Source organism: Triticum dicoccoides, chromosome 7A, assembly GCF_002162155.2.
Source record: "Triticum dicoccoides isolate Atlit2015 ecotype Zavitan chromosome 7A, WEW_v2.0, whole genome shotgun sequence".
Classification (NCBI taxonomy): domain Eukaryota; kingdom Viridiplantae; phylum Streptophyta; class Magnoliopsida; order Poales; family Poaceae; genus Triticum; species Triticum dicoccoides.
Window position 1 is genome coordinate 584508163 of NC_041392.1, and position 72089 is coordinate 584580251.

General features: G+C 44.3%; 2 protein-coding genes across 2 annotated transcripts; both read left to right on the plus strand.

The window, feature by feature from the left end:
• The first annotated feature begins 29081 nt into the window (after positions 1-29081).
• Positions 29082-32482, plus strand: LOC119328532 (cinnamoyl-CoA reductase 2-like). Its single transcript, XM_037601505.1, has 6 exons — positions 29082-29316; positions 29798-29967; positions 30440-30625; positions 31155-31317; positions 31564-31753; positions 32107-32482. Exons 1-6 carry the CDS (start codon positions 29187-29189, stop codon positions 32237-32239), a joined length of 972 nt encoding a protein of 323 aa, XP_037457402.1. The 5' UTR covers positions 29082-29186; the 3' UTR covers positions 32240-32482.
• Positions 32483-37082: 4600 nt separating this feature from the next.
• LOC119334468 (peroxidase 2-like) lies at positions 37083-38246 on the plus strand. Its single transcript, XM_037607026.1, has one exon. The coding sequence runs from the start codon at positions 37149-37151 to the stop codon at positions 38121-38123; it is 975 nt and encodes a 324-aa protein (XP_037462923.1). The 5' UTR covers positions 37083-37148; the 3' UTR covers positions 38124-38246.
• The last annotated feature ends 33843 nt before the right edge of the window (positions 38247-72089 follow it).

Genomic DNA, 72089 nt, shown 5'->3' on the forward strand with positions numbered 1-72089 from the left:
CCAGTGAGCTCAATGATATCAAAGGCTTTGGCTTCGTGATGAACATTTCCTGTCATCCACTCCAGGACCCAAGTCTTCGGATCTCTGTTGTACCCACGGATGTGAAGTGTGGCATAGAATTGGAGCAGCAACTCTTCATTCCAATGCTCTTGGTCGGTGACAAACGGCAGCAATCCAACCTCTTTGAAGCAATCCAGAGCTTCTTCCAGACATGGCAGACCAGCTATTGCTTCGATGTCAAGAAGCTTATGTGGGAAGATGCAACCTTGATTGTACAGAATGCAGGAGTAATAGCTTCGCTGCGGATAGCTCCAGAACCGATCAGAAGATATTCTTTCCCTTGAGTAGGGGTTATTGGAGCTATTGAAGAAAGTGTTGTCTGCTTTGAAGCCGTTGACATTGAAGGATCCAGGTGCTAATGGAGGACCTGGAAACCTAGGCAATCTTGGGATTGGCTTCTGTACCTGAGGCCTGTGCTCAACATGATAGTCAAACTGAGGACCAGCAGCAGGCACAGGAACAGAAGCAGTAGTATCATTGGCTTCACTGACTTCTGGTGCTTGGATTGGTGTAGGCTCCACATTGGCTTCAGCCATGACAGCGTCAGTGGCATCGGTGGAAGCCTCAAGATTCTCAACCTCCACTTGATGAGCTGGAGGGTCGGTCACAGTCACGTTCTCCTCGAGAACAACTTCTTGGTGAGACGGGGGTGTAGCAGCTCTTGGGGTTTCTTCTTCATCGGCTGATGCAGCCGGAATGTCTTCTGCAGCTTTAGCTTCAGACTCAGAGACTGGAGGCCTTGGTCCTTTGCGAAGCCTGCGTAATGCTGGCGACGCCTGTGGAGTTGGAGTTGGCTGGGCCTCAAAGTCATCTTCCTCTTGTGCTTGTGGGTGATCAGCCCATGATGCATCCTGAGCAATTGGTGTCAGAGGACGACCAATGCTGATGAGTTCGTTGTGCGTTAGCACAGGCGATGATACCTATTGGTGCTCGATCTGAGGAAGAACTGCATCATCTTCAACATGGTCATGGTGACCAATGTCTTTAGCAGCGGTGGGATCAGTTGCTGGAAAGTCTTCAGCTTCATGAGCCTTTGTGAAAGCAGGCTAATGGACAGTCAGTTGGCGCTCTTGATGTTCAGTGGCTAGGCGAACCATCGAGATGGGTTCAAAAATTAAGGGCTCTGTGGGAGCAGCCCGTTCCTTCTTGGTCTTCCGCTTCTTCTTGGAGGGAGCAGGAGCAGAGGCTTCAGGATGTTTCCTCTTTCTGGCTTCAGCCTCAGCAGTCCTCGTCTTCTTCAGTTCTGAAGCGGTTGACCTGGCCTTTGGCTTCGAGTCAGTCATGCTAGTTGGGAAGACAATGGGATCTGCTTCCTGCCTTGGTGCGTTGGGTTCGGCCATAGTGGGCTTCTTCTTATTCTTAGCAGCCATCCTAGGATCAATGCCCGGACGCCCAAGGGCCTTGCGCTTCTCAGCCTCGTTGTAGCCTTGCACACACTTGTCAGCCAAGCTCTTCATGCGCTCACGAGAACCCTGAGCTTCTGCACGTTTCTTAAGAAAGGCTTCTTTGAGCTCGTGCAACATAATCTTGAAGTTTTTCACCTCTTGCACGCTGAGCTTGGCCATATGCTTCTTGAACTGAGCTTTCTCATAGTCAATCTTTTGCTTCAGTTCAACAATGCGCTGGGCGATAGCTAATTCTGAAGCAATGGCGCCATGGAAGGCGAAACTGAGGCCAATTAGAAGTTGCGGATCTTCGAAGCTGAGGTTGGGCGTGTCAAACCACTCATCAATGAAGTTGTGGATGATTGCCACGTCAAAGAGAGGCAGATCATTGAAGATTTCTGCTTCTTCTTTGCTCTTGATCAGTTGCTCAAGAGCGTCATCTGCAAGATCTTCATCATTGGACAGATCGATGGTATCGTTGCACAGAATAGCAGCAGCTGTCAGTTCTTGACCGGTGTGTGGCAGAGGCATCTTGACTTTCTGGGGCTTGGAGATGCGTGACAAATCTTCAGACTGCACACTGTCTTCCGGAGGTGCAGTGGCCAGTGGCTTCGCCCGTGAGATTTTTGGTGCAGAGGCAGGCTTTGAAGCTTTAGGTTGCTTCAGTTTCTTTGGCTTCAGCACTGCAGGCGCTTCATCTAATTCAACGCCATCTGCAGGCTCATTCACGGCTGTCCCTTGAACCACAATATGAGTGATGAGACCTTCCAAGTTGTAGAAGGGCCCAAGAAGATTGGGTTCAGCTTCGCGAGTTCCATCGGCACGGGGAGCAGAGGGACCAGGGTTGAAGTCTAATCCCAAAGACTTCTTGTTCTGCCTCACTGAGTTCTAGGCAAACTGGAAGTTGCGCTTGAACATATTGTCGTCACGACACCATAGCAGTGACGATGGGTCAGCTTCCGCAGGCTGTGGTCCACGGACCATGCAGGGATAGAAGCCTTGTTCAATGGCTTCATCTCTGGACCTGGGTTGAAGATTTTTGTAGAGGATGTCTCCCCATGGTCGCTTGATGGCATTCTTTTCAGCATATTCCTTTGTCACAAATCTGTACTTGAACCACTATTCTGCCCAATATCGTCGAATCCATTGGATTCGTGTCTTGCGCTGATTGTAATCCTCTTCAGGATCTGTCTTGTACAGCTCTGAGAGGTCATCGGGCAGATCTCTTGATGTTTCTCCTCGATGCTTTCTGCCACCCTTCCTTGCTGATTTATCTGAAGCCATGAACTTTAAACTGAATGGCTTCAATACGTTCAAAGGCTTCAAAGGCTTTCGCTTGCTGGACAAACAGGAACTAGCTTCGGGAGAATTTATGTGATACTGTAAGAATTCTGCAAATGAATGCAGACTATGAGAACCAAGGGATTCTCCCACGGACATGTACCTGTGACAGCATTAAGTTGCGAGGGAAGGGGAAGAGGTCATATGCATTCTCAGAAGATTTTGAAGATAAATCAGTTTAGAAGACATTGACCTCATCGTGCGAAGACATTCACTCATAGATAAGGAGTTGGTTCCAGATTTGTACGAATCCATGGATCAGTACAAGTGAGGAATCTAACTACTTTGTGAAGCATAAGTGAATATACTAGGCATATTATGAGATCCAGTATGAAATAGATCCAACTTGTGTGAACAGAAACTGCTTGTGGTAGAAAGTGATGAATCTATAGGATCAAAGGGGCCGTAAAAAGGAAGTTTTATTTACCACACGAAGAACTGCTAGACGGAGTGGAAGAGGAGGCCGAGCAGTCCGATCGTCCGTGCCCTAACTTGGCGACGGAGGACACCTACGGCGACGGCGGAGAAGACGATGTCCGCGGTCGGCGTGAAGACGGTGTCGGAGAGGTTGCGGTAGCTAAGCGCTTCGTCATCGGCGTCGTCGAGGGCTAGCGGTGGCGCTAGGGTTCGTGCGAGAGTGAAAGAAGAGATAATGACTGTGGTGTGGCGCGTATTTATAGGGAGAGGGGCGGCTTAGTGTTATTACACAGGTGCCCCTGACGATTCACATCTGAGGAACACATGGCCATCATGCAGCATATCGGAGGTTGTTCCACGTCCCACACACGCCTGGATTGTCGGGTGGTCGTTCCCACTTCTCCGGGTTTCAGGTGAAGGAATTAGCATTGAAAGCGGACTTAATGTTTGTCTCTGTATCTTCTGCTGACAAGGACGCAGAGAAGACATTTGACAGGTTCAAAAGAATGCATATGATTTGGAGAGATAGAGTTTGAGATAGAAAGCATAGAGAGGTTAGGGTCCGATCACATTCACTTAGTTCAAAAGATTCAACAAGAAGACATAGCTATAAGTGAATGCTATAGAGGACAGAACACTAGTATATATATATATATAGTCAACATAGTGAAGATAATCATGAAGACATGTTGAGATTGAAGCCAAACCAAATGTGAAGACATAGCAAATGTAACACCATGAGTGAAACACTTCAAACAGAACCTTTGGTGGTGGCGTTACCCACCATATAGGAAGTATTAGACCCAGACACGGCGCACAATTATCGTGGCGCTCCGAAGTCAAATTCCACATTAATGTATTCACACTTAGAATGTATGTCTTCATTGATTGAAGATATACTTTACTTCGTGTGTTGCACATCTAAGTCATCAATATGCATAAGTGTTAGGATGTGTGCCTGATCACAGGACATTTGAGGATTCCAAGATATTTAGCTCACACCGTAACTTGCAAAATCTCTTCTCATCCAAGGGCTTGGTGAAGATATCAGCCAATTGCTCTTTAGTGTTGACGTGTATGATATTAATGTCTTCCTTCACAATATGATCTCTGAGAAAGTGATGATGAATCTCAATGTGCTTTGTCTTCGAGTGCTGAACTGGGTTGTTGGCAATCTTGATGGCGCTTTCATTGTCGCAGTAGAGTGGCACTTGCTTTAAATGAATGTCATAGTATTTGAGTGTTTGCTTCATCCATAGAAGCTGAGCGCAGCAAGATCCAACAGCAATGTATTCAGATTCAGCAGTGGAGAGAGATACACAGTTCTGCTTCTTTGAAGACCAACATACAAGTGATCGTCCCAGAAAATGACATGTGCTTGATGTAGACTTGCGATCCACCTTGTCACCAGCATAATCAGCATCCGAGAATCCAACCAGATCAAACTCTGAGCCCTTTGGATACCATAATCCTAGAGTTGAGGTGTGAGCCAAATATCGAAGAATTCGCATCACAGCTAAGTGATGCGATTCCTTTGGTGCCGCTTGGAATTGAGCACACATGCAAACACTAAGCATAATATCTGGCCTAGATGCACATAGATAAAGCAAAGAACCAATCATGGAGAGGTATACCTTTTGATCGAACTCTTTACCATTGTCGTCGGGACCCAGATGATGTTTGGCTGCCATTGGCGTCGTGAAGCCTTTGCAGTCTTGCATACCGAACTTCTTCAGGCAATCTTTGAGATACTTCTCTTGAGATATGAAGATGCCGTTGCGTTGCTGTCGTATTTGAAGACCGAGGAAGAACTTCAGCTCTCCCATCATGGACATCTAATATTGCTCTTGCATCATATATCCAAACTCTTCACTATACTTCTGATTGGTGCAGCCGAAGATAATGTCATCCACATATATTTGGCACACAAACAGTTCACCATCATATGTCTTCGTGAAGAGTGTGGGGTCGAGGGAACCAGGTATGAAGCCTTTGCTCTTCAAGAAGTATTTGAGTGTGTCATACCAAGCCCGAGGGGCTTGTTTGAGGCCATACAGTGCCTTGTTGAGCTTGTATACCATGTCATGATGTTTTGGATCTTCAAAGCCAGGCGGTTGTGCAACATACACTTCTTCGTCAATCTTGCCATTGAGAAAAGCGCTCTTCACATCCATTTGATATAGAAGTATGTTATGATGATTTGCATAGGCCAGCAGTATGCGTATGGCTTCAAGTCGAGCCACAGGAGCAAATGTTTCATCGAAGTTAATCCCTTCCACTTGAGTATATCCTTGAGCAACAAGATGAGCTTTATTTCTGACAACTTGACCATGCTCATCTTGCTTGTTGCAGTATATCCATTTGGTGCCTATTATATTGTGCTTCCGAGGATCAGGACGCTTAACCAGTTCCCATACATTATTCAGCTCAAACTGTTGAAGCTTTCTTCTTGCATAGCTTGAATCCATTCAGGTTCCATGAAGGCTTCTTCAACTTTCTTGGGTTCTGTTATTGAGACGAATGCGAAGTGCCCACAGAAATTTGCTAGCTGTGTTGCCCTTGAGCGAGTGAGAGGACCGGGTGCATTGATGCTATCAATTATCTCTCAATATGCACTTCATTGGCAACACGAGGATGTACAGGGCGAAGATTTTGCTCTTGTTGATCATTGTCATTGTTAGAGGGATTGTCCTCAGGCTGATCATTGTCTTCAGGTTGATCAGGTGCGGAGATGATAAGTTCCTCTTCAGGTTGAGCTTCAGAGGGTATGATTTCTCCAGTTCCCATTAGTTTGATTGATTCACTGGATGGAACTTCATCTAGCACATTTGGCAGGTGCTCTCTTTGTGAACCGTTAGTCTCATCGAACCGCATGTCCACAGTTTCAACCACTTTATAATGAAAGAGATTGAAGACTCTGTAGGAGTGCGAATCCTTTCCATATCCAAGCATAAAACCCTCATGTGCTTTTGGTGCAAATTTTGAAGTGTGATGTGGATCCTTGATCCAGCACCTGGCGCCAAATACGCTGAAGTAACTGACATTTGGCTTCTTGACAGTAAGGAGCTCATAAGATGTCTTGTTCAGAAGCTTGTGAAGATAAACACGATTGATTGTATGGCATGCAGTATCAATGGCTTCAGGCCAGAATTTTCTTGGAGTCTTGTATTCATCAAGCATCGTTCGGGCCATCTCAATGAGTGTTCTGTTCTTGCGTTCGACGACGCCATTCTGCTGTGGCATGTACGGGGCTGAGAATTCATGTGTGATGCCCAAAGTATCAAGATATGTATCAAGGCCAGTGTTCTTGAATTCAGTGCCATTGTCACTTCTGATGTGCTTTATCTTGGTGGCATAGTTGTTCATTGCTCGATTTGCGAAGCGTCTGAAGACATCATGCACTTCAGTCTTGTAGAGGATTATGTGCACCCAAGTATATCTAGAATAATCATCAATAATGACAAAGCCATAGAGACAAGCAGTAGTAGTAAGAGTTGAGTAATGAGTGGGACCGAAAAGATCCATGTGGAGCAGTTCGAAGGGTCGAGTTGTTGTCATGATTGTCTTCGAGGGATGTTTGGCCCTCGTCATCTTTCCTGCTTCACAGGCACCGCATAAGTGATCTTTCTTGAACTTGATGCCCTCGATGCCTATGACATGCTTCTTCTTTGCAAGGGTGTGGAGGTTCCTCATGCCAGCATGCCCTAGCCTCCGATGCCAGAGCCAGCATTCTGAAGCTTTTGCTAGAAGACATACGGCAAGCTGTGGTCCTGCTGAAAAATCTATCACGTACAAATCATCCTTCCTATACCCTTCAAACACTAGAGACTTGTCAGATTCCATTAGAACAAGGCAACGATATTTTCCAAACATTACGATCATATTTAAATTGCAAAGTATTGAGACAGACATTAAGTTGAAGCCAAGGGATTCAACAAGCATGACTTTATCCATGTGTTGATCCTTTGAGATTGCAACTCTACCTAGACCCAATACCTTACTTTTACCAGTGTCAGCAAATGTGATGTGACTCTTGTCGTATGGACATAAGGTTGAGTCCATAAGAAGGCTTCTTTTGCCAGTCATGTGATTGGTACACCCACTATCAATAATCCATTCTGAAGCAGCTGGTGTCGTACCCTACAGTGCAGTTAGGGGGATAGGCTTCACGAAGAGAATTGTGAAGCAAAAACATTTGACAAACCAGTGGGTTATGAAAGCTTAGATCGAGATTAGGACTGATAGGGAGAGTAGCAAGCGATTCAGGAATGAAGTACATAATAAGACCATTCGGGCATTTGATCTTGCGCCCTACAAGATGTTTAAGGTCCCCAGCAATAGCGTCAGACGATTTTGGTTTTCTGCTGGAGACCCTTCCCTACAAAAGAGAGTTAAGCTTTCTTAGCCACCCACATCTTCAAGGGTGGCTTAGAAGCAATAAGTCTAAGTGCAGCGGGAGAAATTTGGCTTTGGAGCCCTAGCAAAAAGTCTTGCAGGCGGACAATAGTACTCATAAGAATAAGCAGAATAGTTCTTGGTCTTATGAACATGGCGGTTTGATGAACCGCGCTCATATTCATAGGCCTGAGTATGGTTTCCCTGCAAAACATTTGCGTTAGTGCGACTCAGGTGAGTCCTCTGTCTGTATGAAGCCTTTGGACCGTATGAAGCCTATGGTCTGGGGTTTGTCTTCTTCACCTGTGGTGTCATGATGACATTCACAGGAAGATTCTCCAAACACTTTTTCGGCACCCAGATCTTCTTCATAGGCGGTCCATTCCTGCAGTTAGTACCAATATACCTGGCAAACACTTCATCATTCTGATTCTTAAACAGTTTATAGTTTGCATCAAAGGATTCATCAATGACAATGGGGTTAGCACAAGTGAAGCCAGATAGAGTGGATGGATCTGCTGAAGGTTCGTTTGCAGCAACCCATGTGGTTTTGGGGTACTGGTTAGGTTTCCAGTAAGAGCCATCAGCATTCATTTTCCTTACGAACCCAACACCCTCTTTCCTCGGGTTTCGGTTCAGGATCTGCCTTTTGAGGACATCACATAGTGTCTGATGCCCTTTAAGACTTTTGTACATCCCTGTTTCAAGCAATGTCTTCAACCTAGCATTCTCATCAGCAATAGCAGTGGTATCCTCAGCAGAGGAGTTAGTTCCCACATCAACATTTGAAGATATTGCAACAGTAGCAGCAGTAGAACATTCAGCAATAGAGGTAGCATTATCATGCTCAATGCATTTAAGACATGGTGGTTCAAATCTTTCCTGAGCTGAACTGATCTGTTTGGCGCGAAGCGACTCGTTTTCTTTCTGAAGATCTTCATGAGTCGCTCTCAATTTCTCAAGATCTTGCTTCCTTTGAAGATAATCATAGGAAAGCCTTTCATGAGCTGTTGAGAGCGTTTCATGACGACTTTCAAGTTCCTCATACTTAACGTGAAGATTTTTTATGTCTTCAAATAAGGACTGAGATCGAGTCATTTCAGCGTCTAACAGATCATCACTTTTGTCTAACAGTTTTTGAATGTGTTCCATGGTTTTCTGTTGTTCAGTTGCAATTTTAGCGAGTGTTTTATAGCTGGGTTTGGAACCACAATCAGAGTCATCGTCACTAGATGTTTGATAGTGAGTAGTGCGTATGTTTACCTTGGCACCGCGTGCCATGAAGCAGTAGGTAGGAGTGGAGTAGTCTTTGTCATTTGCATAGGTGTCGGTGATGGAGTCATTGTCTTCAGTGTTGAAGATGGACTTGGCAATGTATGCTGTAGCCAGACTCGCAATGCCAGAATCGGACTCCTCCTCAGACTCCACCTCCGCCTCCTCAGAAGCGGACTCCTCCTCTGAATCCATTTCCTTGCCAACAAACGCACGTGCCTTGCCAGATGAGCTCTTCTTGTGTGATGAAGACTTTGAGGAGGACTTGGAAGAAGACTTTGAGTATTTCTTATTCTTCTTGTCATTAGAATCATACTCCTTGCTCTTCTTTTTCTTCTTGTTCTGAATGTCCCACTGCGGACACTCAGAGATGTAGTGGCCAGGTTTCTTGCACTTGTGGCATGTTTTCTTCTTGTAGTCATGAGCAGAAGCTTCATCATTCCTCGAGCTTGATCGTGAAGACTTTCTGAAGCCTTTCTTCTTGGTGAATTTTTGGAACTTCTTCACAAGCATAGCAAGTTCCTTTCCAATGTCTTCAGGATCATCAGAACTGCTGTCAGATTCTTCTTTAGATGAGGAGACAACTTTTGCCTTCAAGGCACGAGTTCGCCCATAGTTTGGACCGTAGATATATCTTTTCTCAGAAAGCTGAAAATCATGTGTGTTGAGCCTCTCAAGTATGTCAGACGGATCAAGTGTCTTGAAATCAGGACATTCTTGAATCATCAGGGCTAGGGTGTCAAACGAACTGTCAAGTGATCTCAGTAGTGTCTTGACGACTTCATGCTTGGTGATCTCCGAAGCGCCGAGGGCTTGAAGCTCATTTGTGATGTCAGTGAGTCGATCAAACGTGAGCTGGACATTCTCATTGTCATTTCTCTTGAAGCGGTTGAAGAGGTTGCGAAGGACACTGATTCTCTGATCTCTCTGGGCTGAGACGCCTTCGTTGACCTTGGAGAGCCAGTCCCAGACTAGCTTAGATGTTTCCAAAGCACTCACGCGGCCATACTGTCCTTTGGTCAGATGACCACAGATGATATTCTTGGCAGTAGAATCCAGTTGAACGAACTTCTTCACGTCAGCAGCAGTGACACCTTCTCCAGCCTTGGGAACGCCGTTCTTGACGACATACCATAGGTCGACGTCAATGGCTTCAAGATGCATGTGCATCTTATTCTTCCAGTAGGGATATTCAGTTCCATCGAAGACGGGCACGCAGCGGAGACTTTAATTATCCCTGCAGTCGACATAGCTAAAACTCCAGGTGGTTAAACCGAATCACACAGAACAAGGGAGTACCTCGCTCTGATACCAATTGAAAGTGCGTTATATCGACTAGAGGGGGGGGTGAATAGGCGATTTTTTATGAAAGTCTTCAAAACGTCGAAGTTTCGAAGACAAACGATAGAAATAAACCTATTACCATGTAGCGGAAGGTAGAATACACTAGGCAAACCATAGTCAAGTATTCAATGAAGTGAAAGCACAATGACTAATAGCAGCTAGGTAGTAAGGATCAGGTAGGAAGATATTATGAAGCCGATCAGAACAAGCAGTCACTCAGTGAAGACAGAAGATAGTGCAATCATACAATGACTTCACAAGGACCAACAATAAGTAAAGGGAAGGTAAGGATGAAATCAGTGACTCGTTGAAGACAATGATTTGTTGGACCAGTTCCAGTTGCTGTGACAACTATACGTCTGGTTAGGGCGGCTAGGTATTTAAACCTAAGGACACACAGTCCCGGACACCCAGTCCTGAACACGCAGCTCAGGACACCCAGTCCTCACCGTATTCCCCTTGAGCTAAGGTCACACAGACCTCGCCCAATCACTCTGGTAAGTCTTCAAGGTAGACTCCCAAACCTTCACAGACTTCGTTCACCGGCGATCCACAATGTCTCTTGGATGCTCAGAACGCGACGCCTAATCGGCTGGAGGATTCACAGTCCTCAAGTGTAATAAGTCTTCAGATCACACAGACAAGAAGACTTAAGTGATGCCTAACACTCTTTGGCTCTGGGTGGTTAGGGCTTTATCCTCGCAAGGAATTCTTTCTCAAAGGCTTCGAGGTGGGTTGCTCTCAAACGACAAAAGCCGTACTCTAACTCTGAGCAGCCAACCGTTTATGGTTGTAGGGGGTGGGCTATTTATAGCCACTAGGCAACCCGACCTGATTTGTCCAAAATGACCCTGGGTCACTAAGGAACTGACACGTGTTCCAATGGTCAGATTTCAAACACACACGACAACTTTACTTGGGCTACAAGCAAAGCTGACTTGTCCGACTCTGGACAAGATTCGCTCTCATAGTCTTCACTCGAAGACATAGGTTTTGGTTAAGCATCACTTCAGTCATTCTGACTAGTTCTCTTGGACCCCACTTAACAGTATGGTGGTTCCTATGACTCAATAAAGAAGAAAAGGGAACTATGAAGGATCTGAGTCTTCGAGCTCCATAGGCTTCATGCGATGTCTTCTCTTGTCATAGTCTTCAATGAGAATATCTTCATATACCACCTTTGACATCAATGTCTTCATACATTTTTAGGGGTCATCTCTGGTAGGAAAACCGAATCAATGAGGGACTTCTACCTGTGTTATCCTGCAATTCTCACAAACACATTAGTCCCTCAACTAGGTTTGTCGTCAATACTCCAAAACCAACTAGGGGTGACACTAGATGCACTTACAATCTCCCCCTTTTTGGTGATTGATGACAAACTAGTTGAAGTTTTCAATGGGGAATATAATATGTGAAATTGTAAAGGATAAGGAATTGTCTTCATTAGTTGCAAGGGCTCCCCCTGAAGATGTGCATATAAGTAATTTGCTTTTCGAATGCAAATGCACATGGCAGGTTGTACTCGTGGAGATCATCTTCAACTTATGATGACAATTCATTATGCATGTGAAGGTATGTGAAGATAATGACATGCATAATGGAAAATGGACGTCTGCAAAATGACCTAAGTGCGGAATTTATCGTCGCACATGCGGAATTTATCATCGCATCACAAAGTAGCAAATAAGTAGCAGACGACCATTGAGTTTAGGTGTTACAACTCAAAGAACCAAATGTATCAAAACGAGAGTTGTAAACACGAGGCAAAATATAAAGCAACCGCCCATGTGGACCCGCTTGAAGACTATCAAACTCATATGCTTCTCCCCTTTTTGTTAGTAAGGACCAAAAAGGTTTGAAGACATAGAGCATCTACTTGTTCCCATGAAGAGTAGGTGAAGCAGCAGGGTCGTCAGTGGTGTTCGGCGATGCAGAAGAACTTGGAGCAGTGTCGAAGCGTGTTGAAGGAGGTGGCGGTGAAGTAGCATCGTCTTTGTCCTCGATCACTCTGGCATTCACAGTTGCAGTAGAGGAAGAGAACTCAGAGTCTTCAAGAGATGGAGTTCGTCGCAGCACTGCCCTTCGAGGAGGTGTGGAGTCAAACTTGAAGCGTTCAGAGAAGCCATCCTCTTGAAGATCATCTTCAGAGCACATAAGCGTCAGCCCTTTCCATGTTTTGGGGCTATGGGGTTATGCTTTAGAGACGGCCGCATTCACGTTAAATAGGGCACCATCGAAATCCGTTGAGACGACGCCTTATGAACTATGGTTTGGAAAGAAGCCAAAGTTGTCGTTTCTGAAAGTTTGGGGCTGCGATGCTTATGTGAAAAAGCTTCAACCTGATAAGCTCGAACCCAAATCGAAGAAATGTGTCTTCATAGGATACCCAAAGGAGACTGTTGGGGACACCTTCTATCACAGATCCGAAGGCAAGACTTTTGTTGCTAAATTCAGAGTATTTCTAGAGAAGGGATTTCTCTTGAAAGAAGTGAGTGGGAGGAAAGTAGAACTTGATGAGGTAACTGTACCTGCTCCCTTATAGGAAAGTAGTTCATCATAGAAACTGGTTTCTGCGACACCTTCATGAATTAGTGAGGAAGTTAATGATGATGATCATGAAACTTCAGATCAAGTTGTTGCTGAACCTCGTAGGTCAACCAGAGTAAGATCCGCACCAGAGTTGTACGGTAATCCTGTTCTGGAAGTTATGTTACTAGACCATTACGAACCTACGAACTATGAAGAAGCGATGGTGAGCCCAGATTCCGCGAAATGGCTTGAGGCCATGAAATCTGAGATGGGATCCATGTATGAGAACAAAGTGTGGACTTTGGTTGACTTGCCCGATGATCGGCAAGCAATTGAGAATAAATGGATCTTCAAGAAGAAGACTGACGCTGGCGGTAATGTTACTTTCTATAAAGCTCGACTTGTTGCGAAAGGTTTTCGACAAATTCAAGGGATTGACTATGATGAGACCTTCTCACCCGTAGCGATGCTTAAGTCTGTCCGAATCATGTTAGCAATTGCCGCATTTTATGATTATGAAATTTGGCAAATGGATGTCAAAACTGCACTCCTGAATGGATTTCTGGAAGAAGAGTTGTATATGATGCAACCGGAAGGTTTTGTCGATCCAAAGGGAGCTAACAAAGTGTGCAAGCTCCAGCGATCCATTTATGGACTGGTGCAAGCCTCTCGGAGTTGGAATAAACACTTTGATAGTGTGATCAAAGCATTTGGTTCTGTACAGACTTTTGGAGAAGCCTGTATTTACAAGAAAGTGAGTGGGAGCTCTATAGCATTTCTAATATTATATGTGGATGACATATTGTTGATTGGAAATGATATAGAATTTTTGCATAGCATAAAGGGATACTTGAATAAGAGTTTTTCAATGAAAGACCTCGGTGAAGCTGCTTATATATTGGGCATCAAGATCTATAGAGATAGATCAAGACGCTTAATTGGACTTTCACAAAGCACATACCTTGACAAAGTTTTGAAGAAGTTCAAAATGGATCAAGCAAAGAAAGGGTTCTTGCCTGTGTTACAAGGTGTGAATTTGAGTAAGACTCAATGCCCGAGCACTGCATGACATAGAGAGAAAATGAAAGATGTTCCCTATGCTTTGGCCATAGGCTCTATCATGTATGCAATGTTGTGTACGAGACCTTATGTGCGCCTTGCTATAAGTCTAGCAGGGAGGTACCAAAGTAATCCAGGAGTAGATCACTGGACAGCGGTCAAGAACATCCTAAATTACCTGAAAAGGACTAAGAATATGTTTCTCGTTTATGGAGGTGACAAAGAGCTCATCGTAAATGGTTACGTTGATGCAAGCTTTGACACTGATCCGGACGATTCTAAATTGCAAACCGGATACGTGTTTACATTGAACGGTGGAGCTATCAGTTGGTGCAGTTGTAAACAATGCGTCGTGGCAGGATCTACGTGTGAAGCAGAGTACATAGCTTCTTCGGAAGCAGCAAATGAAGGAGTCTGGATGAAGGAGTTCATATCCGATCTAGGTGGCATACCTAGTGCATCGGGTCCAATGAAAATCTTTTGTGACAATACTAGTGCAATTGCCTTGGCGAAGGAATCCAGATTTCACAAGAGAACCAAGCACATCAAGAGACGCTTCAATTCCATCCGGGATTTAGTCCAGGTGGGAGACATAGAAATTTGCAAGATACATACGGATCTGAATGTTGCAGACCCATTGACTAAGCCTCTTCCACGAGCAAAACATGATCAGCACCAAGGCTCCATGGGTGTTAGAATCATTACAGTGTAATCTAGATTATTGACTCTAGTGCAAGTGGGAGACTGAAGGAAATATGCCCTAGAGGCAATAATAAAGTTATTATTTATTTCCTTATATCATGATAAATGTTTATTATTCATGCTAGAATTGTATTAACCGGAAACATAATACATGTGTAGTATGTCACTAGTATGCCTCTACTTGACTAGCTCGTTGATCAAACATGGTTAAGTTTCCTAGCCATTTACATGGGTTGTCATTTGATTAACGAGATCACATCATTAGGAGAATGATGTGATTGACTTGACCCATTCCATTAGCTTAGCACCCGGTCATTTAGTATGTTGCTATTGCTTTCTTCATGACTTATACATGTTCCTATGACTATGAGATTATGCAACTCCCGTTTACCGGAGGAACACTTTGTGTGCTACCAAATGTCACAACGTAGCTGGGTGATTATAAAGGTGCTCTACAGGTGTCTCCGAAGGTACTTGTTCGGTTGGCGTAATTTGAGATTAGGATTTGTCACTCCAATTGTCGGAGAGGTATCTCTAGGCCCTCTCGGTAATGCACATCACTTAAGCATTGCAACTAATGAGTTAGTTGCGGAATGATGTATTACAGAACGAGTAAAGAGACTTGTCGGTAACGAGATTGAACTAGGTATTGAGATACCGACGATCGAATCTCGGGCAAGTAACATACCGATGACAAAGGGAACAACATATGTAGTTAGGCGGTCTGACCGATAAAGATCTTCATAGAATATGTGGGAGCCAATATGAGCATCCAGGTTCCGCTATTGGTTATTGACCGGAGACGTGTCTCGGTCATGTCTACATAGTTCTTGAACCCGTAGGGTCCGCACGCTTAATGTTTCGATGACAGTTATTTCATGAGTTTATATGTTTTGATGTACCGAAGGTTGTTCGGAGTCCAAGATGTGATCACGGACATGACGAGGAGTCTCGGAATGGTCGATACATGAAGATTGATATATTGGAAGCCTATGTTTGGATATCGGAAGTGTTCCGGGTGAAATCGGGATTTTACCAAAGTACCGGGAGGTTACCGAAACCCCCGGGGAGGTTAATGGGCCATAGTGGGCCTTTAAGGAGAAGAGGAGAGGCGGCCAGGGCTGGGCCGCGCGCCCCTCCCCCCTAGTCCGAATAGGACAAGGAGAGGGGGGCGGCGCCCCCCCCCTTCCTTCCTCTCTCCCTCCTCTTTCCCCCTCCCAAGTCCTAATCCAACTAGGAAAGGGGGAGAGTTGAAAGTGCGTTATATCGAATAGAGGGGGGCGAATAGGCGATTTTTATGAAAGTCTTCAAAACATGGAAGTTTCGAAGACAAATGATAGAAATAAGCCTATTACCATGCAGCGGAAGGTAGACTACACTAGGCAAACCATAGTCAAGTATTCAATGAAGTGAAAGCACAATGACTAATAGCAGCTAGGTAGTAAGGATCAGGTAGGAAGATATTATGAAGCCGATCAGAACAAGCAGTCACTCAGTGAAGACAGAAGATAGTGCAATCATACAATGACTTCACAAGGACCAACAGTAAGTAAAGGGAAGGTAAGGATGAAACCAGTGACTCGTTGAAGACAATGATTTGTTGGACCAGTTCCAGTTGCTGTGACAACTGTATGTCTGGTTAGGGCGGCTAGGTATTTAAACCTGAGGACACATAGTCCCGTACACCCAGTCCTAAACACGCAGCTCAGGACACCCAGTACTCATCGTATTCCCCTTGAGCTAAGGTCACACAGACCTCGCCCAATCACTCTGGTAAGTCTTCAAGGTAGACTCCCAAACCTTCACAGACTTCGTTCACCGGCGATCCACAATGTCTCTTGGATGCTCAGAACGCGACGCCTAACCGGCTGGAGGATTCACAGTCCTCAAGTGTAATAAGTCTTCAGATCACATAGACAAGAAGACTTAAGTGATGCCTAACACTCTTTGGCTCTGGGTGGTTAGGGCTTTATCCTCGCAAGGAATTCTCTCTCAAAGGCTTCGAGGTGGGTTGCTCTCAAACGACAAAAGCCATACTCTAACTCTGAGCAGCCAACCGTTTATGGTTGTATGGGGTGGGCTATTTATAGCCACTAGGCAACCCGACTTGATTTGTCCGAAATGACCCTGGGTCACTAAGGAACTGACACGTGTTCCAACGGTCAGATTTCAAACACACACGGCAACTTTACTTGGGCTACAAGCAAAGCTGACTTGTCCGACTCTGGACAAGATTCGCTCTCATAGTCTTCACTCGAAGACATAGGTTTTGGTTAAGCATCACTTCAGTCATTCTGACTGGTTCTCTTGGACCCCACTTAACAGTACGGTGGTTCCTATGACTCAATAAAGAAGAAAAGGGAACTATGAAGGATCTGAGTCTTCGAGCTCCATAGGCTTCATGTGATGTCTTCTCTTGTCATAGTCTTCAATGAGAATATCTTCATATACCACCTTTGACATCAATGTCTTCATACATTTTTAGGGGTCATCTCTGGTAGGAAAACCAAATCAATGAGGGACTTCTACCTGTGTTATCCTGCAATTCTCACAAACACATTAGTCCCTCAACTAGGTTTGTCGTCAATACTCCAAAACCAACTAGGGGTGGCACTAGATGCACTTATAGGAGTCCTACTCCCGGTGTGAGTAGGACTCCTCCTGGCGCGCCCTCTCTCCTGGCCGGCCGCACCCCCCTTGCTCCTTTATATACGGGGGTAGGGGGCACCCTAGAGACACAACAATTGATCAGTTGATCTTTTAGCCGTGTGCGGTGCCCCCCTCCACCATAGTCCACCTCGATAATACTGTAGCGGTGCTTAGGCGAAGCCCTGCGTCGGTAGAACATCAGCATCATCGTCACCACGCCTTCGTGCTGACAAAACTCTCCCTCAACACTCGGTTGGATCGGAGTTCGAGGGACGTCATCGGGCTGAACGTGTGCTGAACTCGGAGGTGTCGTGCGTTCGGTACTTGATCGGTCGGATCGTGAAGACGTATGACTACATCAACCACGTTGTGCTAACGCTTCCGCTTTCGGTCTACGAGGGTACGTGGACAACACTCTCCCCTCTCGTTTCTATGCATCACCATGATCTTGTGTGTGCGTAGGATTTTTTTTGAAATTACTACGTTCCCCAACACCCTCCAGAGACAGAAGTGTTAAACCCGCGAGTGAAGAACGGCGTGGTGAAACGCGCGTTGGCCTCTAGTTAAAATCATGTGTGTTGATGTTCAAGATGTCATATGGACCCGATCCTAGCCAGACAAAGCAGTTTGGCCTTGAGATCTATCAAAGGTTGCGGTAAAATTGTTGGAAATATGCCCTAGAGGCAATAATAAATTAGTTATTATTATATCATATTTCATTGTTCATGATAATCGTTTATTATACATTCTAGAATTGTATTGATAGGAAACTCAGATACATGTGTGGATACATAGACAACACCATGTCCCTAGTAAGCCTCTAGTTGACTAGCTCGTTGATCAATAGATGGTTACAGTTTCCTGACCATGGACATTGGATGTCGTTGATAACGGGATCACATCATTAGGAGAATGATGTGATGGACAATACCCAATCCTAAGCCTAGCACAAGATCGTGTAGTTCGTATGCTAAAGCTTTTCTAATGTCAAGTATCATTTCCTTAGACCATGAGATTGTGCAACTCCCGGATACCGTAGGAGTGCTTTGGCTGTGCCAAACGTCACAATGTAACTGGGTGGCTATAAAGGTACACTACAGATATCTCCGAGAGTGTCTGTTGGGTTGGCACGAATCGAGACTGGGATTTGTCACTCCGTGTAAACGGAGAGGTATCTCTGGGCCCACTCGGTAGGACATCATCATAATGTGCACAATGTGACCAAGGAGTTGATCACGGGATGATGTGTTACAGAACGAGTAAAGAGACTTGCCGGTAACGAGATTTAACAAGGTATAGGGATACCGACGATCGAATCTCGGGCAAGTATCATACCGCTAGACAAAGGGAATTGTATTCGGGATTGATTGAATCCTTGACATCGTGGTTCATCCGATGAGATCATCGTGGAGCATGTGGAATCCAACATGGGTATCCAGATCCTACTGTTGGTTATTGACTGGAGTGTTGTCTCGGCCATGTCTGCATGACTCCCGAACCCGTAGGGTCTACACACTTCAGGTTCGATGACGCTAGGGTTATAGGGAAAGTATGTACGCAGTTACCGAATGTTGTTTCAAGTCCCGGATGAGATCCCGGACGTCACGAGGAGTTCTGGAATGGTCCGGAGGTAAAGATTAATATATACGAAGTATGGTTTTGGCCACCGGAAGTGTTCCGGGCATCACCGGTAGTGTACCGGGACCACCGGAGGGGTCCGGGGGTCCACCAGGTGGGGCCACCAGCCCTGGATGCCTACATGGGCCAATAGTGGGAAGGGACCAGCCCCTTGGTGGGCTGGGGCGCCTCCCACCAAGGCCCAAGGAGCCTCCTAGAGGGGAGGGGGGCAAACCCTAGGGCAGATGGGCCTTAAGGCCCACCCTAGGTGCGCCTCCTCTCTCTCCCCCCTTGGCCGCAACCCTAGATGGGTTTTAGGGCTGCCGCCGCCCCTAGGGAGGGAACCCTAGATGGGGGCGCAGCCCCTCCCCTTACCCTATATATACTTGAGGTATTGGGGGCTGCAACACACACGAGATCATCTCCCTCTTAGCACAGCCCTACCTCTCTCCCTCCTCATCTCTTGTAGTGCTTGGCGAAGCCCTGCTAGAGTTCCGCGCTCCTCCACCACCACCACGTCGTCGTGCTGCTGCTGGACGGAGTCTTCCCCAACCTCTCCTTCTCCCCTTGCTGGATCAAGGCGTAGGAGACGTCACTGGGCTGCACGTGTGTTGAACGCGGAGGCGCCGTGGTTCGGCGCTTAGATCGGAATCAACCACGATCTGAATCGCTACGAGTACGATTCCTTCATCCGCGTTCTTGCAACGCTTCTGCTTAGCAATCTACAAGGGTATGTAGATGCACTCTCCTTCCCCTCGTTGCTAGATTACTCCATAGATTGATCTTGGTGATGCGTAGAAAATTTTAAATTTCTGCTACGATCCCCAACAGTGGCATCATGAGCTAGGTCTATGCGTAGTTTCTATGCATGAGTAGAACACAAAGCAGTTGTGGGCGTCGATATTGTCAATTTACTTGCCGTTACTAGTCTTATCTTGATTCGGCGGCATCGTGGGATGAAGCAGCCCGGACCGACCTTACACGTACGCTTACATGAGACTGGTTCCACCGACTGACATGCACTAGTTGCATAAGGTGGCTAGCGGGTGTCTGTCTCTCCCACTTTAGTCAGATCGGATTCGATGAAAAGGGTCCTTATGAAGGGTAAATAGAAATTGGCATATCACGTTGTGGTTTTCACGTAGGTAAGAAACGTTCTTGCTAGAAACCTATAGCAGCCACGTAAAAACTTGCAACAACAATTAGAGGACGTCTAACTTGTTTTTGCAGCATATGCCTTGTGATGTGATATGGCCAAAAGGATGTGATGAATGATATATGTGATGTATGAGATTGATCATGTTCTTGTAATAGGAATCACGACTTGCATGTCGATGAGTATGATAACCGGCAGGAGCCATAGGAGTTGTCTTAATTTATTTATGACCTGCGTGTCAACATAAACGTCATGTAATTACTTTACTTTATTGCTAAATCGTTAGCCATAGTAGTAGAAGTAATATATGACGAGACAACTTCAAGAAGACACAATGATGGAGATCATGGTGTCATGCCGGTGAGAATGATGATCATGGAGCCCCGAAGATGGAGATCAAAAGGAGCAAAATGATATTGGCCATATCATGTCACTATTTGATTGCATGTGATGTTTATCATGTTTTACATCTTATTTGCGTAGAACGACGGTAGCCTAAATAAGATGATCCGTCACTAAAATTTCAAGAAAAGTGTTCCCCCTAACTGTGCACCGTTGCGAAGGTTCGTTGTTTCGAAGCACCACGTGATGATCGGGTGTGATAGATTCTGACGTTCGAATACAACGGGTGTTGACGAGCCTAGCATGTACAGACATGGCCTCGGGACACATGCGAAACACTTAGGTTGACTTGACGAGCCTAGCATGTACAGACATGGCCTCGGAACACGGAAGACCGAAAGGTCGAACATGAGTCGTATAGAAGATATGATCAACATGAGATGTTCACCGTTGATGACTAGTCCGTCTCACGTGATGATCGGACACGGTTTAGTCGATTCGGATCATGTTTCACTTAGATGACTAGAGGGATGTCTATCTGAGTGGGAGTTCATTAAATAATTTGATTAGATGAACTCAATTATCATGAACATAGTCTAAATTGTCTTTGCAAATATGTTGTAGATAAATAGCTCACGTTGTAGCTCCCTGTTTCAATACGTTCCTAGAGCAAGATTAAGTTGAAAGATATTGTAAGCAATGATGCGGACTAGGTCCGTAGTCCGAGGAGTGTCCTCACTGCTACACAGAAGGCTTACGTCTTTGATGCACCGCTCGATGTGCAAACCCCTACAACATCGTCTGTGGATGTTGTGAACACCTGACAGACACATCCTGATGACTACTTGATAGTTTAGTGCACCATACTTTACGGCTTAGAATCGGGATTCCAATGACGTTTTGAACGCCATAGAACATATGAGATGTTCCAAGAGCTGAAATTGGGATTTCAGGCTCATGCCCGTGTTGAGAGGTGTGAGACCTCTGACAAGTTCTTTTGCCAACAAGATGGAGGAGAACAACTCAGCTAGTGAGCATGTGCTCAGAATGTCTGGGTGCTACAATCACTTAAAGCAGTGGGAGTTAAACTTCCAGATAAGATAGTGATTGATAGAGTTCTCTAGCCACTATCACTAAGCTACTAGATCTTCATGATGAACTATGACATGCAAGGGATGGAGTTGATCCCGGAGCTGTTCGCGGTGCTTAAGACCGCAAAAGGTAGAAATCAAGAAGGAGCATCAAGTGTTGATGGTTTAACAAGACCACTGGTTTCAAGAAGGGCAAGGGCTAGAAGGGAAACTTCATGGATGGCAAACCAGTTGCCGCTCCAGTGAAGGAACCCAAGGTTGAACCCAAACCCGAGACTAAGTGCTTCTATTGTAAGGGGAACGGTCACTGGTAGCGGAATTACCCCAAATGCATGGTAGATAAGAAGGCTGGCAACTTCAACAAAGTATATACGTGTTATTAATGTGTACCTCACTAGTACTCCTGGTAGCACCTGGGTATTGGATACCGGTTCAGTTGCTATTATTGGTGACTTGAAGCAAAAGCTACGGACTAAACGGAGACTGGCTAAGGGCGAGGTGACGATGTGTGTTGGAAGTGTTTCCAAAGTTGATGAGATCACCATCGCACGCTCCATCTGCCTTCGGATTAGTATTGAACCTAGATAAATGTTATCAGGTGTCTATGTTGAGCATGAATATGATTAGATCATGTTCATTGCAATACGGTTATTCATTTAAATTAGAGAATAATGGTTATTCTGTTTACATGAATAATACCTTTCATGGTCATGCACCCTATGTGAATGGTTCATTGAATCTCGGTCGTGGTAATACACATGTTCACGCCAAAAGATGTAGAGTTAATAATGATAGTACCACTTTCTTGTGGCACTGCCGCTTAGGTCATATTGGCGTAAGATGCATGAAGAAACTCCATGTCGATGGATGTTTGGAGTCACTTGATTTTGAATCGCTTGACACATGCGAGCCATGCCTCATGGGCAGGATGACTAAGACCCCGTTTTTAGGTACAATGAAACGGGCAAGTGACTTGTTGGAAATCATACATGCTGATGCGTGCGATCCAATGAGAATTGAAGCGTGCGGTGGATATCGCTATTTTCTCATCTTCACTGACGATTTGAGTAGATATAGGTATATTTACTTAATGAAGCACAAGTCTGAAACGTTTGAAAAGTTCAAGCGATTTCAGAGTGAAGTTAAGAATCATCATAACAAGAAGATCAAATTCCTACGATCTAATCAATGAGAATTTCTGAGTTATGAGTTTGGCAAACACTTAAGACAGTGTGGAATTGTTTCACAATTGAAGCCACCTGGAACACCACAGGGTAATGGTGTGTCCGGACGTCGTAATTGAACCTTATGAAATATGGTGCGATCTATGATGTCTCTTACCGATCAACCGCTATTATTTTGAGGTTATGCATTAGAGACAGCTGCATTCACTTTAGATAGGACACCATATAAGTTTGTTGAGACGACGCCGTATGAACATTGGTTTGGCAAGAAACCACAGTTGTCGTTTCTTAATGTTTGGGGCTGCGATGCTTAAGGCTTTAGCCGGAGAAGCTCGAACCCAAAGCAGACAAACACATCTTCATAGGATACCCAAAGGTGACAGGTGGGTATACCTTCTATCTCAGATCTGAGGGCAAAATGTTTGTCGCTAAGAACAGGTCCTTTCTCGAGAAGGAGTTTCTCTCGAAAGAATTGAGTGGGAGGAAGATAGAACTTGATGAGGTTGTCGAACCTTTACTTCAACCAGAGAGTGATGCGACACAGAAATATGTTTTCTGTGGCGCCTACGTCTGTTGAAGAGGAAGTTGATGATAGTGATCATGAAGCTTCGGATCAAGTTGCTATCGAACCTCATAGGTCGACAAGGATATGTACTACTCCTGAGTGGTACGGTAATCCTGTCTTAAATATCATGTTGTTAGACAATAATGAACCTACGAGCTATGGATAAGCGATGGTGGGCCCGTATTCCGACAAATGGTTAGAAGCCATGAAATCCGAGATAGGTTCCATGTATCAGAACAAAGTATGGACTTTGGTGGACTTGCCCGATGATCGGCAAGCCATTGAGATAAATGGATCTTTAAGAAGAAGACGGACGTGTGCGGTAATGTTACCGTCTATGAAGCTCGACTTATGGGAAAGAGTCTTTTCACAAGTTCAAGGAGTTGACTACGATGAGAATTTCTCACCCGTAGCGATGCTTAAGTCCATCGGAATCATGTTAGCATTAGCTGTATTTTTCGATTATGAAATCTAACAGATGGATGTCAAAACAAGTTTTCTTACCAGCTTTCGTAAGAAAAAGTTGTTTGTGATACAATAAAAGGTTTTGTCAATCCTAAGGATGCTAAAAGGTATGCTGGCTCCAGCAATCCTTCTATGGACTAGAGCAAGCATCTCGGAGTCAGAATACATGCTTTGATAGAGTGATCAAAGCTTTTAGGTTTATACAATGTTTGATAGAAACTTGTATTTACAAGAAAGTGAGTGGGAGCACTACAACATTTCTGATAAGTATATGTGGATGACATATTGTAGATCCGAATAATGTAGAATTTCTGGAAAGCATAAACGGTTGTTTGAAGAGTGTTTTTCAAAGGAAGACCTGGATAAAGCTGCTTACATATTGGGCATCAAGATCTATAGAAATAGATCAAGACGCCTGATGATACTTTCAAAGAACGCACACCTTGACATGTTTTTGAAGGAGTTCAAAATAGATCAGTCAAAGAAGGGGTTCTTACCTGAGTTGTAAGGTGTGAAGTTGAGTAAGACTCAAAGCTTGACCACGGCAGAAGAAAGAGGAAGGACAAAGGTCATCCCCTATGCTCTTGTCATAGGCTCTATACGGTATGCCATGCTGAGTACCGCACCTGATGTGTGCCTTGCCACATGTCTGGAAAGAGGGTACAAAGGTGATCTAGGACTGGATCACCAGATAGCGGTCAAAATTGTCCTTAGAGGAATAAGGAAATGTTTTTCGGTTATGGAGGTGATAAAGAGTTCGACGTAAAGAGTTACGTCGATGCAAGCTTAACACTTATCCGGATAGCTCTGAGTAGAGATACCGGATACGTATAATGGAGCAACAATTTGGAATAGCTCCAAGTGGAACGTGGTAGCAGCATCTACGATATGACATAAAGTTTTGCGAAATACATAGGGATCTGAATATGGCAAGACCCGTTGACTACAACCTCTCTCACAAGCATAACATGATCAAACCCAGAACTCTTTGAGTGTTTATCACATAGTGATGTGAACTAGATCATTGAGTCTAGTAGACTCTTGGATGTTGGTCACATGGCGATGTGACCTGTGAGTGTTAATCACATGGCGATGTGAACTAGATTATTGACTCTAGTGCAAGAGGGAGACTGTTGGAAATATGCCCTAGAGGCAATAATAAATTTGTTATCATTATATCATATTTCATTGTTCATGATAATCGTTTATTATACATGCTAGAATTGTATTGATAGGAAACTCAGATACATGTGTGGATACATAGACAACACCATGTCCCTAGTAAGCCTCTAGTTGACTAGCTCGTTGATCAATAGATGGTTACAGTTTCCTGACCATGGACATTGGATGTCATTGATAACGGGATCACATCATTAGGAGAATGATGTGATGGACAAGACCCAATCCTAAGCCTAGCACAAGATCATGTAGTTCGTATGCTAAAGCTTTTCTAATGTCAAGTATCATTTCCTTAGACCATGAGATTGTGCAACTCCCAGATACCGTAGGAGTGCTTTGGGTGTGCCAAATGTCACAACGTAACTGGGTGGCTATAAAGGTACACTACAGGTATCTCCGAGAGTGTCTGTTGGGTTGGCACGAATCGAGACTAGGATTTGTCACTCCGTGTAAACAGAGAGGTATCTCTGGGCCCACTCGGTAGGACATCATCATAATGTGCACAATGTGACCAAGGAGTTGATCACGGGATGATGTGTTACGGAACAAGTAAAGAGACTTGCCGGTAACGAGATTGAACAAGGTATGGGGATACCGACGATCGAATCTCGGGCAAGTATCGTACCGCTGGACAAAGGGAATTGTATACGGGATTGATTGAATCCTTGACATCGTGGTTCATCCGATGAGATCATCGTGGAGCATGTGGGAGCCAACATGGGTATCCAGATCCCGCTGTTGGTTATTGACCGGAGAGTTGTCTCGGCCATGTCTGCATGACTCCCGAACCCGTAGGGTCTACACACTTAAGGTTCGATGACGCTAGGGTTATAGGGAAAGTATGTACACAGTTACCGAATGTTGTTTGGAGTCCCGGATGAGATCCCGGACGTCACAAAGAGTTCCGAAATGGTCCGGAGGTAAAGATTAATATATAGGAAGTATGGTTTTGGCCACCGGAAGTGTTCCGGGCATCACCGGTAGTGTATCGGGACCACCGGAGGGGTCCGGGGGTCCACCAGGTGGGGCCACCAGCCCAGGAGGCCTACATGGGCCAATAGTGGGAAGGGACCAGCCCCTAGGTGGGCTGGGGCGCCTCCCACCAAGGCCCAAGGCGCCTCCTAGAGGGGAGGGGGCAAACCCTAGGGCAGATGGGCCTTAAGGCCCACCCTAGGTGCGCCTCCTCTCTCTCCCCCCTTGGCCGCAACCCTAGATGGGTTTTAAGGCTGCCGCCGCCCCTAGGGAGGGAACCCTAGATGGGGGCGCAGCCCCTCCCCTTACCCTATATATACTTGAGGTATTGGGGGCTGCAACACACACGAGATCATCTCCCTCTTGGCGCAGCCCTAGCTCTCTCCCTCCTCGTCTCTCGTAGTGCTTGGCGAAGCCCTGCTGGAGTTCCGCGCTCCTCCACCACCACCACGCCGTCGTGCTGCTGCTGGACGGAGTCTTCCCCAACCTCTCCTTCTCCCCTTGCTGGATCAAGGCGTAGGAGACGTCACCGGGCTGCACGTGTGTTGAACGCGGAGGCGCCGTGGTTCGGCGCTTAGATCGGAATCAACCGCGATCTGAATTGCTACGAGTACGATTCCTTCATCCGCGTTCTTGCAACGCTTCCGCTTAGCGATCTACAAGGGTATGTAGATGCACTCTCCTTCCCCTCGTTGCTAGATTACTCCATAGATTGATCTTGGTGATGCGTAGAAAATTTTAAATTTCTGCTACGATCCCCAACAAAAATGACTATCACTATTCTGACTACGTCTAATATAAGCAATACAAGAATCACACTCCTTCATGATTTCTTTTGTTTCATGGATAAGAATGGCATATCTTGATCTCTTATTATTATCGTTCTTTATCATCCTCACGGCCTCCAAGCAGACCGACTCAATGTCAACAATCAGATTACTCCATTTTTAAGGTCAGTGATAACCCTTTCGTGAGGGCTATAATTTTAGCTTCAACTGCATCATTGTATGAAAACAGCCGCTGGCAAGAACTAAAAGAATGTTGGCCAGGTGATCTCTCAAGACCATTCCAGCCCCTGCGGACCCATCCAAGAAGTAAACCATCTGTATTAATTAAGTTTGACTAGGCCCGGATTCGGAGGAGTCCAAGTGCATGAAACCGAAAGAAGCTAACCATTATGACATGTGCTCCTAGTGTGTAGGAATCATGTTTTTCTAGGAGCTTTGCCCTTCATTGGGTTGTAATAAAGGATCCATCTCAATAGAGTGAAGAGTAGCTAAATAGCTTGAGAGGAATCTTATAGAAACTTCAATTGGAGGGGCAGGTTTGGAGTGCACCAACTCATTTCAGAAACCGAGCAACATCATAAACCGGAATCACATTGATTCATCCATATCACAAATAGGTTGTATGAACCATTCATTACCAATTGGTCCACCAACTCAGGAACCGAGCGGAATTACATCTGCCTTAAGTGGAAATTAGCCCGATTGTAGGTTCAGGGGCGATTCAACGATCACGTCAGATCCTAGCATTCTGCCCATTGCCAATCTGCCATACTAAACCTTTTCTCAAGAGGTCTAGACCATGGCAAATAGCCTTCTGCCAAGTAGACGAAGGGTTCTCCATGTATAATGTATCCCCCGGTCTGCCATTTGGGTGCACGTGAATACTATATCCACCAGTTTGCCAGTAAGGTATATTTAGCATGGTGAGTTCATGGCTCATTATTAGTGTTACAATCTCATGCCGTAGTGAAGATCATCGTTATGCACTTATGCACCCACGCTTTTTTCCTATAAATGTTTAGGCATCGTACAATGCATTTTGCTTAGGAGAGGTGTTTAGAGAAATAAATCATCTTTTTAAAGCACCAATGCTTATTTGTAGAGGATATACGCTTAATTAGAGGCTCCTCGTGTAGAGATGAAACTGGTGCTTAAAAAACTTGGTTTATTTGTACAAGGCCTTACTTTTGCTCGATTTCAAACATGAGCGGTCAGTTAACTAGAATTTTCAGTTTCGTCATAGAACTTGACTTTAATTTTTTGCAATAACTGTTTCAAAGTTTTGTTTTGATTTTGTTTAATCCAAGAAACTGAATTTTTGGTGTAGAAGGACTCATGCATGGGATGACAATTAGCATAATAACTTTAGATGATCTTCCTAAGGCTCAAGTTAGATTCACCTAGAATGTATTGTTTGTATCAGCTAGCTTCTGGTGATTGGTTAGAGAATGTTTGAGGCCGTGTCAAGGACAGTCATGTCATTCTTGGATGGTTTCATGGATGTGACAAATCCAGTGATAATCAACAAATAAACTAAGAAATTAATTTCAAAAGAAAGATATTTTTAAAGAACCTTTCTCCATTTGAAATTGGTATTGTAGGTACATGAGTGTCACACAAGATTTTCATTGCCATTTCTTCTTTTTGCGTTATTCTTTTGAAACTTCAAGTGCATCATTGCATGGAAACAAGAAAGAAACTAAGAAATTAATTTCACAAGAAAGAAAGATATTTGAAATTGGCATTGCAGGTACATGAATGTCGTACAAGATTTTGTTGTCATTTCTTTTTTACGCTATTTTGTTGAAGATAGTACAAAGTTAAGACACTTATTTTGAGACGGAGGGAGTATTTTTTTATGAAAGTTGTAAAAAAATTATGATCGAGAAAACTGTGAATATTTTCGTAGTTCCTATGTTGTCCAAAGAAAATGTTTTCTCTCTCTCTCTCTCTATATATATATATATATGTTTATCCTTTATTTTCTTCTATAATATCATTTTTCAGTGTTAATTGATAAATTATGTTGACAGGGGCAAAATTGACAGATTTGACCTCAGGCAAAAGTATTTCACATACTTTCGAAAACAGTTTAGGGCCTCTTTGGATTGAAGGATTTTCATAGGAATATTGGAGGATTCCAATCCATTGGATTTTTTCCTAAAGAAGCCCTTTGGATCAAAGGAACCACACCTCCGAAATTCCTATGGATGCATTCCTACACCTCAATCCTATAGGAATTTCAACATCCACTATAACCTCTTTTTTACACTGATTCGCGTAGGATCGAGGCACTTTTCCTGTGTTTTTTCTGTGTTCCATCCAAATGACCATTCTTGTAGTTTTCCTCTATTTTGTAATCCTCTGTTTTGCACCTACAATCCCGTCAAATTCCTGTGTTTTTTGAATTCCTTTGTTTTCTAATCCTGTGATCCAAAGAAGCCCTTAATTTGTGAAATACTTTGCCGTTGACTGGACTAGAGTCAGAGAGAAACAATATAGAAGGACCAAACAGACAAAATTGTAAAAAGAGAAGACTCTCGAAAGTCGAAACCGCCTCGACCGCTCTGGATTGGCGTCTGCTGTCCACTTCAGCGCAGCGTGGCGAGACGCGGAGCAACCAAACTCCGCACAGCAGAGGGGACTAGCCGGAGCGGGGAGAAAAAACAGCATGGCGGCGGCGGCGGCGGCGAGGAAGAGCGTGTGCGTGACCGGCGCAGGGGGCTTCGTCGCCTCGTGGCTCGTCAAGCTCCTCCTCTCTAAGGGCCACTACGCGGTCCGCGGCACCGTGCGCGATCCCGGTAAGGGCCTTCCTTCCTCGCTTCGGTCCGTCCTTCCCACCTCCCGCCCGAAGATTCCTTTTCCTCTTGGCTGTGCCGTCGAAGATCTATGCTTATCCAGGAGGATGTATAGATGTGTTTTTTTAGGAATATATCAATAGCATGCTGTTGCTGAAAAGTGAAAACCGAACGAGGGGAAGCAGTCCAGGCAACCATATTTGAGGGGAAGCAGTCCCCTAAAAATAATGTTGTTCTTGGAAGTTGGAAGTGAACAGGAGCTTTTTGAGATAGTATTAGATTTAGATGCTTTTTAGCAGATTCCTCGAACAGGATGTGTAAATGTTGAGAGGAAATTGCAGGAATTGTGAGCTCCGACGTATTGTTAGTTCTTGAAACTTTGAAAAATAGCTTGGGCATACTTTGTTGTGATGGACCCAAGAAATTTGTTATATGTGAGTATATGATGATGGTGGTGTGTTTTGTGTGTGACCATATGCTCCAGGTAATGCTAAGAATGCTCACCTTAAGGCGCTAGAAGGTGCTGGGGAAAGGTTGGAGCTGCTCAGCGCCGACCTGCTGAACTACGACAGCATTGCGTCAGCGGTTGCTGGCTGTGAGGGCGTCTTTCATGTTGCTAGCCCTGTCCCTTCTGGCAGATCAACCAATCCTGAGGTGATTTTTTCAAGAAAATGTGTTTCACTTTCACGGTTTTGTGAAGTTTTGAGGTAAACAAGAGAGGAAATAGCAGGTGAACGAGTGATTTAGCATAGTGCAATTTTATTGGCAACTATACGTGGCTTTGCATCCCAAGTTAGATGTAAAGTTTACTTAACCTTGAGGCCTTGATGGATTTTCTCAAGGATTTTCCCCCAAACATGACCATTTGTTATTCATAGGAGATATACTGAATTCACCGCATAATGCGAAATCTGTAATTTTTTAACCATCCTGTTTCCCTACATAAACAAGTTCATGAAAACAGACAAAGTTTGTCAACTTGTTCAGCTTTGTGCAACATCAGCCTGTCTGAATTTTGTAACCTATCTCTTTCTTTTATATAGTGCTGTTATACAGATGTATTACTAATGTTTAATTTCTAGAAACAAGTGTGTACTCTAATATTCTGTTGTTTACTTCTTTGCAGGAAGAAGTTATAGCCCCTGCTGTAACAGGCACACTGAATGTCTTGAAGGCTTGCTACGAGGCGAAAGTTAAGCGAGTTGTCATGGTGTCTTCAGTTGCTGCTGTGTCCAATAATCCTAACTGGCCTAAGGATAAATTATTTGATGAAGATAGCTGGTCAGACGAGGATCTCTGCAGAAAGGGTGAGGTAAGTAAGCAATGCCTTTGCGTTTGCTAAACATTGTTCTGCCAAGAAACTTGTTTAGTTCACAGTATAGCATGCTACATCAGCTGCTAATTAATCACAGATTGATATTGATTTGGAATATACTCCCTCCTTTCATAAATCATTTGTGGATGGACGTGAAAGAAGAAGAACCAAATAGCACTGCTTCCTCGAAGCAAACTTTCGGTACCCGATCAAGGGACTAATAACATACCAGCTCCAACTCTTGAATAGCTCTCACTTCTCTTGGCCGATAGCTTAGATGACCGACTGTTAGGCATGATTACCAATGATTTAATAGTAAGCTTCTTGTTTGGTGAGCTAATGGTTTCGCCCTAGGATGAAGGTAGCAGTATAAAGGTGAGCCACATCTTTGCACAAATAACCTCGATGCTTTCTAATAATATGATGTTCTTCAGCTAGCCACACAGAATGTTCATGATCTTATGCTGTGATTCCTTGGTCCGGATGACTTATTTGAAATAAATTATATGTGTTGTCATTGTGGCAGGATTGGTATTTCCTTTCCAAAACACTCGCAGAGCGTGAGGCTTTTGCTTATGCAGCAAAAACTGGGCTGGATATTGTAACTATTTGCCCGTCGTTGGTAATTGGCCCCTTGATGCAGTCTACAGTAAATACAAGCAGTAACATTCTCCTTAATTACCTCAAAGGTAGATGTGTTTATCTCAGTGTTCTCTCATCTTACATGCAATTTATATTAAAGAGTGATAATTTGCTCAGCCTTGCTCTGTTTAAACTGGGTCATCATAAATTGATGTCTGAACTGAACAAAGCATATTAACCAATAGCACAATGGACCTTTCAACCTTTAAGATCAAGTTGTTTAAAAAACCAAACTTGCTTATTCTTATATTGTAGTTCTGTTTCTGTAGAAATGAAACACTTTTCTCTTGCAGGAGAACGTGATACTGTAGAAAATAAACTCAGGAATGTAGTGGATGTCCGTGATGTTGCCGATGCTCTTCTATTGGCATATGAAAATCCAGAGGCGTCTGGACGGTACATCTGCAGTTCAAAACCAGTAAAAGTCTCTGATATGATAAGCGTACTGAAGACCTTATATCCAATGTACACTTATCCCAAAAAGTAAGTGCCTTCCTCAGCAGGCAACTTTTTGTTTGTCTTATTGCTATTTTGATTCTGCATTTCACAAGCTAGATGGTCCATTTATCTTTTCCTGAGACAAGCATATATATCAGCATCATTTGGAAAGCACTAGGATGGGGATTGACAAATTGAATTAAGCATAGTAGAGTGCCAGGTTTATGGAGGTGTAATGCTCTGCATCTACCATTTAATTTTGCATGTAGTTTAGGATATAGAATGTCAAAAATTAATGAAAGATGTCACCAGATCATAACATTCTTTGATACGACCCCCCTGCTTTTCCATGCTTAACTTGGATGAAACTTTATTTTTCTCTCCAAATTTCTATGTAGCTTTACGGAAGTGGAAGAAAATACCATTTATAGTTCAGAGAAACTTCAGAAGCTAGGGTGGACCTTCAGGCCTTTAGAGAAGACCCTGGGGGACAGCGTGGAATCCTACAAAGCATCTGGCGTCCTGAACTGAGCATCCAACCAGGGAAAGTTTGGCTGTTAATGCTTGCAAACTCCTTGTGGTTCATGTAAGCAGTGAAACAAAATAAGTTGGTGACACAATCGTCACGAGAGTCTGTGTGAACATGAACAAAGCATGAATCGTATGCGCGCCTTTCTTTTGGTGTGTCTTGACTTGAGGTGTATGCGCACCTTTCTTTTGGTGTGTCTTGACTTGAGGTGTTTCGAGGCATAGTGGAATGTCCTGGTGGTTCTATGAGTGGGTGCTTGCACCTGTTAAAGTTTGAACATATTGCCCATTTTTCAGATCAAAAAACATTGCCCATTTTCCCTAAAAGGGTCAAACCTTTATGAAAAGCACTTGGACCTATTTACCAAACCAGCGGTAAAAATAGGGAGCCCCTGTGTGCATTTTGGGCCTGTCCAAGTGGGGCCTGGGCGCTCCTTTTTTTTCGCTTTTCATCTTTATTTTTTCATTTTTGTTTCTTTTGTTTTTTTACTCTGAGAACTGTTCATAGATCTCAAATTCAAAAAGAAATGTTCGGAATTTCAAAAAAAAAATCTTAGTTCATGAATTTGATTTTTCATGAATTCAAAAAATGTCCATGAATTTGTAAAATTCTCAGAATTTCATAAAGTGTTCATGAATTTGACAAATGTTCTAGAAAAAACATAGAAGAAAGAGAAAATACTTAAAAAACAAAGAAAAAAAAGGCAAAACCGGTGGAAGAAAAAACCAGCACGCCCCGTTCTACTTCCCCCTAGCGGAAGAGGATCCGGCTTGCCTGCTCCCTCCTCATGTTCCCATCCGTGCTCCCGGCTGTTTTTTTCTTTTTTTTTCTTTTTAATCCAGGCCTTATTTTGTTCCAATCAAATCATGCCACGTATGCGGGAGTACGGATGGGTGCACGCGAGGGGAGCATGCAAGTCTCGTCCAGCGGAAGAGCCGTGGATTAGGAGATATACGGTAAAAATATCCTTGATTTATCTTAAGTTACATTAAAGTCCGGTGGGTCTACCGTCTTCGTCTCTCGGACGGGCTGATCGTGTGCCGCTCGACGGGCTAATCACGTGCCGCTCTAACGTTGGGCGAACATGTTGTTGATTGTGGATGCTAAGGGCCTGTTTTGATCTCCTCCAGCTTCTAATTCCTCAAACTTCTCGTGTGAAGTTGTCCTGAACGTTTATTTGGGAAGAAGCTGGATTTGAGAAGCTCAGTCCCGCTCACGTGTAAAATCGTGAAGCCCGGAAAGCCCAGCTCCAGAAAAACGAGAAACTGGAGTTGCCCATATTTACAACGAGACTGCCACCGCTAAAGAAAACGCTTCGGAGAGCCAGCTTCTCGAGTCGACATGCCACACTCGCGTTCGAATCGTTGCGCTCGTCTCCCTCCCTCGACCTAACCTTCCCCCGCCGCCACAGCCAGATCCACCCCTCAGCCGGCCGGCGCTCCGCTCCACCGCCGGATCTGGCATATACAAGGCCATCCCGGCCGGTTCCCATCCAGAAGACCACCCCGAGCTCCCTTTCTTCTTCCCAAGGTCCACCCATGGCGGCTGCTCCCGATCTGGGCTTTCCAACGGGCCTATACCAGCATCAAACAAGGTCTCTAGTGGGCTGCTCCCGAGCTAGGCTGTTTCCAGCGGGCCTGTACCAGCGCGGAACAGGCCTACAACCTCCCCAACTGGGAGGAATCTCTGGGAGAAGCTACGAGCGTGCCGAATGGTTTGTTAATCGCCAGGTGGAGTTTGAAGCTAGCTTCAGAAGCTGATTTTGTGGAGTTTGGGAAGTTCGGAGAAGTTCAGAACAAGCCCTAAGTCATCAAGGCCGCGATGCCAATGGACCAACACTGAACAACAACAAATTCAAGAGCCAAATCTCAATTATTTCTCATATGCCTTATGCTAGCATCCGAGGCCGGAACGCGTGACGGAGACGAGGCCCGAGGATCAACCCACCGGAACGTGTGATGGAGACGAGGCCCGAGGAAGAACCAAATAGGTGTAGGCCGAGAGTATTTCTTCGAATATACCAAGAAGTTTGCATATACTAAGAGTATTTTTACATGTATAGAAAGGCCTCCTCAGGCGATTTTTTCGCACCGGCACAGAAAAATCGGCCCAGTCGCGTTCCAGAAGCTCGATTTTCGCCGGCTTGGTCCGAAATTAGCGTCGGCGGACCCAGGCCGAACCCGTCACGCCGGCGGACGCCGGGGCGAGCGGTTTTGGCGCGAAAGAGCCGCGGGCTCGCCGCGTCAGCGACACCGCTCGTCGTCTTCCCCCACGCCATGGGGAATCAATGTCAAGGCTGCCGCCGGTCAGCCTTATCATTGATTCCTCACGGGCGGCGCATCACGGGTCGGCGCGCCGACACCTCCCCTCTCTCGCACGCGTACACACGGGCGCGGCGCGGCTATATAAAGCCGGCGGCCTCCCTCGCCTCTGGCCACACCAGCCCTAGCCCTAGCCGCCGAGCTCTACCTCTCCCGAGAGCCGCCGCCGAGCCCCCCTCTCCCGAGCGCCGCCGTCGAGCCCTCGCTCTCCCTCCCTCTCCCGATGGCCGAGCGTTTCCCCGGAGATGAGGCGGCGGCCAACGGCTTCGGCCGCCGCTCGCTCCGCGAACAAGAGTCTTGGCTCATGTTCCAGGCGAACATCACGGCGCCGCCGGACATGCGCGCCGGGCCAACAGGCTGGAAGCTCAGCAACGGGGGAGTGCCCATTCCCCCATTGCCCGACGCCGTGGCTAAACCCTCGTACTTCGCCAACGAGGTCGAGGTCATGCGCGCCTCCCTTACCGACGCCCAGCTCTCCCTCCCCCAGTACGTCGCCGACAACCACGCGGCTTGGGCGGCGTACTTCCAACTCCGTCAGCAGCAGCGGCTGGCGTCCACCAACGGCGCACCGGTAGTCGGCGGCATGAAGAACAGCGAGGGGCGCCATCTGTGATGGGGCGTCCCCGGCCGCACACTCGAGGGCGTGCTGACGCACCTCGAGGGCGGCAACCACCCGCCGTTGGCGTACCCCCCGGCGAGGGCGGCCACCACGGCCACGACTCACCGCCGACGCGATGGGCAATGGTTGCCCAGGAGGTTTGTCGCCTCCTCTTCTTCCTCTTCATCACGCTCTTCTTCGCATTCCTCCGGCTCTTCGGGGTTGCTCGGCGTCAAGGCCGAGCCCGCGACGGAGACGCCGCTCGGCCGGCTGCACTCGCGGCGCCGGCATTGTCATCAACGAGGGCGGCCAGCGCGCCTCCTCGTCGGCTCCTCCTCCGCGCTTCGTCAAGCCCAAGACGGAGCCGGGCCTCCTCCCCGCGGTGAAGACGGAGCACGGCGGCGACGTCGAGCTCGACGACGACGCGGCCTTGGAATGGGCGCGCGCGGACTCCCTGAAGATGGCGAGGGAGCGCCAATGCGCCGCCCTGCAGCGATTCGCGCAGCGCCGCCGGGGCCGCGACGAAGGAGGCGTCATCGTCATCGAGGATAGCGACGACAACGACGCGCCGCCACTACTAGTCCGCGTTGACGACGCCGGTCAGGGGTCCACTAGGGACGACCGCGTCAAGGAGGAGAAGCCCGACAACGATGGCGGCGACGACGGGGACTACTCCGCGTTCAGCCAGTTTCTTTTTAATTTAGACATATTATGTAATAAAAATCCGCGACTATTATGTAATATATGCCGAACTTTGCTATATTTTTGCCTTTTTTGAACGCGCCTGGGGCGGCCCTGGGGCTAGCGACTGGGGACCAACTCGTCCCCAGACCGATTTTTTGCGCCGGCTCACTCCAGGCAGCGATTTTAGGCACCACTGAGGGGCCAACGGCTGGAGATGCTCTAAGCCGCACGCTTATGTTGCTCTATGTTTTATTTACGCACTCAGCCGTATATGCCGAGCGCCCGATAAATTACACTCAGTTTATTGGGAAATACTAGGCAACTTTTGATTTTCTTGTAGTGTCTGGAGCACAACAATTTTCTTGTACTTCTCTGGAAAAAGTTTATTTATTTTCAACCCTTTTTTCTAAGAAAAAAGGGAGTCAAACTCCACGTTACAAGATTTATCTTAAGTTTCTTCTGGGCTGCCTCAGTCTCGATGCTCCATCCTCTCAAGGCTTTCATTTTGTTTTGCGGAAGAAGGCTTTCATTAACCTTATGGTGCTGTAGGCTGTAGCCCGCCAGCAAGTATATTTTTTTTGTTGGTTCTACAAAAGTCAGAGGCCAAACTGATCCCCATGTGATATAGGCAGTTGCTGAAGTTTTGTTTACAGGAGTCCACCTTGCATTTCCATGCAACCGACTCACCATGTGCTGGAAGCAGCATACTCCATGAGCAAATCAAGAACTTGATTCGGCAACCGCCCGGTTTCTCTTCTATTCTAAAAAAGAGCCGGAAGCCAAAAACCATATGCGCATGCTTGCAAGAGGCAAAAGACAGCCCACTCCCATGCATGTTTACGGATGAACGTCGTGACCTGTCAGGCACACGGAACACGTAACAACATTCCCATCACAATTATCACGGAAGCTGAGATCTTATATATCCTAATTAATCCCAATTATACTTGTGCCAACAATATCAAAGCTATTCTAATGTACAATCATACACTCATACCTCGCTGGCCACAACATGCTTATACCTCATCAAGACATTTCAGTGAACGAACAACGAGAACATCTACCACAATCAGACTCCATCAGCCTCCATGTTCCATACCAGCTAAATCACAACATGCTGGTCAATTATAGACCCAATGTCGTCGATTAATCATCTGATGAGACTAGCTATCCAATGTCGTCTATCGATGCACGCATAAATAGCCCTACCTCATGAGCAACATCTCATCACCTTCTCATCGGTCGACCACACTCTCGATATTGGTAGTGCACAAAGGCCGATAACTTAGTTCAGAGCTTGAGGAGACAATGGCTGCCTGGCTTAAGCTCTCCGTTGCGCTGACATGCGCATTGCTCTTGTCGTCGTCGGCGTGCCACGGCCTGCAGGTGGGCTACTACAAGAAGACGTGCCCCCGCGTGGAGGCCATCGTGAGGGACGAGGTGAAGCGCTTCGTCTACAAGAACGCCGGCATCGGCGCCGGCCTCATCCGCATGTTCTTCCACGACTGCTTCGTGCAGGGCTGCGACGCCTCCGTCCTCCTCGACCCCACGCCCGCCAACCCGCAGCCGGAGAAGCTGAGCCCTCCCAACTTCCCCAGCCTCCGCGGCTTCGAGGTCATCGATGCCGCCAAGGACGCCGTCGAGAAGGCGTGCCCCGGCGTCGTCTCCTGCGCGGACATCGTCGCCTTCGCCGGCCGTGACGCCGCCTACTTCCTCAGCAGGTTGACGATGAAGATCAACATGCCGGCCGGCCGCCTCGACGGCCGCGTCTCCAACTCCACGGAGGCCCTTGACAACCTCCCGCCTCCGGTCTTCAACCTCGACCAGCTCATCGCCAGCTTCGCCGCCAAGGGCCTCACCGCGGAGGACATGGTCGTGCTTTCCGGCGCCCACACCATTGGCGTGTCCCATTGCTCGTCCTTCGTCCCCGATCGCCTCGCCGTCCCCTCCGACATCAACACCGGCTTCGCCAACGTGCTGAGGAGGGAGTGCCCCGCCAGCCCAAGCTCGGCCAACGACCCGACGGTGAACCAGGACGTGGTGACCCCCAACGCGCTGGACAACCAGTACTACAAGAACGTCCTGGCGCACAAGGTGCTCTTCACGTCGGATGCCGCCCTCCTTGCCACGCCGGCGACGACCCAGATGGTGCGCGACAGTGCCAACATTCCCGGGCAGTGGGAGGCCAAGTTCAACAAGGCCATGGTCAAGATGGGAGCCATCGAAGTGAAGACCGGTTTCCAGGGAGAGATCAGGAGGAACTGCAGGGTCGTCAACCACTAAACGAACGAATCATGCACATTTTTTGTGCACTTTAGTATTTGCACTGGTGGGGTCACCTATTTGTGACTTCCGTTGAATTTCGCGCATGTAATTTGTTTGTTGTTTCAACTCCTCAAAATTCTCTGGCTGGTTGTTGGTGCTACACAGTTGTTCTTTTTTCTTTCTTGGTGAATCAAAAGAGGTTTATACACAAACCAGAAAAGAACGTACAGAGACAGAAACATCAGCTCGGATCGATGATGTGGCAGAATACGCGGATCGATGATGTTGGCAAAGCTATACGCCTATACCGACGGCCCCCGGTAGCTCCATCGGGCGTAGGCCTGACGCCGTCAAACGGCCGTCGCCCACCGGGTAGCCGGGCCCAAGGATATGCCAATGGCTTGACCTATGCAGACGGCCACCATAGGCATATAGCCAGTGCTGCCGACGGCCCCCGTCGGCATATGTGGACGTATGCCGGCGGCTTTTCTACGCCTATGGCTTGACCTAGGCCGCCAGGATACCTCCATATATGCCGACGGGGCCATCGCGATTTGGGCCAATTCTGGTAGTGTGCTACCACGTTTGTCAATTGATGATGCGGTCGTAAGGAAACATGAATTACATATGCAAATTGGAAAATTATTAGAGAAGGAGGCACTCTACTGGATGAAACAAGGGCGAGTTGATTGGCTTACTAGTGGCGACAAGAACTCGGTTTTCTTTCATAGGGCAGCAAACGGGCGGTGGAAAAGAAACTGTATAAAGTGTTTGCAAAGAGAAAATGGTACATGGATTGATGATCAGGAGAGGATACGGTCCCATGCAGCAGCCTAATTTTCTTCTTTTGTTCACCTTCTGTGTGCAGGTACCGGATATGAATATAATTGAAAAGGTAAAGCCCCGAGTGACCGAGTTGAATAAGCCTTATACACGAGAGGAGGTAAAAAAGGCCATGTTTAACATCGACATCTGAAGGCCCCCAGCCCGGATGGCTTACATGCTATTTTCTATAAGAGAATTTCGCATATAATTGGAGAGGAGTTGATAGATGAAGTGTTGCTTGCTGTTAACTCTAGGAAGATCCCCGAAGGGTGTAGCAACACCTCTATTGTTCTCATTCCAAAGGTTGAAAATCCGAAAGTTCAACTCAATTCCGGCTGATTAGCTCATGCAACAATAGTATATAAGGTGATATGAAAACTCCTTGCTAATTGGTTGAAATATTTTTTATATAAGATCACCTACCCAAACCAAAGTGCCTTCGCGTCGGTATGTCTTATTACAGATAATTTTCTGGTGGCTTTTGTTGGGGAACGCAGTATTTAATTTTTTTACCTACGATCATGCAAGATCTATCTAGGAGATGCATAGCAACGAGTGGGAAGAGTGTGTCTACGTACCCTCGTAGACCAAAAATGGAAGCGTTTAGTAACACGGTTGATGTAGTCGAACGTCTTCGCGATCCAACCGATCCAAGTACCGAATGTACGACACCTCCGCGTTCGGCACACGTTCAGCTCGATGACGTCCCTCGGACTCTCGATCCAGTTGAGGCCGAAGGAGAGTTCTGTCAGCACGACGGCGTGGCGACGATGATGATGAAGTTACGGGCGCAGGGCTTTGCCTAAGCACTACGACGATATGACTGAGGTGTGTAACTGTGGAGGGGGCACCGCACACGGCTAAGACAAATCTTGGAGTGCCTTTGGGGTGCCCCCTGCCCACGTATATAAAGGAGGGAGGAGGAGGAGGCCGGCCTAGGAGGGGCGTGCCTATAGGGGGAGTCCAACTAGGATTCCCAATCCTAGTTGGAGTCCCCTTCCTTTTCCAAGAGGGGAGAGAGGGAAGGAGTAGGAGAGGGAGAAGGAAAGAGAAGGGGAGCACCACCCCCTCCCTAGTACAATTCGGACTTGCCATGGGGGGGGGGGGGCAACCCTTGAGGCCCTTCTCTCCTTTCCCGTATGGCTCATTAAGGCCCACTACTTTCCCCGGCGAATTCCCGTAACTCTCCGGTACTCCAAAAAATACCCGAATCACTTGGAACCTTTTCGATGTCCGAATATAGCCTTCCAATATATCGATCTTTACCTCTCGACCATTTTGAGACTCCTCATCATGTCCATGATCTCATCCGGGACTCCGAACTACCTTCGGTCATCAAATCACATAACTCATAATACAAATCATCGTCGAACATTAAGCGTGCGGACCCTACGGGTTCGAGAACTATGTAGACATGACTGAGACACATCTCCGGTCAATAACCAATAGCGGAACCTGTATGCTCATATTGGCTGCTACATATTCTACGGAGATCTTTCTCTGTCAAACCGCGTAACAACATACGTTGTTCCCTTTGTCATCGGTATGTTACTTGCCCGAGATCCGATCATCGGTATCATCATACCTAGTTCAATCTCGTTACTAGCAAGTCTCTTTACTCGTTCCGTACTGCATCATACCGCAACTAACTCATTATTCACATTGCTTCCAAGGCTCATAGTGATGTGCATTACCGAGAGGGCCCAGAGATACCCCTCCGATACACGGAGTGACAAATCCTAATCTCGATCTATGCCAACTCAACAAACACCATCAGAGACACCTGTAGAGCATCTTTATAATCACCCAGTTACATTGTGACATTTGATAGCACACATGGTGTTCCTCCGGTATTCTGGAGTTGCATAATCTCATAGTCAGAGGAACACGTATAAGTCATGATGAAAGCAATAGCAATAAAACTAAACGATCATTTATGCTAAGCTAATGGATGGGTCTTGTCCATCACATCATTCTCTAATGATGTGATCCCGTTCATCAGATGACAACACATGTCTATGGTCAGGAAACTTAACCATCTTTGATTAACGAGCTAGTCAAGTAGAGGGACACTCTGTTTTGTCTATGTATTCACACATGTACTAAGTTTCTGGTTAATACAATTCTGCATGAATAATAAACATTTATCATGATATAAGGAAATATAAATAACAACTTTATTATTGCCTCTAGGGCATATTTCCTTCAGTCTCCCACTTGCACTAGAGTCAATAATCTAGTTCACATCGCCATGTGATTTAACACCAATAGTTCACATCTTTATGTGATTAGTTCACATCTTCATGTGACTAATACCCAAAGGGTTTACTAGAGTCTATAAACTAGTTCACATCGCTATGTGATTAACACCCAAAGAGTGATTATGTTTTGCTTGTGAGAGAAGTTTAGTCAACGGGTCTGCCACATTCAGAGCCATATGTATTTTGTAAATTTTTTATGTCTACAATACTCTGCTGGAGCTACTCTAGCTAATCGCTCCCACTTTCAATATGTATCTAGATCGAGACTTAGAGTCATCCAGATCGGTGTCAAAGCTTGCATCGACGCAACTCTTTACGACGAACTCTTTGTCACCTCCATAACCAAGAGACATTTCCTTATTCCACTAAGGATAATTTTGACCGCTGTTCAGTGATCCACTCCTGGATCACTATTGTACCCTCTTGCCAAACTCATGGTGAGGTACACAATAGGTCTGGTACACAGCATAGCATACTTTATAGAACCTATGACTGAGGCATAAGGAATGACTTTTCATCATCTTTCTATTTTCTGTCGTGGTCGGGTTTTGAGTCTTTACTCAAACTTCACACCTTGCAACATAGGAAAGAACTACCACTACAAAAAAGACACTTCCGTGATGATACGTGTTTTCACAGTAGGTCACGTTTGCTGTCATGCATGTACATCCATGACAAATTTATGACAGAATCAAGATACTCATACTTGTGCTGTCGTAGAAGTGTTCCATGACATTACAAAAATTATCATCACGGAAGTGTCCACTTTCATGACGATAATTCACGCGTCATGGAAGTGCTTTCATCAAGGGTGACCGACACGTGGCATCCACCGTAGCGGGACGTCGTTAAGCTATCGGGTCCGGTTTTGGATCCGATAACCCGCTAACAGCCCGGACCAATGAGGATTTTCCATGTGTAAAATTCTCATTGGCCGGCGAAAACATGTGTTGGCTCACCGTTGGGACAAATGTCATCCATTCATTGGACAGGAGGCGCCTATGATACGTCGACACGTGGTACGGCCCAACAGAGGCCCATTCTGGTGAAAAGGCCGGCCCATTTGACTTGGTCAAAAGGTAACGGGCCGGCCCACGAAAATCTTGTTAACGGCCTGTTCGTATATAGCCTCATTTACGGTCCGCTAACTCACGGCCCATTACGGCCTATCCAAATTAAGCCCAGTAGCTTCATCTGGGCCTTCCAATATGATTCCACTCCGTTGTAACTTCTGGCCCATGTATGGCCCATGATGTCTTTCGGCCCATATGAGACCATTTGTAACTCTTGGCCCATTAATGGCCCGTGGTGAATCTGGCCCGCAATGAATAGTATACCCCTTTATACCCATTAACGACCCATTATTCCATTGGACCGTTTCCAACCCGTGTTATCTTTCGGCCTTCTCAGGGCCCATTTATTCTTGGGCTCATTTCTAGCATTCGGTTACTTATGGCCCGTCATTGGCCTTTTCTGCCTGTGGGACAAATTCAGCCCGCAGTTATGATGACCCACAAGTATAGGGGATCTATCATAGTCCTTTCGATAAGTAAGAGTGTCGAACCCAACGAGGACCAGAAGGAAATGATAAGCAGTTTTCAGTAAGGTATTCTCTGCAAGCACTAAAATTATCGGTAACAGATAGTTTTGTGATAAGGTAATTGATAACGGCTAACAAGTAAATATAGTAAATAAGGTGCAGCAAGATGGCCCAATCCTTTTTGTAGCAAAGGACAAGCCTAGACAAACTCTTATATAAAGGAAAGCGCTCCCGAGGACACATGGGAATTATCATCAAGCTAGTTTTCATCACATTCATATGATTCGCGTTCGGTACTTTGATAATTTGATATGTGGGTGGACCGGTGCTTGGGTACTTCCCTTCCTTGGTCAAGTATCCCACTTATGATTAACCCCTATTGCAAGCATCTGCAACTATAAAATAAGTATTAAGGTAAACCTAACCATAGCATGAAACATATGGATCCAAATCAGCCCCTTACGAAGCAACTCATAAACTAGGGTTTAAGCTTCTATCACTCTAGCAACCCATCATCTACTTATTACTTCCCAATGCCTTCCCCTAGGCCCAAACAATGGTGAAGTGTCATGTAGTCGATGTTCACATGACACCACTAGAGGAAAGACAACATACATCTCATCAAAATATCGAACGAATACCAAATTCACATGACTACTTATAGCAAGACTTCTCCCATGTCCTCAGGAACAAACGTAACTACTCAGAAATCATATTCATGTTCATAATCAGAGGGGTATTAATATGCATAAAGGATCTGAACATATGATCTTCCACCGAATAAACCAACTAGCATCAACTACAAAGAGTAATCAACACTACTAGCAACCCACAGGTACCAATCTGAGGCTTTGGGACAAAGATTGGATACAAGATATGAACTAGGGTTTGAGATGAGATGTGCTGGTGAAGATGTTATGATCAACACTACTAGTTGGAATAGCTTCTACCCACTTAGTAACGTAATCAACAACAACTAACATATGTGTATACCCATTAGAGGAAGGAAACGGTCCCATATAATCAAAGCCCCAAACATCAAATGGTTCAATAACAAGTGAATAATTCATAGGCATTTCTTGACGTCTACTAATATTACCAATTCTTTGACATTCATCACAAGGCAAAACAAACTTATGGGCATCCTTGAAGAGAGTAGGCCAATAGAAACCGGATTGCAGTACCTTATGTGCAGTTCTATCTCCAGCATGGTGTCCTCCATAAGCCTCAGAGTGACACTTGCGTAGGATCTGTTCCTGTTCATGCTCAGGTACACAACGTCTAATAACACCATCTACTCCTTCTTTATAAAGGTGTGGGTCATCCCAAAAGTAATGTCTTAAATCATAGAAAAACTTTTTCTTTTGTTGGTATGTGAAACTAGGTGGTAAAAATTTAGCAACAATGTAATTAGCATAATCAGCATAGCATGGAGTAGTACGAGAAGCATTTATGACAGCTAATTGTTCATCAGGAAAGCTATCATTAATAGGTAGTGGGTCATCAAGAACATTCTCTAACCTAGACAAGTTGTCTGCAACGGGGTTCTCAGCTCCCTTTCTACAAATAATATGCAAATCAAACTATTGTAGCAAGAGAACCCATCTAATAAGTCTAGGTTTAGCATCTTTCTTTTCCATAAGATATTTAATAGAAGCATGATCAGTGTGAACATTTACTTTAGAATCAATTATATAAGGTCTGAACTTATCACAAGAAAATACAACTGCTAAAAACTCCTTTTAAGTAGTAGCATAATTTCTTTGAGCACTGTCTAGAGTTTTACTAGCATATTGGATAACATTTAATTTCTTATCAAGTCTTTGTCCTAGAACAACCCCTACAGCATAATCACTAGCATCACACATAATTTCAAATGGTAAATTCCAATCAGGAGGCTGGACAATAGGTGTAGAAATCGAAGCTTTCTTAAGTATTTCAAATGCATCTACATAATCATCATCAAAGACAAAAGGAGCATCTTTTTGTAAGAGATTGGTCAGAGGCCTAGAAATTTTAGAGAAGTCCTTAATGAACCTCCTATAAAATCCGGCATGACCAAGAAAACTTCTTATACCTTTAATGTCCTTAGGACACAACATCTTTTAAATAGCATCAACTTTAGCTTTATCAACTTCAATACCTCTTTCGGAAATTTTATGCCCCAAGACAATACCTTCATTAACCATAAAGTGGCACTTCTCCCAATTCAAGACAAGATTAGTTTCTTCACATCTCTGCAAAACTCGATCAAGGTTGCTTAAGCAATCATCAAAAGAAGTTCCATATACGGAGAAATCATCCATGAAAACCTCAACAATCGTTTCACAAAAGTCAGAGAATATAGCAGTCATACATATTTGAAAGGTAGCAGGTGCATTACATAAACCAAAAGGCATACGTCTATAAGCAAAGGTACCGAAAGTTCAAGTAAAAGTTGTCTTTTCTAGATCCTCTTTTGACACAGGTATTTGAGAGAAACCAGAATAACCATCTAGAAAGCAAAAATGTGTATGTTTGGATAATCTTTCTAGCATTTGATCAATAAAAGGTAACGGGTAATGATACTTTTTAGTAGCTTTATTTAGTTTGCGGAAATCAATTACCATTATATAACCTGTAACAATTCTTTGTGGGATCAATTCGTCTTTATCATTAGGAACAACAGTAATACCTCCCTTCTTAGGGACGCAATGTACAAGACTTACCCAATAACTATCAGCAACAGGATAAATTATACCTGCCTCCATAAGCTTTAGTATTTCTTTTCTTACCACTTCTTTCATCTTAGGATTTAACCGTCGTTGGTGATCAACAACCGGTTTAGCGTCTTTCTCCAATTTTATTTTGTGCTGGCATAGAGTGGGACTAATGCCCTTAATATCATCAAGAGTATATCCAATAGCAGCACGGTGCTTCTTCAGAGTTTTCAATAATTTCTTTTCTTCATGCTCTGAAAGGTTAGCACTAATAATGACAGGATATATTGTTGGAAATATGCCCTAGAGGCAATAATAAAATGGTTATTATTATATTTCTTTGTTCATGATAATTGTCTATTGTTCATGCTATAATTGTGTTATCCGGAAATCGTAATACATGTGTGAATACATAGACCACAACACGTCCCTAGTGAGCCTCTAATTGACTAGCTCATTGATCAAAAGATAATCATGGTTTCCTGACTATGGACATTGGATGTCATTGATAACAGGATCACATCATTAGGAGAATGATGTGATGGACAAGACCCAATCCTAAGCATAGCTCAAAGATCGTGTAGTTCGTTTGCTGTAGCTTTTCCGAATGTCAAGTATCATTTCCTTAGACCATGAGATTGTGCAACTCCAGGATACCGTAGGAGTGACTTGGGTGTGCCAAACGTCACAACGTAACTGGGTGACTATAAAGGTACATTACAGGTATCTCCGAAAGTGTCTGTTGGGTTGGCACGAATCGAGACTGGGATTTGTCACTCCGTATGACAGAGAGGTATCTCTAGGCCCACTCGGTAATGCATCATCATAATGAGCTCAATGTGACCAAGTGGTTGATCACGGGATCATGCATTATGGTACGAGTAAAGTGACTTGCCGGTAACGAGATTGAACGAGGTATTGGGATACCGATGATCGAGTCTCGGGCAAGTAACGAACCGATTGACAAAGGGAATTGTATACGGATTGATTGAATCCTCGACATCGTGGTTCATCCGATGAGATCATCGAGGAGCATGTGGGATCCAACATGGGTATCCAGATCCCGCTATTGGTTATTGACTGAAGAGTCGTCTCGGTCATGTCTGCGTGTCTCCCGAACCCGTAGGGTCTACACACTTAAGGTTCGGTGACGCTAGGGTTGTTGAGATATTAGTATACGGTAACCCGAAAGTCGTTCGAAGTCCCGGATGAGATCCCGGATGTCACGAGGAGTTCTGGAATGGTCCAGAGGTGAAGATTTATATATAGGAAGTCAAGTTTCGGCCATCGGGAAAGTTTCGGGGGTAATCGATATTGTACCGGGACCACCGGAAGGATCCCCGGGTCCACCGGGTGGGGCCACCTATCCCGGAGGGCCCCATGGGATGAAGTGGGAGGGGAACCAGCCCCTAGTGGGCTGGTGCGCCCCCCTTGGGCCTCCCCCTGTGCCTAGGGTTGGAAACCCTAGGGGTGGGGGGCACCACACTTGCCTTGGGGGGCAAGCCACCCCTTTGGCCACCGCCCCTCCTAGGAGATTGGATCTCCTAGGGCTGCCCCCCCTAGGGACCCTATATATAGTGGGGGGGAGGGAGGGCAGCCGCACCCCAAGCCCCTGGCCTCTGCCTCTCCCTCCCGTGACACTCCTCCGTCTCCCTGCGCTTGGCGAAGCCCTGCCGAGATCACCGTTGCTTCCACCACCACGCCGTCGTGTTGCTGGATCTTCATCAACCTCTCCTTCCCCCTTGCTGGATCAAGTTGGAGGAGACGTCTTCCCAACCGTACGTGTGTTGAACGCGGAGGTGCCGTCCGTTTGGCGCTAGGTCATCGGTGATTTGGATCACGTCGAGTACGACTCCATCAACCCCGTTCTCTTGAATGCTTCCGCGCGCGATCTACAAGGGTATGTAGATGCACTCCTCTCTCCCTCGTTGCTAGATGACTCCATAGATTGATCTTGGTGATGCGTAGAAAATTTTAAAATTCTGCTATGTTCCCCAACAGTGGCATCATGAGCTAGGTCTATGCGTAGTTTCTATGCACGAGTAGAACACAAAGCAGTTGTGGGCGTCAATATTGTCAATTATCTTGCCTTTACAAGTCTTATATTGATTCGGCGGCATTATGGGATGAAGCAGCCCGAACCGACCTTACACGTACGCTTACGTGAGACTGGTTCCACCGACTGACATGCACTAGGTGCATAAGGTGGCTGGCGGGTGTCTGTCTCTCCCACTTTAGTCGGATTGGATTCGATGAACATGGTCCTTACGAAGGGTAAATAGAAATTGGCAATTCATGTTGTGGTTTTGGCGTAGGTAAGAAACGTTCTTGCTAGAAACCTATAGCAGCCACGTAAAAACTTGCAACAACAATTAGAGGACGTCTAACTTGTTTTTGCAGCAAGTGTTTTGTGATGTGATATGGCCAAAAGGATGTGATGAATGATATATGTGATGTATGAGATTGATCATGTTCTTGTAATAGGAATCACGACTTGCATGTCGATGAGTATGACAACCGACAGGAGCCATAGGAGTTGTCTTTATTTATTTATGACCTACGTGTCAACATAAACGTCATGTGATTACTTTACTTTATTGCTAAAGCGTTAGCCATAGTAGTAGAAGTAATAGATGACGAGACAACTTCAAGAAGACACGATGATGGAGATCATGATGATGGAGATCATGGTGTCATGCCGGTGACAACGATGATCATGGAGCCCCGAAGATGGAGATCAAAAGGAGCAAATGATATTGGCCATATCATGTCACTATTTGATTGCATGTGATGTTTATCATGTTTTACATCTTATTTGCTTAGAACGACGGTAGCTTAAATAAGATGATCCCTCGTAATAATTTCAAGAAAGTGTTCCCCCTAACTGTGCACCATTGCGAAGGTTCGTTGTTTCGAAGCACCACGTGATGATCGGGTGTGATAGATTCTAACGTTCAAATACAACGGGTGTAAGCCAGATTTACACACGCAATACACTTAGGCTGACTTGACGAGTCTAGCATGTACAGACATGGCCTCGGAACACAGAAGACCGAAAGATCGAGCATGAGTCATATAGAAGATACGATCAACATGAAGATGTTCACCGATGTTGACTAGTCCGTCTCACGTGATGATCGGACACGGCCTAGTTAACTCGGATCATGTTTCACTTAGATGACTGGAGGGATGTCTATCTGAATGGGAGTTCATTGTATAGTTTGATTAGATGAACTTAATTATCATGAACTTAGTCTAAAATCTTTACAATATGTCTTGTAGATCAAATGGCCCACGTTGTCCTCAACTTCAACGCGTTCCTAGAGAAAACCAAGCTGAAAGACGATGGCAGCAACTATACGGACTGGGTCTGGAACCTGAGGATCATCCTCATAGCTGCCAAGAAAGATTATGTCCTAGAAGCACCGCTAGGTGACACACCTGTCCCAGAGAACCAAGATGTTATGAACGCTTGGCAGTCACGTGCTGATGATTACTCCCTCGTTCAGTGCGGCATGCTTTACAGCTTAGAACCGGGGCTCCAAAAGAGTTTTGAGAGACACGGAGCATATGAGATGTTCGAAGAGCTGAAAATGGTTTTTCAAGCTCATGCCCGAGTCGAGAGATATGAAGTCTCCGACAAGTTCTTCAGCTGTAAGATGGAGGAAAATAGTTCTGTCAGTGAGCACATACTCAAAATGTCTGGGTTGCATAACCGCTTGACTTAGCTGGGAGTTAATCTCTCGGATGACGCGGTCATTGACAGAATCCTTCAGTCGCTTCCACCGAGCTACAAGAGCTTTGTGATGAACTTCAATATGCAGGGGATGGAAAAGACCATTCCTGAGGTATATTCAATGCTGAAATCAACAGAGGTGGAAATCAAAAAGGAACATCAAGTGTTGATGGTGAATAAAACCACTAAGTTCAAGAAAGGCAAGGGTAAAAAGAACTTCAAGAAGGACGGCAAGGGAGTTGCCGCGCCTGGTAAGCAAGCTGTCGGGAAGAAGCCAAAGAATGGACCCAAGCCCGAGACTGAGTGTTTTTATTGCAAGGGAAGTGGTCACTAGAAGCGGAACTGCCCCAAATACTTAGCGGACAAGAAGCCCGGCAACACTAAAGGTATATGTGATATACGTGTAATTGATGTGTACCTTACCAGTACTCGTAGTAGCTCCTGGGTATTTGATATCGGTGCGGTTGCTCACATTTGTAACTCAAAGCAGGAGCTGCGGAATAAATGGAGACTGGTGAAGGACGAGGTGATGATGCGCGTCGGGATTGGTTCCAAGGTCGATGTGATCGCCGTCGGCACGCTGCCTCTACATTTACCTACGGGATTAGTTTTAAACCTCAATAATTGTTATTTAGTGCCAGCTTTGAGCATGAACATTGTATCAGGATCTCGTTTAATTCAAGATGGCTACTCATTTAAATCCGAGAATAATGGTTGTTCTATTTATATGAGAGATATGTTTTATGGTCATGCTCCGTTGGTGAATGGTTTATTCTTAATGAATCTCGAGCGTAATGTTACACATATTCATAGTGTGAATACCAAAAGATGTAAGGTTGATAATGATAGTCCCACATACTTGTGGCACTGCCGCCTTGGTCACATAGGTGTCAAACGCATGAAGAAGCTCCATGCAGATGGACTTTTAGAGTCTCTTGATTACGAATCATTTGACACGTGCGAACAATGCCTCATGGGTAAAATGACCAAGACTCCGTTCTCAGGAACAATGGAGCGAGCAACCAACTTATTGGAAATCATACATACTAATGTGTGCGGTCCAATGAGTGTTGAGGCTCGCGGTGGCTATCGTTATGTTCTCACCCTCACTAATGACTTGAGTAGATATGGGTATGTCTACTTAATGAAACACAAGTCTGAGACCTTTGAAAAGTTCAAGGAATTTCAGAGTGAGGTTGAGAATCAACGTGACAGGAAAATCAAGTTCTTGCGATCAGATCGTGGGGGAGAATAATTGAGTCACGAATTTGGCACACACTTAAGAAAATGTGGAATAGTTTCACAACTCACGCCGCCTGGAACACCTCAGCGTAATGGTGTGTCCGAACGTCGTAATCGCACTCTATTAGATATGGTGCGATCTATGATGTCTCTTACCGATTTACCGCTGTCATTTTGGGGCTATGCTTTAGAGACTGCCGCATTCACTTTAAATAGGGCTCCGTCGAAATCTGTTGAGACGACACCGTATGAATTATGGTTTGGGAAGAAACCTAAGCTGTCGTTTCTAAAAGTTTGGGGATGCGATGCTTATGTCAAGAAACTTCAACCTAAAAAGCTCGAACCCAAATCGGAAAAATGCGTCTTCATAGGATACCCTAAAGAAACTATTGGGTATACCTTGTACCTCAGATCCGAAGGCAAGATCTTTGTTGCCAAGAATGGGTTCTTTCTAGAGAAAGAGTTTCTCTCAAAAGAAATAAGTGGGAGGAAAGTGGAACTTGATGAAGTATTACCTCTTGAACCGGTATGTGGCGCAGCTCAAGAAAATGTTCCTGAGGTGCCTGCACCGACTAGAGAGGAAGTTGATGATGATGATCATGAAACTTCAGATCAAGTTGCTACTGAACTTCATAGGTCCACGAGGACATGTTCCGCACCAGAGTGGTACGACAACCCTGTCTTGGAAATCATGTTGTTAGACAACGGTGAACCTTTGAACTATGAAGAAGCGATGGCGGGCCCGGATTCCGACAAATGGCTAGAAGCCATGAAATCCGAGATAGGATCCATGTATGAAAACGAAGTATGGACTTTGACTGACTTGCCCGATGATCGTCGAGCCATAGAAAATAAATGGATCTTTAAGAAGAAGACAGACGCGGATGGTAATGTGACCATCTATAAAGCTCGGCTTGTCGCTAAGGGTTATCGACAAGCTCAAGGGGTTGACTACGATGAGACTTTCTCACCCGTAGCAAAGCTGAAGTCCGTTCGAATCATGTTAGCAATTGCCGCATTCTATGATTATGAGATATGGCAGATGGACGTCAAAACGGCATTCCTTAATGGTTTCTTTAAGGAAGAATTGTATATGATGCAGCCGGAAGGTTTTGTCGATCCTAAGAATGCTGACAAGGTGTGCAAGCTCCAACGCTCGATTTATGGGCTAGTGCAAGCATCTCGGAGTTGGAACATTCATTTTGATGAGATGATCAAAGCATTTGGGTTTACGCAGACTTATGGAGAAGCCTGCATTTACAAGAAAGTGAGTGGGAGCTCTGTAGCATTTCTCATATTGTATGTGGATGACATACTGTTGATGGGAAATGATATAGAATTCTTGGAAAGCATAAAGGCCTACTTGAACAAGTGTTTTTCAATGAAGGACCTTGGAGAAGCTGCTTATATATTAGGCATCAAGATCTATAGAGATAGATCGAGACGCCTCATTGGTCTTTCACAGAGTACATACCTTGACAAGATATTGAAGAAGTTCAAAATGGATCAGTCAAAGAAGGGGTTCTTGCCTGTATTGCAAGGTACGAGATTGAGCACGGCTCAATGCCCGACCACGACAGAAGATAGAGAAAAGATGAGTGTCGTCCCCTATGCCTCGGCCATAGGGTCTATCATTTATGCTATGCTGTGTACCAGACCTGATGTAAACCTTGTCGTAAGTTTGGTAGGAAGGTACCAAAGTAATCCCGGGATGGAACACTGGACAACGGTCAAGAATATCCTGAAGTACCTGAAAAGGACTAAGGATATGTTTCTTTTTATGGAGGTGACGAAGAGCTCGTCGTAAAGGGTTACGTCGATGCTAGCTTCGACACAGATCTGGATGACTCTAAGTCACAAACCAGATACATGTATATTTTGAATGGTGGGGCAGTAAGCTGGTGCAGTTGCAAGCAAAGCGTTGTGGCAGGATCTACATGTGAAGCGGAGTACATGGCAGCCTCGGAGGCAGCACAAGAAGCAGTCGGGGTGAAGGAGTTCATTACCGACCTAGGAGTCATACCCAATGCGTCGGGCCCGATGACTCTATTCTGTGACAACACTGGAGCTATTTCCCTTGCCAAGAAGCCCAGGTCTCACAGGAAGACCAGACATATCAAGCGTCGCTTCAACTCCATTCGTGAAAGTGTTCAAAATGGAGACATAGAGATTTATAAAGTACATACAGACCTGAATGTGGCAGATCCGTTGACTAAACCTCTCCCTAGAGCAAAACATGATCAACACCAGAACTGCATGGGTGTTCGATTCATGAAAATGTAACTAGACTATTGACTCTAGTGCAAGTGGGAGACTGTTGGAAATATGCCCTAGAGGCAATAATAAAATGGTTATTATTATATTTCTTTGTTCATGATAATTGTCTATTATTCATGCTATAATTGTGTTATCCGAAAATCATAATACATGTGTGAATACATAGACCACAACACGTCCCTAGTGAGCCTCTAGTTGACTAGCTCGTTGATCAAAAGATAGTCATGGTTTCCTGACTATGGACATTGGATGTCATTGATAACGGGATCACATCATTAGGAGAATGATGTGATGGACAAGACCCAATCCTAAGCGTAGCTCAAAGATTGTGTAGTTCGTTTGCTGTAGCTTTTCCGAATGTCAAGTATCATTTCCTTAGACCATGAGATTGTGCAACTCCCGGATACCATAGGAGTGCCTTGGGTGTGCCAAACGTCACAACGCAACTGGGTGACTATAAAGGTACATTACAGGTATCTCCGAAAGTGTCTGTTGGGTTGGCACGAATTGAGACTGGGATTTGTCACTCCGTATGATGGAGAGGTATCTCTGGGCCCACTCGGTAATGCATCATCATAATGAGCTCAATGTGACCAAGTGTTTGATCACGGGATCATGCATTACGGTACGAGTAAAGTGACTTGCCACTAACGAGATTGAACGAGGTATTGGGATACCGACGATCGAGTCTCGGGCAAGTAATGTACCGATTGACAAAGGGAATTGTATACAGATTGATTGAATCCTCGACATGGTGGTTCATCCGATGAGATCATGGAGGAGCATGTGGGAGCCAACATGGGTATCCAGATCCCGTTGTTGGTTATTGACCGGAGAGTCGTCTTGGTCATGTCTGCGTGTCTCCCGAACCCGTAGGGTCTACACACTTAAGGTTCGGTGACACTAGGGTTGTTGAGATATTAGTATACGGTAACCCGAAAGTTGTTCGGAGTCCCGGATGAGATCCTGGCCGTCACGAGGAGTTCCGGAATGGTCCAGAGGTGAAGATTTATATATAGGAAGTCAAGTTTCGGCCATCGGGAAAGTTTCGGGGGTAATCGGTATTGTACCGGGACCACCGGAAGGATCTCGGGGGTCCACCGGGTGAGGCCACCTATCCCGGAGGGCCCCATGGATGAAGTGGGAGGGGAACCAGCCCCTAGTGGGCTGGTGCTCCCCCTTGGGCCCCCCCCTGCGCCTAGGGTTGGAAACCCTAGGGGTGGGGGCGCCACACTTGCCTTGGGGGGCAAGCCACCCCTTTGGCCGCCGCCCCTCCTAGGAGATTGGATCTCCTAGGGCCGGCGCCCCCCTAGGGACCCTATATATAGTGGGGGGGGAGGGAGGGAAGCCGCACCCCAAGCCCTTGGCCTCCCCCTCTCCCTCCCGTGACACTCCTTCGTCTCCCTGCGCTTGGCGAAGCCCTGCCGAGATCACCGTTGCTTCCACCACCACGCCGTCGTGCTGCTAGATCTTCATCAACCTCTCCTTCCCCCTTGCTGGATCAAGTTGGAGGAGACGTCTTCCCAACCGTACGTGTGTTGAACGCGGAGGTGCCGTCCGTTCGGTGCTAGGTCATCGGTGATTTGGATCACGTCGAGTACGACTCCATCAACCCCGTTCTCTTGAATGCTTCCGCGCGCGATCTACAAGGGTATGTAGATGCACTCCTCTCTCCCTCGTTGCTAGATGACTCCATAGATTGATCTTGGTGATGCGTAGAAAATTTTAAAATTCTGCTACGTTCCCCAACATATATCTCTTTCTCATCAAGATAGGCATATTTAAGAGTATCAGGTAAATGTTTAAGCTCAAACACGGGATCACCCTTCGGTGGAGGAGGATCCCCTAGGATTTCAATAGGCAAGTTGTGTTTCAAAATAGGTCCCTGTTTAAAGAATACTTCATCTATTTCCCTTCTTTCATTCATAAATATATCATTTTCATGGTCTAGCAAAAATTGTTCTAAAGGATCACTAGGAGGCACGACAATAGAAGCAAGACCAACAATTTCATCTTTACTAGATAATTCTTTATCATGGGGTTGTCTACAAAATTTAGCAAAATTAAACTCATGAGACATATCTGATACGTCTCCGTCGTATCTACTTTTCCAAACACTTTTGCCCTTGTTTTGGACTCTAACTTGCATGATTTGAATGGAACTAACCCGGACTGACGCTGTTTTCAGCAGAATTGCCATGGTGTTATTTATGTGCAGAAACAGAAGTTCTCGGAATGACCTGAAACTCCACGGAGTATAATTTTGGAAATAATAAAAAATACTGGCAAAAGATCAAGGCTAGGGGGCCCACACCCTAGCCACGAGGGTGGGGGGCGCGCCCCCCTACTTCATGGGCCCCCTGGAGCTCCTCCGACCTCAACTCCAACTCTATATATTCACTTTCAAGGAGAAAAAAATGGAGGAGAAGGATTCATCGCGTTTTATGATACGGAGCTGCCGCCAAGCCCTAAAACCTCTCGGGAGGGCTGATCTGGAGTCCATTCGGGGCTCCGGAGAGGGGAATCCGTCGTCGTCATCATCAACCATCCTCCATCACCAATTTCATGATGCTCACTGCCGTGCATGAGTAATTCCATCGTAGGCTTGCTGGACGGTGATGGGTTGGATGAGATTTATCATGTAATCAAGTTAGTTTTGTTAGGGTTTGATCCCTAGTATCCACTATGTTCTGAGATTGATGTTGCTATGACTTTGCTATGCTTAATGCTTGTCACTAGGGCCCGAGTGCCATGGTTTCAGATCTGAACCTATTATGTTTTCATGAATATATGTGAGTTCTTGATCCTATCTTGCAAGTCTATAGTCACCTACTATGTGTTATGATCCGGCAACCCCGAAGTGACAATAATCGGGACCACTCCCGGTGATGACCGTAGTTTGAGGAGTTCATGTATTCACTATGTGTTAATGCTTTGGTCCGGTACTCTATTAAAAGGAGGCCTTAATATCCCTTAGTTTCCGCTAGGACCCCGCTGCCACAGGATGGTAGGACAAAAGATGTCATGCAAGTTCTTTTCCACAAGCACGTATGACTATATTCGGAATACATGCGTACATTACATTTATGAATTGGAGCTAGTTTTGTGTCACCCTAGGTTATGACTGTTACATGATGAACCGCATCTGGCATAATTCTCTATCACCGATCCATTGCCTACGAGCTTTCCATATATTGTTCTTCACTTATTTACTTTTCTGTTGCTATTGTTACAATCACTACAAAATAGCAAAAACATTATTTTTGCTACCGTTACCTTTTGCTACCATTACCACTACTATCATATTACTTTGCTACTAAATACTTTGCTGCATATATTAAGTTTCCAGGTGTGGTTGAATTGACAACTCAGCTGCTAATACTTGAGAATATTCTTTGGACCCCCTTGTGCCGAATCAATAAATTTGGGTTGAATACTCTACCCTCGAAAACTATTGCGATCCCCTATACTTGTGGGTTATCAAGACTATTTTCTGGCGCCGTTGCCGGGGAGCATAGCTCTATTCTTTGAGTCACCTGGGATTTATATCTGCTTATCATTATGAAGAACTTGAAAGATCGAAGAACCAAGATTTATCTCTCAACTACGAGGGGAGGTAAGGAACTACCATCTAGCTCTGCACTTGATTCACCTTCTATTTTGAGTAATCTTGCGACACCTAAACCTGCCTCTGCCATTCATTCTGATATGTCGCATGTTATTGATGATGCCACTTCTGCTATGCATGATACTTATGATGAAACTACTTCTATGCTTGATACTACTATGCCACTTGGTGAATTTCTTGATGAACAACTTGCTAGGGTTAGAGAGAATGAAATTATTGAAACTGATAATATTTATGAAAGTGATGATGAAGACTCTCCCCCTAATAAATATGAATTGCTTGTTGTTCCTGAGGGTTATGTTATGGATGAAGAAGCTACTAGAGCTATTTTAGCTTGCAATGATAGATATGATCTAAAGAGGTTATTAGCTAAATGGAAGCAGCAATCCCTTAATGCTAGAATGAAACCTGGCCCTGCTTTTGCTACTTCACCTATCTGTGTTACTGATAAGGATTATGAATTCTCTGTTGATCCTGATATAATTACTTTGGTTGAATCTCAACCTTTTTATGGCTATGAATCTGAAACTGTTGTGGCACATCTTACTAAATTAAATGATATAGCTACCCTGTTCACTAATGATGAGAGAACTCATTACTTTTATATCCTTAAAATATTTCCGTTCTCATTAAAGGGTGATGCTAAGATATGGTTTAATTCTCTTGATCCTGGTTGTGTGCGTAGTCCCCAGGATATGATTTATTACTTCTCTGCTAAATACTTCCCTGCTCATAAGAAACAAGCTGCTTTAAGGGATATGTATAATTTTGTGCAAATTAAAGAATGTTGGGGAACATAGTAATTTCAAAAAAATTCCTACGCACACGCAGGATCATGGTGATGCATAGCAACAAGAGGGGAGAGTGTTGTCTACGTACCCTCGTAGACCGTTCACGGAAGCATTATATCAACGCGGTTGATGTAGTCGTACGTCTTCACGATCCGGCCGATCCAAGTATCGAAAGCACGGCACCTCCGAGTTCTGCACATGTTCGGCTCGATTACGTCCTCGCCTTCTCGATCCAGCAAGAGGGGCGAAGTAGTAGATGAGCTCCGGCAGCACGACAGCGTGGTGACGGTGTTGGTGAAGAACAATCTCCACAGGGCTTTGCCTAAGCACTACGAAAACTATGACGGAGGATAAACTAGAGGGGACGGGTTTGCCGGCAAATGGCTTGGTGTTTCTTGATCTGTCTTGGGTGCTAGCCCTGCCCCTCTATTTATATGTTGAGCCTTGGGGTCGAAACTTGGAGTAAAAGCCTCCACAAAGTCGGTTTCACCTGAAAGGCAAGAGTCCTTCTTGGACTCCAGGGCCAGACGCCAGGGTTCCCGGCGTCTCGACCCAGACGCCAGGGACCCTGGCTTCTGGCCCCTGGACTCTGCAAAACTTCCTTTTGCGCTTTTCAAAAACCTCGTGGGCTTTCCCCTTTGGCCCAGATAAAGTGTTCTCGTGCCCAAACATTTTGGGAATCATCCGGAACCCCTTCCGATGAATTCCGGAACCCTTCCGGAGATCAAACACTACTATCCACATATCAATCTTTACTTCCGGACCATTCCAGAGTTCCTCGTCATATCCGTGATCTCATCCGAAACTCCGAACAACATTCGGTCACCAACATACATAACTCAAAGTACTATATCGTCAACGAACGTTAAGCGTGCGGACCCTACGGGTTCAAGAACTATGTAGACATGACCGAGATACCTCTCTGGTCAATAACCAATAGCGGGACCTGGATGCCCATATTGGCTGCTACATATTCTACGAAGATCTTTATCGGCCAGACCGCATAACAACATACGTTGTTCCCTTTGTCATCGGTATGTTACTTGCCCGAGATTCGATCATCGGTATCTCAATACCTACTTCAATCTCGTTACCGGCAAGTCTATTTACTCGTTCTGTAATACATCATCCCGCAACTGACTCATTAGTTGCAATGCTTGCAAGGCTTATAGTGATGTGCATTACCGAGTGGGCCCAGAGATACCTCTCCGACAATCAGATTGAAAAATCCTAATATCGAAATACGCCAACCCAACAAGTACCTTCAGAGACACCTGTAGAGCACCTTTATAATCACCCAGTTATGTTGTGACGTTTGGTGGCACACAAAGTGTTCCTCCGGTAAACGGGAGTTGCATAATCTCATAGTCATAGGAACATGTATAAGTCATGAAGAAAGCAATAGCAACAAACTAAACGATCAAGTGCTAAGCTAACGGAATGGGTCAAGTCAATCACATCATTCTCCTAATGATGTGATCCCGTTAATCAAATGACAACTCATGCCTATGGTTAGGAAACTTAACCATCTTTGATCAACGAGCTAGTCAAGTAGAGGCATACTAGTGACACTCTGTTTGTCTATGTATTCACACATGTATTATGTTTCCGGTTAATACAATTTTGGCATGAATAATAAACATTTATCATGAAATAAGGAAATAAATAATAACTTTATTATTGCCTCTAGGGCATTTTTCCTTTAGTCTCCCACTTGCACTAGAGTCAATAATCTAGTTCATATCGCCATGTGATTTAACATCAATAGTTCACATCTTTATGTGGTTAACACCTATAGTTCACCTTGATATGTGACCAACACCCAAAGGTTTTACTAGAGTCAGTAATCTAGTTCACATCACTATGTGATTAACACCCAAAGAGTACTAAGGTGTGATCATGTTTTGCTTGTGAGATAATGTTAGTCAACGGGTCTGTCACATTTAGATCCGTAAGTATTTTTCAATTTCCTATGTCTACAATGCTCTGCACGAAGCTACTCTAGCTAATAGCTCCCACTTTCAATATGTATCCAGATTGAGACTTAGAGTCATCTGGATCAGTGTCAAAACTTGCATCGAAGTAACTCTTTTACGACGAACCTTTTGTCACCTCCATAATTGAGAAACATATCCTTATTCCACTAAGGATAATTTTGACCGTTGTCCAGTGATCTACTCCTAGATCACTATTGTACTCCCTTGCCAAACATAGTGTAGGGTATACAATAGATCTAGTATACAGCATGGCATACTTTATAGAACCTATGGCTAAGGCATAGGGAATGACTTTCATTCTCTTTCTATCTTCTGCCGTGGTCGGGCTTTGAGTCTTACTCAATTTCACACCTTGTAACACATGCAAGAACTCTTTCTTTGACTGTTCCATTTTGAACTACTTCAAAATCTTGTCAAGGTATGTACTCATTGAAAAACTTATCAAGCGTCTTGATCTATCTCTATAGATCTTGATGCTCAATATGTTAGCAGTTTTACCGAGGTATTTCTTTGAAAAAGTCCTTTCAAACATTCCTTCATTCTTTGCAGAATAATTCTACATTATCTCCGATCAACAATATGTCATTCACACATACTTATCAGAAATGCTGTAGTGCTCCCACTCACTTTCTTGTAAATACAGGCTTCACCGCAAGTCTGTATAAAACTATATGCTTTGATCAACTTATCAAAGCGTATATTCCAACTCCGAGATGCTTGCACCAGTCCATAGATGAATTGCTGGAGCTTGCATATTTTGTTAGCATTTTTAGGATTGACAAAACCTTTTGGTTGCATCATATACAACTCTTCTTAAATATATCCATTAAGGAATGCAGTTTTGTTTATCCATTTGCCAGATTTCATAAAACGCGGCAATTGCTAACATGATTCGGACAGACTTAAGCATAGATATGAGTGAGAAATTCTCATCATAGTCAACACCTTGAACTTGTCGAAAACCTTTTTGTGACAATTCTAGCTTTGTAGATAGTAACACTACTGTTGGTGTCAAAACCGGCGGATCTCGGGTAGGGGGTCCCGAACTATGCATCTAAGGCAGATGGTAATAGGAGGCAGGGGACACGATGTTTTATCCAGGTTCGGGCCCTCTTGATGGAGGTAATACCCTACATCCTTCTTGATTGTTCTTGATGATATGAGTATTACAAGAGTTGATCTGCCACGAGATCAAAGAGGCTAAACCCTAGAAGCTAGCCTATGGTATGATTGTATCTTGTCCTACGGACTAAAACCCTTCGGTTTATATAGACACCAGAGGGGGCTAGGGTTACACAAGGTCGGTTACAAAGGAGGAGATATACATATCCGTATTGCCTAGCTTGCCTTGATAACCCACAAGTACAGGGGATCGCAACAGTTTTCGATAAGTAAGAGTGTCGAACCCAACAAGGAGCTAAAGGTAGAACAAATATTCCCTCAAGTTCTATCGACCACCGATACAACTCTATGCACGCTTGACGTTTCCTTTACCTAGAACAAGTATGAAACTAGAAGTACTTTGTAGGTGTTGTTGGATAGGTTTGCAAGATAATAAAGAGTACGTAAATAACAAGTAGGGGCTGTTGTAAGTAAAGAAGCAATAAAGTAAATATAGCGAGTGTGGAAAAGTGGTGGTAGGAGTTGCGAAATTGCCCCTAAGCAATTGACTACTTTACTGGACCGATAGCTAGTATTATGTGGGAGAGGCCACTGCTAGCATGTCATCCCTAACTTGGAATTCTATGCACTTATGATTGTAACTATTAGCAAGCATCCGCAACTACTAATGTTCATTAAGGTAAAATCCAACCATAGCATTAAGATATATTGGTCCCCCTTCAATCCCGTATGCATCAATTTCTATGCTAGGTTGAAGCTTCTGTCACTCTTACCCTCCAATACATAGTCCTATCAACATACAAACTAACCCTAGGGTGTGATCCACGCGCACAATCATATGATGGGCACCAAAGGACAGCAACATAACCACAAGCAAATTAAATCAATCATAGCAATTCATCAACCACCGATAGGACAACGAAAATCTACTCAGACATCATAGGATGGCAACACATCATTGGATAATAATATGAAGCATAAAGCACCATGTTCAAGTAGAGGGTACAATGGGTTGCGGGAGAGTGGACCGCTGTAGATAGAGGGGGGGAAGGTGATGGAGATGTTGGTGAAGATGGCGGAGGTGTTGGTGTAGATCGCGGTGATGATGATGGCCCCCGGTGGCACTCCGGTGCCACCAGAAGCGAGGGGGAGAGAGCCCCCCTCCTCCTTCTTCTTCTTCCTTGACCTCCTCCCTAGGTGGGAGAAGGGTTTCCCCTCTGGTCCATGGCCTCCATGGCACGGGAGGGGCGAGAGCCCCTCCGAGATTGGACCTGTCTCTCTGTCTCTCTCTGTTTCTGCATTCTCAGATTCCTCCCTTTCACCGTTTCTTATATTACCAGAGATCCGTAACTCCGATTGGGCTGAAATTTTGACACAATCTCTATTCGAAAATTAGCTTTCTTGCAGCGAAAGAAGGGCACCAACCGCCTTACGGGGTGGTCACGAGGGTCAGGGGCGCGCCTGACACCCTGGGGCGCGCCCCCTACCTCGTCCCCCCCTCGGACACCGTCTCGAGTTGATTTTACTTCCCAAAAATCATAAATATTCCAAAATAATTCTCCGTCCGTTTTTATCCTGTTTGGACTCCGTTTGATATTGGGTTTCTGCGAAACAAAAAACATGCAACAGACAGGAACTGGCACTGGGCACTGGATCAATATGTTAGTCCCAAAAATAGTATAAAAAGTTGCCAAAAAGTATATGAAAGTTGAATAATATTGGCATGGAACAATCAAAAATTATTGATACAACGGAGACGTATCAGCATCCCCAAGCTTAGTTCCTGCTCGTCCTCGAGTAGGTAAATGATAAAAAAGATAATTTTTGATTTGGAATGCTACCTAGCATAATCTTGATCACATATCTAATCATGGCATGAATATTAAGACACGAGTGATTCAAAGCAATAGTCTATCATTTGACATAAAAACAATAATACTTCAAGCATACCAACCAAGCAATTATGTCTTATTGAAATAACATAGCCAAAGAAAGCTCATCCCTACAAAATCATATAGTCTGGCTATGCTCCATCTTCACCACACAAAGCATTCACACCATGCACAACCCCTATGACAAGCCAAGCAATTGTTTCATACTTTTGACGTTCTCAAACCTTTTCAACTTTCACGCAATACATGAGCGTGAGCCATGGACATAGCACTATAGGTGGAATAGAATATGATGATAGGGGTTATGTGGAGAAGACAAAAAGGAGAAGGTCTCACATCAACTAGGCATATCAACGGGCTATGGAGATGCCCATTAATAGATATCAATGTGAGGAGTAGGGATTGCCATGCAACGGATGCACTAGAACTATAAATGTATGAAAGCTCAACAAAAGAAACTAAGTGGGTGTGCATCCAACTTGCTTGCTCACGAAGACCTAGGGCACTTGAGGAGGCCCATTGTTGGAATATACAAGCCAATTTCTATAATGAAAGATTTCCACTAGTATATGAAAGTGACAACATAGGAGACTCTCTATATGAAGAACATGGTGCTACTTTGAAGCACAAGTGTGGTAAAAGGATAGTAACATTGCCCCCTTTTTTTGCGGGCTTCTTTGGCCCCCTTTTTTTATTTAGGCTTCTTTGGCCTCTTTTTTTGGGGGGTAATGCTCTAATAATGATGATCATCACACTTTTATTTACTTACAACTCAATATTACAACTCGATACTAGAACAAAGATATGACTCTATATGAATGCCTCCAACGGTGTACCGGGATGTGCAATGATCTAGCGTAGCAATGACATCAAAAAACGGGCAAGCCATGAAAACATCATGCTAGCTATCTTACAATCATGCAAAGCAATATGACAATGAATGCTCAAGTCATGTATATGATTATGATGAAAGTTGCATGTCAATATATCTCGGAATGGCTATGGAAATGCCATGATAGGTAGGTATGGTGGCTGCTTTGAGGAAGGTATATGGTGGGTTTATGGTACCGGTGAAAGTTGCACGGTACTAGAGAGGCTAGCAATGATGGAAGGGTGAGAGTGCGTATAATCCATGGACTCAACATTAGTCATAAAGAACTCACATACTTATTGCAAAAATCTATTAGTCATCAAAACAAAGTACTACGCGCATGCTCCTAGGGGGATAGATTGGTAGGAAAAGACCATCGCTCGTCCCCGACCGCCACTCATAAGGAAGACAATCAATAAACACCTCATGCTCCGACTTCATTACATAATGGTTCACCATATGTGCATGCTACGGGACTTGCAAACCTCAACACTAGTATTTCTCAATTTCACAATTACTCAACTAGCACGACTCTAATATCATCATCTTTATATCGCAAAACTATTGCAAGGAATCAAACATATCATATTCAGCGATGATACATCTCCGCCGTATCTACTTTTCCAAACACTTTTGCCCTTGTTTTGGACTCTAACTTGTATGATTTGAATGGAAATAACCCGGACTGACGCTGTTTTCAACAGAATTACCATGGTGTTGTTTTATGTGCAGAAAACAAATATTCTCGGAATGACCTGAAACTCCACGGAACATCTTAGAAAAAACAATAAAAAATCCTCGCCAAAGATGAAGACCAAGGGGTCCACACCCTTCTCATGAGGGTGGGGGGCGCCCCCCCTAGGGCGCGCCCCCTACCTCATGGGCCCCCTGTTGCGTCTCCGACTCCAACTCCACCTTCATATATTGAGTTTCGATGAGAAAAAAATCAAAGAGAAGAAATCATCGCGTTTTACGATACAGAGCCGCCGCCAAGCCCTAAAACCTCTTGGGAGGGCTGATCTGGAGTCCGTCGGGGCTCTAGAGAGGGGGATTCATCGCCGTCGTCATCATCAACCATCCTCCATCACCAATTTCATGATGCTCACCGCCATGTGTGAGTAATTGCATCTTAGGCTTGCTGGACGGTGATGGGTTGGATGAGATTTATCATGTAATCGAGTTAGTTTTGTTAGGGTTTGATCCCTAGTATCCATTATGTTTTGAGATTGATGTTGCTATGACTTTGCTATGCTTAATGCTTGTCGCTAGGGCCCGAGTGCCATGATTTCAGATCTGAACCTATTATGTTTTCATGAATATATGTGAGTTCTTGATCCTATCTTGCAAGTCTATAGTCACCTACTATGTGTTATGATCCGGCAACCCCGAAGTGACAATAATCGGGACCACTCCCGGTGATGACCATAGTTTGAGGAGTTCATGTATTCACTATGTGCTAATGCTTTGTTCCGGTTCTCTATTAAAAGGAGGCCTTAATATCCCTTAGTTTCCAATAGGACCCCGCTGCCACGGGAGGGTAGGACAAAAGATGTCATGCAAGTTCTTTTCCATAAGCACGTATGACTATATACAGAATACATGCCTACATTACATTGATGAAATGGAGCTAGTTCTATGTCACCCTATGTTATGACTGTTACATGATGAACCGCATCCGACATAATTATCCATCACTGATCTGGTGCCTACGAGTTTTCCATATACTGGTTCTCGCTTATTTACTTTCCCGCTGCTACTGTTACAATCACTACAAAATACCAAAAACATTACTTTTGCTGTCTTTACTTTTGTTGCCGCTACCACCACTATCATATTACTTTGCTACTAAACACTTTGCTACAGATACTAAGTTTCCAGGTGTGGTTGAATTGACAACTCAACTGCTAATACTTGAGAATATTCTTTGGCTCCCCTTGTGTCGAATCAATAAATTTGGGTTGAATACTCTACCCTCGAAAGCTGTTGCAATCCCCTATACTTGTTGGTTATCAAGACCTTTTTCTGGCGCCGTTGCCGGGGAGCATAGCTCTATTCTTTGAGTCTCTTGGGATTTATATATGCTTATCACTATGAATAACTTGAGAGATCCAAAAACGAAGATCTATCCCTCAACTACGAGGGGAGGTAAGGAACTGCCATCTAGCTCTGCACTTGATTCACCTTCTGTTATGAGTAAGTTAGCGACACCTACACCTGCTTCTGCTATTCATTCTGATATGTCACATGTTCTTGATGATGCCACTTCTGCTATGCATGATACTTATGATGAAACTGCTTCTATGCCTGATACTACTGTGCCCCTTAGTGAATTTCTTGATGAACAAATTGCTAGGGCTAGAGAAAAAGAAATTATTGAATCTGAATACGATGATGATAGTCATGATGAAAATATGCCTGATATTCCTAAAGGTTATCTTTTTGATATGGAATCTTCTGCCGCTATTTTTGCTTGCAAAGATAGATATGAGCTTAAGAGGTTATTAATTAAATGGAACAAAGAATCACTTAGAGATAGAATGAAACCCGACCCTGCTTTTGCTACTTCACCTATATGTGTTCCCGATAAAGATTATGAATTCTCTATTGATCCTGATATAATTACGTTGGTTGAATCTGATCCGTTTTATGGCTATGAATCTGAAACTATTGTGGCACATCTTACTAAGTTAAATGATATAGCTGCCCTGTTTACTAATGATGAGAGATCGCGTTACCTTTATATACTCAAAATATTTCCGTTCTCATTAAAGGGTGATGCTAAGATATGGTTTAATTCTCTTGATCCTGGTTGTGTGCGTAGTCCCCAGGATATGATTTATTACTTCTCTGCTAAATATTTCCCTGCTCATAAGAAACAAGCTGCTTTGAGGGAAATATACAACTTTGTGCAAATTAAAAAAGAGAGTCTCCCACAAGCTTGGGGGAGGCTTCTCAAGTTACTTAATGCTTTGCCTGATCATCCTCTTAAGAAACCTGAAATACTTGATATCTTTTATAATGGACTAACCGATGCTTCCAGAGATTACCTGGATAGTTGTGCCGGTTCTCTTTTCAGGGAAAGAACACCGGATGAAGCTGAAATTCTATTGAATAATATGTTGACAAATGAAAATAATTGGGCACCTCCTGAGCCACCTCCCAAGCCAGCTCTTGCTCCAATTTTTGAGCCTATTCCTAAACCAACTCCGAAGAAGAGAGGTGTTTTATTTCTCAGTCCCAAAGATATGCAAGAGGCAAAGAAATATATGAAAGAAAAAGGTATTAAAGCTGAAGACGTTAAGAATTTACCTCCTATTGAAGAAATACATGGTCTTAATTCATCGCCTATTGAAGAAACTTATGATCTCAATTATTTATTTGTTGAAGAACCTCCTGATCCTGATATCTTGACACAGGTAGTAAAGGTAAATTCTCTCTATAGATATGATAAAGCTGAAGTCCCTCCTACTAAAATTGCTAGTCAATGCTTGGATGAGTTTGATAACTTTATCTATAAGCAAGATGACTTCAATGCTTATTTTGGTAGACAATTAAAAGAAAATGCTTATATGATTACACGCTTGGGTGATTATGTGGCTAATGTTAAAGGTGAACTTAAACTTGTTAGCAAACATGCTTCTATGGTTACCACTGAAGTAGAACAAGTACTTAAGGCTCAAAAAGAAGTGCTTAATGAAATGAATAATAAGAAAAATGATTATGTTGTTAGAGTCGCTACTAGAACTGGTAGAATGACTCAGGAACCTTTGTATCCTGAAGGGCACCCTAAGAGAATCGAGCAAGATTCTCAAAGAAATAATATTGATGTTCCTAGTTCTTCTAAAAAGAAGAAGAAGAAAAATGATAGAACTGTGCAAACTTCTAGTGAACCTATTGCTGAACCACCTGATAATCCAAATGATATTTCTATGTCTGATGCTGAAACACAATCTGGTAATGAACATGAACCTAGTAAAAATATTAATGATGATGTTCATGATGATGCTCAACCTAGTAATGATAATGATGTAGAAATTGAACCTGCTGTTGATCTTGATAACCCACAATCAAAGAATCAACGTTATGATAAAAGAGACTTTGTTGCTAGGAAACATGGTAAAGAAAGGGAACCTTGGGTCCAGAAACCCATGCCTTTTCCTCCGAAACCATCCAAAAAAAAGGATGACGAGGATTTGGAGCACTTTGCTGAAATAATTAGGCCTATCTTTTTGCGTATGCGATTAACTGATGTGCTCAAAACAAATCCTTATGCTAAATATATGAAGGATATCATTACTAATAAAAGAAAGATACCGGAAGCTAAAATTTCCACCATGCTTGCTAATTACACTTTTAAGGGTGGAATACCAAAGAAACTTGGAGACCTTGGAGTACCTACTATACCTTACTCCATTAAAAGAAATTATATTAAAACTGCTTTATGTGATCTTGGAGCCGGTGTTAGTGTCATGCCTCTCTCTTTATATCGTAGACTTGACTTGAATAAGCTGACACCTACTGAAATATCTTTGCAAATGACTGATAAATCAACTGCAATACCTGTCGGTATCTGTGAGGATGTGCCTGTTGTGGTTGCAAACATTACCATTTTAACGGACTTTGTTATACTTGATATTCCCGAGGATGATAGTATGTCTATTATTCTTGGAAGACCTTTTCTTAATACTGCAGGGGCTGTTATTGATTGCAACAAAGGCAATGTCACTTTTCATGTTAATGGTAATGAGCATACGGTAAACTTTTTGAGGAAACAACCTCAAGTTCATAGTATTAACTCTATTGCAAAAATTCCATCGATTATATTTGGAGGTTTTGAATTTCCTCTTCCTACCGTCGAGAAGAAATATGATATTCTTATTATTGGGGATGTGCATATCCCCGTTGAGGTAACTTAGTGTTATTCAAAATTTCTCCGGTTTCATGATTATCGGAATGAGTTTGTCAACAAGACTTGATCAACCTTGTTAGTGGATTCTTTTTGATGAGCATGAGATGGATGAAACTAGAAGCACAAACCTCTATACCCTCTCTATATTTTCTTTTATTTATATTAAATAAAGTAAAAATAGTATTTTTCTGTCTGTTTCCTAACTTATCTGTGCAATATAAAAATATCCCTAAAATAAAAGTCCACAGAATGCCATGCCAATTTAATATGATTTTTTCAGGAATATTTGAGGATTTACTGTGCAAAAATTACCACGGGAGGAGCTGCCACCTGGCCACGAGGGTGGTGGGCGCCCCCCTATAGGGCGCGCCCCCTGCCTCGTGGGCCCACGATGGCCCTCCTCCACTTATCCCAGCACCCATCTTCTTCGTCTGTCTCACACAAACCCGAAAAACCAACTCAAGCACGAGTTCCAGCCACTTTTGCTGTGATTTTCGATCCCCTTGCTCAAAGCACCTCTCGCAAAACTGCTTGGGGAGATTGTTCCTTGGTATGTGACTCCTCCATTGGTCCAATTAGTTTTTGTTCTATTGCTTTATTCTTTGCAAATTTGTGCTGCATAGGTGACCATGTTCTTGAGCTTGCATGTCAAATTTATATGGTTCCAAGTAGTTCTAATGCTTGATATAGGCTCTAGGCACTTGTAGGAGTAGTTGCTATCAATATTATTGAGTTTGGTTTACTTTTATTTTGAAGTTACTAAAAATTTCAGATTATTTCAGAAAAATAATGAGGAGATTTTTGAGGGGCTCATCGAGCCAAAACTCAAAGGAAAAGGCACCGAAGCCTAAGTATAATTTGCCGCGCACCACGGAGATTCGGGCGTGTGAATGGCCTTCTCAAGATTTCTTGAGAGCAGCCGGTATCTATGAAGATTTTCATGAATTGGCTCACAACGCAGGCCTCGCCGCCTTCCTCCACGACCAGTGCGATCAGTATCTCTTACTCACAAATACTTCTGTGCAAAACTTTCATTTTCATTCTAGGAACTCACCACCTATGGTGGAGTTTCATTTATATGATGAGCATAAGGAAATGTCACTTTATGATTCTGTCGGATTTGTTTAGTCCCTTTTGAGGGCAAGACAGAAGAACCACATCATGATGATGTGGCTGGGTTTATTGATAATATCACTCTAGGAGAAACCAGGAAGGTTTCCGATGCACGAATCACTAGCATACATTTTCTTGTTTTGCGTTACTTTGCATTATTTTCTAGTCGTTGTTTAATTGGAAACCTGAGCATCCCTGATTTAATTATTCTGCTCCAAGGTTTATGCAGTGATACCACTTTTAGTTTGTGCGGTATTATTGCTAGAAGGTTAAATATGAATCGTACTAAGGGCCCCATCTTTGGAGGCATCTATGCCACACGCCTAGCCGCACATTTTAACATACCTATTAGGCATGCTGAGAAGGAAGAAAAGGTGCTGCCCCATGTTTATCTAGATCATAAAAGTATGATGGCACATGATTTTATTGTTAAGAATAGGGCAGGAGAGCTTAAGTATCAATTGTTCTTTAATAAACATCATCCTGCGACTATTACCTTGCCTGCTCCTTCTTTGTTTGATTTGACTGCAGGCACGTACCTTGTTCCGTTGACGGCTATTCATGCCTACCGGAACCCTACACCAGTCAAGGAGCCAGAACAGGAACCACAAGATGAGCCTCCACGACAATCTGTTTATTCTTGGGATCCAGAGATGACTGTCAGCCAGTGGTAGTTAGAGTCTTCTTCCTCATCACAGTACGACCCTAACAACTATTATTATGGATATCCGCCAGGCCAGCCGTGTCCATAGACCAACTTAGGCCAAAAGCCTAAGCTTGGGGGAGTACGCATTTCTCACCGACATTACATTTATGTTCACACACACTCATTGCTAGATGTCGGTGCTCATACTTTTTCACTGTAATATCCATGCTAGTTTATTTTCTTTTTCCTGCTTTCTTCTTGTGTGTTTGTTAGACCTTAAGAAAAACCAAAAAAATTAGTAGTAGTTTATTTTTCTGCTGTAGTAGTAATAATTAAAAAGAAAACCCAAAAATATTTCCCGTTCTTCTTTTGCTTGTTGGGAGCTTTCCCGTGTAAATAGTTTTATTTTTTTATTTTCTTTGGGGGTCAGTAGGAGAAGACCATAATTAAATTGTTGAAGTGGCTCTTATATGCATTATTGTTGATTTAACCAAGAGCCCATATTGCCTTGTCTTCTCCTATTTATTGAATGCTCGCAGATTCCAGCTTAGTCCAATGCATGTGCACTCTTATTATTATTCACACCGTTCGGTCGTGCAAGTGAAAGGTAATTATGATGATATATGATGGACTGACTGAGATGAGAAAAGCTGGTATGAACTCGACCTCTTTTGTTTTTGTAAATATGATGAGTCCCGCGTTCTTGATTCAGCTTATTATGAATAAACATGTTTGCAATGACAATTAGAGATCAGAGTTGCTTGTGCCATGCTTGATTAGCTATGAGTTATAATGATTTACCTTGTGTGCCAACATGTTATTAAGATGGTTATGATGTGGTATGATAGGGTGGTATCCTCCTTTGAATGATTTAAGTGACTTGACTTGGCACATGTTCACGCATGTAGTTGAAACAAATCAACATAACCTTCACGATATTTATGTTCATGGTGGATTATATCCTACTCATGCTTGCATCCAATGTTTATTAATTTTAATGCATGTACATGGCTGTTGTCACTCTCTAGTTGGTCGCTTCCCAGTCTTTTGCTAGATTTTTATTTTTTTCTTTCCTTTGGGGGTCAATAGGAGAAGACCATAATTAAATTGTTGAAGTGGCTCTTATATGCATTATTGTTGATTTAACCAAGAGCCCATATTGCCTTGTCTTCTCCTGTTTATTGAATGCTCGCAGATTCCAGCTTAGTCCAATGCACGTGTACTCTTATTATTATTCACACCGTTCGGTCGTGCAAGTGAAAGGCAATTATGATGATATATGATGGACTGACTGAGATGAGAAAAGCTGGTATGAACTTGACCTCTTTTGTTTTTGTAAATATGATGAGTCCCACGTTCTTGATTCAGCTTATTATGAATAAACATGTTTAAAATGACAATAAGAGATCAGAGTTGCTTGTGCCATGCTTGATTAGCTATGAGTTATAATGATTTACCTTGTGTGCCAACATGTTATTAAGATGGTTATGATGTGGTATGATAGGGTGGTATCCTCCTTTGAATGATTTAAGTGACTTGACTTGGCACATGTTCACGCATGTAGTTGAAACAAATCAACATAGCCTTCACGATATTTATGTTCATGGTGGATTATATCCTACTCATGCTTGCATCCAATGTTTATTAATTTTAATGCATGTACATGGCTGTTGTCACTCTCTAGTTGGTCGCTTCCCAGTCTTTTGCTAGCCTTCACTTGTACTAAGCGGGAATACTGCTTGTGCATCCAATCCCTTAAACCCCAAAGTTATTCCAGATGAGTCCACTATACCTTCCTATATGCGGCATCTACCTGCCGTTCCAAGTAAATTTGTATGTGCCAAACTCTAAACCTTCAAATAAACATTCTGTTTTGTATGCTTGAGTAGCTCATGTATCAACAAAGCCTGTCCTTATCTTCCATGTTAGGCGGGTTATTCTCAAGAGGAGTGGACTCCGCTCCTCACTCACGAGAAAATGGCTGGTCACCGGGATGCCCAATCCCATGCTTTATGCAAACTAAATCAAAATTAATTGCAAACAAAACTCCCCCTGGGACCTGATGTATGTTGGAGGCACTCGTTGTTTCAAGCAAGCCATGGATTGATGCTTGTTGGTGGAGGGGGAGTATAAACTTTACCATTCTGTTTGGGAACCGCTTATAATGTGTTTAGCATGGAAGATATCGCCATCTCTTAGTTGTTACGTTGACAATGAAAGTATACTGCTCAAAATACAATTTATCTCTATTTCAAAACCGAGCTCTAGCACCTCTACAAATCCCTGCTTCCCTCTGCGAAGGGCCTATCCATTTACTTTTATGTTGAGTAATCACCCTCTTATTAAAAAGCACTAGCTGGAGAGCACATCTGTCATTTGCATTCATTACTGTTAATTTATATTGGGTATGACTATGATTGGATCTCTTTTACCAT

Excerpts from the sequence above, each read along its gene's own strand:
- LOC119328532 (XM_037601505.1), top strand. The coding sequence starts at position 29,187 with ATGGCGGCGGCGGCGGCGGCGAGGAAGAGCGTGTGCGTGACCGGCGCA. Across the intron at positions 30,626-31,154 it reads ATCTCTGCAGAAAGGGTGAG|GATTGGTATTTCCTTTCCAA; the intron begins GTAAGTAAGCAA and ends TCATTGTGGCAG. Across the intron at positions 31,754-32,106 it reads ATGTACACTTATCCCAAAAA|CTTTACGGAAGTGGAAGAAA; the intron begins GTAAGTGCCTTC and ends ATTTCTATGTAG.
- LOC119334468 (XM_037607026.1), top strand. The coding sequence starts at position 37,149 with ATGGCTGCCTGGCTTAAGCTCTCCGTTGCGCTGACATGCGCATTGCTC.